At 36.0% G+C, this 72,089-nt stretch overlaps 3 protein-coding genes and 2 pseudogenes across 3 annotated transcripts; 1 reads left to right on the forward strand and 4 right to left on the reverse strand.

The window, feature by feature from the left end:
• Window positions 1-12,222: 12,222 nt before the first annotated feature.
• Window positions 12,223-13,762, forward strand: LOC133300992 (HMG1/2-like protein). The gene is made up of 8 exons (XM_061500586.1): window positions 12,223-12,373; window positions 12,454-12,508; window positions 12,674-12,793; window positions 12,963-13,020; window positions 13,095-13,139; window positions 13,218-13,298; window positions 13,374-13,457; window positions 13,541-13,762. The coding sequence occupies exons 2-8, from the start codon at window positions 12,462-12,464 to the stop codon at window positions 13,556-13,558; spliced, it is 453 nt and encodes a 150-aa protein (XP_061356570.1). The 5' UTR covers window positions 12,223-12,373; window positions 12,454-12,461; the 3' UTR covers window positions 13,559-13,762.
• Window positions 13,763-29,234: 15,472 nt separating this feature from the next.
• LOC133301003 (uncharacterized) lies at window positions 29,235-46,922 on the reverse strand. Its single transcript, XM_061500600.1, is given in 30 exon segments — window positions 29,235-29,515; window positions 29,923-30,019; window positions 30,103-30,222; window positions 30,668-30,739; window positions 30,897-31,806; window positions 32,715-32,998; window positions 33,097-33,221; window positions 33,839-33,886; window positions 33,965-34,086; window positions 34,183-34,211; window positions 34,471-34,515; window positions 39,631-39,827; window positions 40,063-40,219; window positions 40,306-40,389; window positions 40,481-40,574; window positions 41,608-41,716; window positions 42,235-42,330; window positions 42,423-42,495; window positions 42,570-42,657; window positions 43,379-43,449; window positions 43,532-43,605; window positions 43,683-43,744; window positions 43,983-44,124; window positions 44,217-44,317; window positions 44,409-44,453; window positions 44,536-44,600; window positions 45,071-45,146; window positions 45,383-45,458; window positions 45,530-45,873; window positions 46,885-46,922. Coding segments are annotated over 29 exon segments (3,789 nt in total). The 3' UTR covers window positions 29,235-29,515; window positions 29,923-29,977.
• Window positions 46,923-47,665: 743 nt separating this feature from the next.
• On the reverse strand, window positions 47,666-49,383 carry LOC133300998 (F-box/kelch-repeat protein At5g42350-like; annotated as a pseudogene).
• Window positions 49,384-52,554: 3,171 nt separating this feature from the next.
• LOC133301005 (glyceraldehyde-3-phosphate dehydrogenase B, chloroplastic-like) lies at window positions 52,555-57,226 on the reverse strand. The gene is made up of 9 exons (XM_061500602.1): window positions 57,102-57,226; window positions 56,878-56,991; window positions 55,810-55,971; window positions 55,553-55,720; window positions 54,805-54,965; window positions 54,630-54,691; window positions 54,485-54,534; window positions 53,693-54,099; window positions 52,555-52,811 (listed from the first exon to the last, which is right to left on the reverse strand). The coding sequence occupies exons 1-9, from the start codon at window positions 57,198-57,200 to the stop codon at window positions 52,676-52,678; spliced, it is 1,359 nt and encodes a 452-aa protein (XP_061356586.1). The 5' UTR covers window positions 57,201-57,226; the 3' UTR covers window positions 52,555-52,675.
• An 11,747-nt stretch (window positions 57,227-68,973) lies between these two features.
• On the reverse strand, window positions 68,974-69,606 carry LOC133300999 (UDP-glycosyltransferase 79B30-like; annotated as a pseudogene).
• Between the last annotated feature and the right edge of the window lie 2,483 nt (window positions 69,607-72,089).

Raw genomic sequence — 72,089 nt, forward strand, 5'->3', positions numbered from 1 at the left:
ATCCCTTGGATCAGTACTTTGTTTCATTCATTGATGACCACTCCCGCAAAGTGTGGGTTTAGTTGTTGAAGTCTAAAGACCAGGTACTCCAATCCTTTAAAGAATTTCATGCAATGGTTGAAAGGGAGGCTGGCAAGAAAATGAAAGTGGTTCAGTCTGACAATGGTGGTGAGTATTGCGGTCTTTTTGATGCATATTGCAGAGCGGCCAGGATCCGACTTGAAAAGACGCCCCCAAGACTCCACAATTGAATGGACTTGCTGAGAGGATGAATCAGACTATTGAAGAGAAGGTCTGAAGTACGCTATCCAATGTCGGATTCTCGAAGTCATTCTGGGGAGAAGCTGCCAGAATTGCTGTTGACTTGATCAACCTCTCACCATCACGGCCACTTGAAGGAGAAATTTCAGAAAAAGTCTGGCCAGGTCAGAAAGCGGCCTATAATCAACTGAAGATGTTTGGATGCCGAGATTTCGTGCATATCCCTAAAAATGAAAGGGCAAAACTTGATGCGAAGACAAAAGAATGCATCTATCTTGGTTCGCCGAGATGTGAGTTCGGGTTTCGACTTTGGGATCCAATCAATAAGAAGATAGTGAGAAGCTGAGATGTGATCTTTCATGAAGATGAGACCATTCATGACATCTCAAAGCCCAAAGTCCGGGTTACTGTCAGACGTGAAGAATCCATCCCTCCTGTCCGAGTTGAAGCAGGGGGAGAAAATCAAGAAAACAAAGAAATTAATGATCAGATTCGGGATGAGAATGATGAACTGGGTTCTCAAGCTGAAGAACAGCCGAGATATCTAACTCGAGAAAGAAGACCCTCTACAAGATACTTATCTGATGAATACACCGTTGTAGCTGAAGACGGTGAACATCAGAGTTATGATGAGGCTGTGACGAGTTCAGAGAAAGAAGAATGGAAAAAGGCAATGCAAGACGAGATGAAGTCTCTGCACGAGAATCAAACTTATGAGCTGACCGAGTTGCTTGAAGGAAGACGAGCTCTGAAAAATAAATGGGTCTACAAGATTAAGCCGGTTCCAGCAAGGAAATTTAAAGACTGCTGTGAAGGAGTCGGGATGATGCTGAAGCCGACGCATTGAAGTCGGAGGGGGAGATTTGTTGGGCTTCCTCCTTCAATGCTAAGCCCAAGCCCATTGAGGGGTTTTCTAAAAACCCTAAACCCTAGATCTTACCTCCTCTATATATTCATTAGTTGTGGGTGGATGTTAGGTTAGAGAGATTGAAAATTTGAGAGAAAATTGTTTGAGAAATTTGTGAGCAAAGCCTTGAGCTTTGTATTTGAGAGATCTCTATAGAGAGTTTGAGTGAAACATATCTAGGGAGATTTGATTATCACCATTGTTGGAGAGGTTGTGTTAACCACCACATTGGTGTATTTTGATTCTCTGTATTCATTATTTTCATAGTGAACGTTTGATCTAGACTAGGTCCCGTGGATTTTTACTTCTTCATTGGAGAATGTTTTCCCATGTTAAAACTGGTTGTGTTCTCTTTCTCTCTCTCCTGTTTGCGTTTTTTTGATTTTTCGTTGTGCTTCCCGACCTGGTGAAGTTCAGGCCGAGGTAAGATTGCTGAGATCCGAGATCCAGGATCTTGTTGATTGACTTTCGCGAAAAGGCTGCTTAGCCGACTTGAGGGAACCGAGTTCCCAACAAAATTTACACTTGCATTTTTGTAAAGGGGTTCCGTATTTGAACTTGTGACCGGGTAAGAGTAATCCTGCTGCTGCTGCAAGACTACAAAAGTGATGTATATATCTAAAGTTAATAATGTCAATGAGAAGAATGAACCTCTATGTTAGAATTTAACATAAGAGGGTCATATAAAATTTTTGTATTTATTTTTTCTTCATAAATGATAATTGAACACCACCTATTTAATGCATGTGAGAAGAGAGATAGACATAAAAATTTCTTATGATCATATCATGCGTTCTTAACATGAAACTCCCATCAATGAGGCATCAAGCTTGTTAACACACTCACATGAACGGGTTCATATTGGCTACCATTATTTGGAAATTGGCCTAACAAGGTGCAACAAAGGTTTGACTTTTTTTTCCATTAAGGGTAAGCATGGATAGACTCGAACCCCCATTTTTTTGCTTAATCGAACCTAATTATTTTTGTTTTCTTTGAATCATTTTTTTTGTATAACCTGGAGGTATCCCCATTCAACCTCTTCCGGTCACTTTGTCCTCGGAGTACGGCCCTGAAGGCTCGCCCCTCATTGGAACAACAGGTGCATTGAGTTTCGCTATCGGAGGAAGGATAAGACTAATCCCCCATTCGAGGAGGGAGACACATCCTCTGGCCCCCAAAGATTTTCCAAGAATTTGCTTGAGGCAGGGTTTGAACCCCTGACTCAAGCAAACCCTTGGGAGCTCAGTTGCCAACTAAGCTACCCTTAGGGGGTGTTTGGTTCAGGTGAATTTTTTTTACTAGGGAAATGTAATTACCAGGGATGTGCAGGGAAAATGAGTTAGATAGGGAAGTTTAAAAAAAATTGTTTGGTTGGACAAAATTTTACCAGAAAAATTGAGTGAAATTCCTGAATCTATGTTTGGTTGAAGATAAAATATTGATGAGAAAACATATTGAAATTACAAAAAATCCCTTTTAAAAATGACCCTTTTAAAAATGATTCTATAACTGCACAGGGAACATCAATAAGGTTCATGTTCCTAGCTATTTCTCCATATATGTTTTGGATCTGTGATTGTACATCTGAGAACTCCCTTCTTTCTTCCTCTTGTTGCCATTACTGTTCAAGTGTTGATGCTATGGCTTCAAGCTCTTCCTTAATAGTTGCAGAAGTTTTTTTGTGGCTGTGAAGTTATAAAAATTATGCAGAGGAAGTTAATTTAGCATTTAAAAATTTAAATGCATCTCAAGCTTAGCAGCAGACAAGGCTTGAAGTAGCTGTGCTCTTTCATCTTACTTCCGTTTGTTTCTTCAGTCATATTTCAGAACATAAAGATTGTGATCTACATATGCAAGTTGTGGCCGATGTGTGATGTATTGTGAAAAGTTGTTTGCTCATGTGTGAGGGGTATTCTTGTCACCGTATTGTACCATTTTATTAACTTATCCAGTTTTTCAAAAAATTCCACGTTCCAAGTCGCTTTTGTCAACAATGGTTTTGTTCCTTTTTAACAAGTAATGGTCGATAGCTAGGCAAATGAGAGTGATGGGTAAAATTCATGATATCCTTCTACCAAACGTGGAGAATTGACAATGCCAGAATCACTTTGCTGGGAAACTTTTCAAAACTCCTGAACCAAACACCCCCTTAGGGGTTATTCTTTGAATCATTTATGAACCAATTTTTGAATCAGTTCTAAATCTTTTCCACATTAATTCTTTTTGTGAACACCTAATTTTGTCCAAAATAAAAATTTATTATTAATTTGTGAGCACCATTTTCTCAAAAATAAAAATAAAAAAAAAACAAAAAAAAACCTTGTCACTAAAGTGAAAGTAGCCTCTGCAAGAGGGTTTGGCTACTGTTTCAAGGCACCCTATTGACGTGTGAAGATAGGAAAAACAGACACCAAAAATGAAAGTTTGAAAGGATGTCCATATGGTCTAAACATGGTACCATTGCAATATACTCAAAACTGATTTTTACCTATTATCCACCATGTAAAGGATGCAAACTCTTCTTTTTTCTGGCTTTATAAAAGGACAGAGAACGCAGAACAATAGAGGGGGGATTTTGGTTGTGTGGTTACTCTGAAGAAATAGAAAAGAAAACAAATAAAAAAGAAGAGAACAGAGGAAGAGAGGTAGAGAAACCCAATTTCTTTGCAATCAAACCTCCAAATCCAACACACCACATCACCACTACCAGAGCACCGTCAACCATCACATCGCCACTGCCGGACCACCGCGTTGCCCCCATTGAAGTACCAGTCAACTTCGTGACATCATCCACCCATATCCAGTTAGTTACAGACATTTTATTTTTTGTGTGTCAACCGTATCCAGTTGGTTACACACCTTACTTTTCTGTCCGTTTGTGAACCCATATCCAGTTGGTTACAAACATTTTACTTTTCGTGTGTTAACCCATATCCAGTTGGTTGAAACAAATTTTTCTGTTTGTGAACCCATATCCAGTTGGTTACAGACATTTTACTTTTCGTGTGTCAACCCATATCCAGTTGGTTGAAGAAAATTTTTCCATTTGTGAACCCATATCCAGTTGGTTACATATGTCTCTTTATTTTCTTCTTGTCAACCCATATCCAGTTGGTTGCACTTTTTTTTCCTTTTGTCAATCCATATCCAGTTGGTTGCAGAAGTCTCTTTATTTTCTTCTTGTCAACCCATATCCAGTTGGTTGTAGAAGTCTCTCTATTTTCCTTTTGTCAACCCATATCCAGTTGGTTGCATAAGTCTATTTATTTTTCTTCTTGTCAACCCATATCCAGTTGGTTGCATAAGTCTCTTTATTTCCTTGTTGTCAACCCATATCCAGATAGTTGCAGATTTTATGCTCTGTTTGTTTGTGAACCCAAATCCAGTTAGTTACAAACAATTTTTTTTTTCCCATTTTGAGATCTCATATCTAGTTGGTTTCAAATATTTCTTTTCCACTCAATTTGTCAACCCATATCAAGTTGGTTGCAAAACTTCTTTTCCAGTTGTGAATCCTTATCCAATTGTTTCCATATTTTCTTTTTCATACCCGGATGAATTCAAGCATTTAATTTTCAGGCTCAGAGGCTTTGTATGGAAAATTCTTGTCTTTTATTTTTGAGCTTAAAGACTCACTATATTTTAGGTTGCATTTTACCCGCATGTATTTCCTGTTGTTCTTGGACAAAATTAGGATTCATGTCTTTATTTGTTTCTTACAATGATAATATGCTAATTGGTATTTGACCTAGTAAGAAACAAATAAAGAGGAGCAACTGTGAACACCCAATTTTGTCCCAAATATTTAAAAATAACAAAAAAATACAAAAAAAAAAGAAAAAGAAAAATTTAAGTTATGAACACATATTTTTGTCCTTCAATAAGGAAAAAAGGGAGAGAGCAATAAAAAAGATGGAAAAGGGAAGGAGGGCCATTTCAGAAAAAAATAACAGCTTTGAGTAGGACCTGTTCCAGCCGCGATATATCCTTCATCCACCGTCTGATCGAGCTGAAATTTGTTTAGCCAAATCTTGACTCATCCTCCTTCATATCAACCGGTGGATTTCTTGAATGGATGTCTATATCATTCCTAGAAAATTCAAATCTGCACCAGTTTTTCTTGACATTTCTGCAGCGAGCAGTGATTTTGTGAGTGTCATTTCTCTCAAATGAACCGTCCGATCATCCTCAAATTTGGTCAGCGTGTTCCTCATATGTAATACTACGATCTAACAGGACGGATTCTGGTTTTGATCTTCCTAGCATTAGATATAATTTTTGCAAGATGGGCTGTTAGCTTTATTAGAAATGATGCAGTTTCGGGAAGCCGTATTGCAGGGTTCGTTTCTCCCGAGTGAACCGTCCGATCTTCCTCAAATTTGGTCGGCATGTTCCTCGCATATGATACTTCAATATAATCGGAGCGATTTTCAAACTAAGTCCTCTGGTGTGAGATATGGTGGTAAAGATGATCAAAACTTGGTGTATGGAGCCAAGTTGTAGAAAATTCCCCAAATTTCCTAGAAAGGAAAAAAAGTAGAGAAAATTAGTGATTAAAATTTTACTATGACACTAACTTAGTTTTAAACCAAGCTTAAGTGTCTTGTATTTTGGGTCTCCAAGAGTGTGTGTTTGAAGGAAGGGGAATGAGCTCTTTATATAAAGGGAAGGGAGGAGGAAGGAATGGGGAGTGGGCAATGTGGGATTTCTTAGGGAATAGTGATTTTTCTCAATGTGAACAGTCATTTTGCGACCACCATATCTCAGACCAGAGGGCTTAATTTGAAAATCTCTCCGATTATATTGAAGTATCATATACGAGGAACATGCCGACCAAATCTGAGGAAGATCGGACGGTTCACTCGGGAGAAACGAACCCTGCAATACGGCTGCCCGAAACTGCATCATTTCTAATAAAGCTAACAGCCCATCTTGCAAAAATTATATCTAATGCTAGGAAGATCAAAACAAGAATCCGTCCTGTTAGATCGTAGTATTACATACGAGGAACACGCTGACCAAATTTGAGGATGATCGGACGGTTCATTTGAGAGAAATGACCCTCACAAAATCACTGCTCGCTGTAGAAATGTCAAGAAAAACTGGTGCAGATTTGAATTTTCTAGGAATGATATAGACTTCCATTCAAGAAATCCACCGGTTGATATGAAGGAGGATGAGTCAAGATCTAGCTAAACAAATTTCAGCTCGATCAGACGGTGGATGAAGGATATATCGCGGCTGGAAAAGGTCCTACTCAAAGCTGTTATTTTTTCTGAAATGGCCCTCCTTCCCTTTTCCATCTTTTTTATTGCTCTCTCCCTTTTTTCCTTATTGAAGGACAAAAATATGTGTTCATAACTTAAATTTTTCTTTTCTTTTTCTTTTTTGTATTTTTTTGTTATTTTTAAATATTTGGGACAAAATTGGATGTTCACACTTTTGGTTCGCTTTAATTTTTAAAATGGTTAATAAAACCTATTCGATTCTCAGAATTGGTGAAAAAAATGCAATTCAGTTTGATTCACCACCACTAATGCATTGTCTATGTTTCTCCAAGAATGTTTCATTCTGACAATAAAATATGCCTACACTGCCTAACACAAATTATCCCATCTCATCTTTGTTGTATAAATAGGTTATGAATAAGAAGTTGGAAGAGTCATGTCTTTTCGTTTCGAACAGTTGCGTGTTTTTACTTGAGAATAGTCGCGTATCTTCACTTGCAAATAGTTGCATCTCTTCGCTTGCGAAAAGTCGCACCTCTTTGCTTGCAAACGGTCGCGCCTGTTTGTTTCTGAATAGTCATGCCTTTTCATCTTGTGACCATTCATCTCTATAAATACATGTGTTCTGTAAACTCAAAAATGAAGTTTTTCTGACTCCTTACCAAAACTCTACCACTATTAACCCTGCCTTGGTCTGCGATTAATCAATGTTCGTTGTGTCTGCTAGTGTTGTTTCTTCTGGTAGTGCCATTTTTGAAACAAAGGTAACTCGTTCTATCCTCGGAGGTATTTGTCCAATAACCATATACACCGTAGAGGAGACAAAATTTCCTGAAGGACACAATATTAAATACTAGGCTTTGATTTAATTTCCTGCAATTTTTATTCTTGTATATTACATTTTGATTTTCTGTGATTGCATGTGATCTTTGTGTTTTCACTGATACCACCATAACCAAAAACAGATTTTACACTATTACCAATAACAATCTTAAGGCAATTAAATGTTGATAATTGTAGACACTCTACCCAGAAGAGTAAAGATCTCATAAACTAGGTTCAAAGAGAAAATCAAGTGATGATTGACGGATAAGCACTATAAATTTTTTTCAAAACTCACACTTATTCCTAGATAAGCCACGAGAACAGAGGTAATCCATTCTATCTTGAGAGACAATTGTCCATGAATTTTGGACACCGCTGGTTCTGCGGGTGTATTAGAGAATACGCCATTGTAATATTCTCACTGAAACGGCTCTAACTTCACACTTATATAGGTGATTTATGGCGGTCCATATCATCTTACACCATCCGAACAGATTGGAATCAGAAATCATTAAAAGCCTACTTGCTTATCGGTCAATCATCACTTATTTTTTCTTTGAACATAGTTCATAGGATCTCCGTTCTTCTAAGTAGAGTGCCCACAATGATCAACATTTAATGGCCTTAAACACATTCCTTTCGATAAACTATACATCAACTCTCTAGTTACACCTTTTGTTAACGGATCCGCTATATTTTCCTTTTACTTTATTGAGTCAATTGTAATTATCTCACTATAAAGCAATTGCCTTACTGTATCATGTCTTCGAAGAATATGTCGAGACTTACCATTGTACATAACATTCCTTGCTCGTCCAAGTATAGCTTGACCATAACAATGTATGCAAACTGATGAACTGGAACTATCTCAATCTCATTACATTACCAAGATTCTTGAAAAAATCAAGAATCAAGAAATTCAATTAGTCAAGATGCCAGTAGATGCAAGTATGCATTTCCATAAGTATACTGGTCCAGGTAAAAGTTAGAAGGTGTATGGTAGTATTCTAGGTAGTTTAATGTATGTCATGAATTGAACTATATCAGATATAAGATTTGCAGTAAGTGTGCTAAGTCGTTATACAAGCAACCTAAGTAAGTATCATTGGAAAGCAATGAGAAGGGTCTTGGGCTACTTGAAGCATACTCAAAACCATGCTCTGCCTTACTCGAAGTATATTGAAGTGTTGGAAGGATACAATGATGCAAATTGGATCACCCACTCTAGTGACACTAGATCCACAAGTGGGTATGTGTACACATTTGGTGGGGGTGCCGTTTCTTGAAAATCATCCAAGCAGACTTGTATAGCAAGGTCGACCATGGAAGCTGAATTTATTGCCTTAGACAAGGCCGGTGAAGAAGCCAAATAGCTACGTAACTTCCTTGAGGATGTTCTGAGGTGGCCTAAGCCAGTGCCATCTGTGTGCATACGTTGTGATAGACAAGATACACTTGGACGAGCACGGAATGTTGTGTACAACGGTAAGTCTCGACATATTCATCAAAGACATAATACAATAAGGCAATTACTCTCTAGTGGAATAATTACAATTGACTATGTGAAGTCAAAGGAAAATATAGTAGATCCGTTAACCAAAGGTGTAACTAGAGAGTTGATGTATAGTTTGTTGAAATGAATGGGTTTAAGACCATTAAATGTTGATCATTACGGACACTCTACCTAGAAGAATGGAAATCTCATGAACTAGGTTCAAAGAGAAAACCAAGTGATGATTGACCGATAAGCACTGTGGAGTTTTTTCAAAACTCATACTCATCCTAGACATGACAATGCATAAGTAAAGGGTAAACAAGTAGGCTTTTAATGAATTTTGATTTTGATGTGTTCGAATGGTGTATGTTGAGATGCACCGCTAGAAATCACCTATGTAAGTGTGAAGTGAGGGCCGTTAATTCTGTGAGAATATTACAAGTCCGTATTCTCTAATACACTTACAGAACTAGGGGTGTCCATGGTCAAAATTGACACAAACAGATGACCAATCACGTTCGAGGAATAATTGTGTGTTTCCTATTGTCTTGGTTTACACTCAAAGGTCAACGATTATAAGGCATCATATACATCGATTGACCGAGTAAACCCGTCTCACTAGGGACAGTTACAAAGCAATTGTGTCCACCGATCCCGATGCAATTGTAGCTTATTGATTAGTCGCAGATTGTACCTAGCCCGAGATGCAAATGGTCAAGGAGGATAAATTTCTTATTCATGTGGGAGATTATTGTATAAATGAGTTATAAATAAGAAATTGGAAGAGTTGTATCTTTTCATTTCGAACAGTCACGCATCTTCGCTTGCGAATAATCGCGTCTCTTCACTTACGAATAATTGCATCTCTTCGCTTGCGAAGAGTCACACCTCTTTGCTTGCGAACGGTCGCGCCTGTTCGTTTTTGAATAGTCATACCTTTTCGTCTTGTGACCATTCATCTTTATAAATACCAGTGTTCTATAAACTCAAAAATGTAGTTTTCCTGACACCTCACCAAAACTCTACCACTATTAACCCTCACATACTGCCTTAGTCTGCGATTGATCGGCGTTCGTTGTGTCTGCCAGTGTTGTTTTTTTCTGGTAGAGCCACCGTCGAAACAAAGACAACCTGTTCTATCTCGGGAGACATTTGTCCACTAACCTTAGGCACTGTAGATGAGGAAAAATTGTCTTAAGGGCACAATATTAAATACTGGGCTTGGGTTTAATTTCCTGCAATTTTTATGCTTGCATATCACATTTTGATTTTCTGTGATTACATGTGATCTTTGTGTTTTTACTGATACCACCATAACCAAAAACATAGATTTTACACTACCACCAATAACAATCTTTCATGCTCATGTTGAATTGCCTTTCTTGATATTCCTTTCACTGGTATTTGCTGCAACTAGGTTTTTTGCTGGGAACTCCCTTGCTTTTATGTTATTTTCTGGTGTGGCGTCTCCCGTGATGCTGGGTTACACCAATGTGGTTGAGAACTCCACTATTTAGACTTTTTTTTTTCAGTGTTACAATATTTTTTTAAAAAAAAGCATTTTGTTCCGATCGACCCTTCTCAACCCAATGAATTAAGCCCAATGTCAGCAGCCCACATCTAGAACTTTCTACAGGGCACCACATTTCATCACAGAGAATCTTTATTCCCATACACTACCCCCCATCGTACACCGACGATGGGTGCAAAATGCCTTGCAATAGAGGCAAGGCAAGACAAGGCTAACAGTGGTACAACTCTACCCCCCTCCCTCTCTCACGCCTTGGGAGTATCCACTCCATTATAAATACCCTTGTTCTCCCATCAAAGAGGTATATGATCTAGTTTATTTTCATAAGATATTACTCTATTGAGATTTTGAGCTACCATAGCTAAATACACCTTCCCTTATTGTAAAGATATCTGCCTAGCACACGGGTAACTCACAAAACTTTGATCCATACCATTATTACTTGGAGCATCCCTAAATCAATATATTACACCCCTTGTTAGGAGTGAAGTTACCGTGGTCCCGGACCAAATTTTTTTTGGTGGGACTGAGGTAAGAGAAAGAGAGAAAAAGTTAAGGAAAGAGGAGAGAGAAGAGAAATTTTTTTTAATACATGTGTCAATTTTTGAGTGAAAGGACCAGCGTGATCCTGAAGCACATTAAAAAATTCCCCTTATTGGATACATCTTTGATTCTAAATCCACCACAATTCACATTTATTTTATTTATTTTTTTAAAAATTATTCATATTAATACGGTCAATCCTATACACTAGCCATGAAACTTGTCCTTCCCAATTAACATGCAAAATTAATCATATTAATTTATTTTATTTTTTTACATGAAAGACTTAGCCCCTTTCACATGGCTAGACACCTTCACTGCCTCAAACTACACCCAACATTCAACGACAACAAATGTCATAGACCAAGACTAACGCATTTAGCATGTGCAAAGTCCGAGGATGTCCATGTGGCCACAGTAAACTTAATAGGGTTATATACATATCATGTTGCATGACATTCTTAGTGTCATGTTACTCTCACATGACAAATGGGACCCGCCTTGTTTTCTTTTTTCTTTTGAGTAGGATCCACGTCAAATATATTAGAGTAACATGACACTAAAAATATCCTACAACATAACATATATAAAACTCAACTTAATATGATAATTTACTCGAAAATTAACATTTTAAAATTTTATAAAATATATCACAATAACATACAAATTATGATTTATGAATACGAAAAAATCCATTAATTTTCTACACATTAATTATTAATTACATTTTACTTTTTAAAGCATTTTAGTCTGACTATAATATTTCAAAAGTATTATGTGATTTTCTAAACAATTATTATGTTCTTCAATTAAGGGGATCATTACATTAAAAGTACATTTTATTTATTTATTATTACTCTCAATTATCGTTGGCTTTTATTTTTTTTGTTCTAAGTCCCATGAATTTATAGTTATAATTTAAAAAAAAAAATATGTTATGAAATATAGGACTTTTTTATGAATCTAAATACACCTTTGCAGCATGCCTTAGTTTTTAAAATATAACAGATAATAACTAAGGATTTTATAATTTTCCTTTCATATAAAATATTTATTTATGTTGTAGAAAGAAAATCGATGTGTTCTGTCATTGTATAAAAAAAGAAAAAAATATGAGATGCAAAAATTAAAATAAAATAATATGAGAGAAGTAATCTTAATTAAATAGAGAGTAATATTTTCCAATAACTAATGGTAATACCCTCTCCTCTATTAATTTTTTTTTGAAGTGTTGTCATGATTAGAAATGGAGTTCTGAGTTGACTCGGGTTAGGCAATGAAGAAAACACAGAGAAAACACAAAATAGAAAGGGTATCATAAGCCTAGGAAAAAAGCAACCAATAAAATTTCCGGGCAAGGATCATTGACATGGCATTAAATTTAAAATCCCTCTTAAACCCCTGCTATTATTTTCATTTCGCATGCAAATGCAATTGAATTTCAATTTCCCCAAAAAGGACCTTCTTAATAATATCTCTTGGTCCTTTCGCATCTAATACATAGTCATACACACACCCACACACTTCTTTCTCTGACTCTCTCTGTCTCTCTCCTTCGACGAAACCCTAACTCATATCAGGTACGCAATTTTCTTCTTCTTTTTTCCCATTTTTCTCAGTCATTTAAGCCTCTAGAACTGATCCAATTCTTCAATTGCAGTTTTCGTTATGAAAGGTGGAAAATCCAAGGCCGAATCTAAGAGAGCCGATGCCAAGTAAGTATCATTTGGATTTGGATTTGGATTTGAATTTTTCAATTAACTTCAATCACTTCATTTTAACTCGCCTAAAAAAGGAAAATTATTAGGATCAGAACTTTTCTTCAGATCCGAGATCTGAATTTGAGTTTGATTTAATCTCATATATGTTTATGATTGCAGACTTTCTGTGAATAAGAAGGGTGGCGCAGCCACCAAACCGGCGAGGAAACCAGCGAAGGGAAAAGCCGCTAAAGACCCTAACAAGCCTAAGAGGCCTCCCAGTGCCTTCTTCGTTTTCATGTAATTATAATTTTTTATTATTATTATAAGTATTATTTTTTCTTTTTTTGCATTTCTCGCCAAAATATTTAATCTTCTAAAATTAAACTTTGGCATGTCGAGCGTGTTAAATTGATTATTGTTTTAACCTATTAAATTTATTTATGGATTTTTTTTTTGTTTATTAAAGGGAGGAGTTTAGGAAGCAGTTCAACAAAGAACATCCTGACAACAAAGCAGTCTCTGCTGTAAGTGTTTTTCTTTAAATTGTTCGTATCAGTTATCAAATCCTTTAATTGGTGAGCTGTTTAATAAATTTCAGGTTGGCAAAGCTGCTGGAGCGAAATGGAAGACTATGTCTGATGCTGTGCGTTTCTAAGCCATAAATTTTGGTTGGAGTGCTATTTGATGTTGGTATTAAAACAATGTTGGTGTTTTTTTTTAGGATAAAGCACCTTATGCGGCAAAGTCGGAGAAACGAAAGGCAGAGTATGAGAAGAATATGAAAGCCTATAACAACAAACAAGTGGGTACATCTTTTGTTGTCGTTTTTATTGCCTTGAAATGTGCAACTAATAGTTTCTTTTTGATCATTTCTCAGGCTGAAGGTCCTGCTGCGGATGAAGAAGAATCCGAGAAATCAATGTCAGAGGTGGATGAAGGAGATGATGATGGGAGTGACGAGGTTTGCTTTTAGTCTTTTGTCTATTATCTGAGATTTATTGCCTTAAAACATTTTCATCTTATTTATTGTTCTATAATGTGCAGGAGGAGGATGATGACTGAGAATAGCATTTATTTAGGATTTTCTGATGATGATTCGATCATGATAAACATATATTCCTGCTCCCTCAGTAAATTTCTTTTGCCTTCCTAAAGTGAAAGGAGCACACCTTTATTTGTACTTTTAACTTCAAGTGTTTAGCTAAGGGGCATTGATCTCTTGTAGAGCTTTTAGTTGATTTAGTTTATATCAATGAATTCTGGTTACTTCTGTATTAAAATATTGGCGTCTCTCTCTCTGTGCCTGTTGTATCATTGGATGTATATACGTGATGAATGTTTCTCTTCTTTCCGTGAGGGCTAAGTAGCATTTTGTACTTTTTTTATTCTTTGGTAGTGGGAACTAACGGTGACTGGCTATAATTTTGTTTCGAGTGCCCTTGTATATGAACATTCTGTTTCTTAGGATATGTTTTGAGAGAGGAGGAAAGTGAAGATTTTAGTTCAACTTCTTCCCCCAAGTATGGCAATGATGTGATGAATTTTCGTATATTTTTTTTTGTGAATATTAAGTTTTATTCAATCATATGTTTAGGATTTCAGAAGATTTTTATCCTTCAAAAATCCCGTTATAGCTTTTGTCGCTGTTTTGTGGTGGCCTTTCGTATGAATTCTTGAGCACTTTGATGAATGAATCTTTTTCTGCTCTTGCATGGGATAGCAGTTGCTGTTGTGTTATTCTTATAACTTACGGCACTTTTTCACATTCATTTTGGTTGGCAGGTTTTCTTATAGGAAATCTGTTTTGATAGTATACTATTGAGTATTTAATGCAAGATGATATGGTGACGAATTTGTTTAGTGGATGTCTTATATCGAGGACTATAATTTAGTAAGTGGATGTTTTATATCGAGGACTATAATTTGCTAATATTTTATTTTTGCCATAACCGCATAATAGTTTGAATCTAAATTCTGAATTTTCATCTTTCATACTAGTACCACTACCGTTATAGAATTGAGTTGCGACGGAGTGGCCACTATCAATGTTCATGTTTTGGCTTTATCGTTTGGTGGCCCGTGACATGTAATCTGCATTTTTTTGTATGGCTGATTCCTATGTATTACTAGTGCGCAGTGAGTAGTTTATGTGGCTATTACTTCTGATCCATGATTGTAAATTTATGTGCAATGAAGTCGTTTCTGATGATGGAATTAGTGCTTCCCTTAAATTGTTTCGTGTTCTGTATTTTTCTATTTTGAATTTTTTTAGTGATGCGTATTTGGAGCACTAATTCCCTATTGTATTGGTTAGCGTGGTGGGCCTGGTGGCCAATAATTTTTATAGTTTCCGTTGGATTTTGCGTCATGGATGTCTTTTAGATTATGAAAGTCATAAGGAAGTTTGTTCGTTGTGTCTAGCTCCGATTAAGCCTGGGTTCACGGTAGGGTTATTGTGTACGTGCTGTTTATAATGAATGTCATTTTGTGGCTAATTTGTTTTTCGTAGACTTGTGGCTAATTGGTTTGATTGACTGTTTAATTACAAAGTATTTGGTGCCACGAGGGTTCTGTTTTAAGGGCTTTATTAGTTTTTTTTTTTACATAAGATAACTATCTTATGTTGTAGAGAGAAATGGGTGGGTTTCGCAATTATAAGAAAAAAAAAAGTGGGGTGCAAAAATTAAAGTAAAAGAGCATGAGAGAAGTTATTTTATATAAAAAAAAGTAATATTTTCTTTGTTTTAAATGTTTTTATGCGTTAATCACTAGTTGTATTTCTTGTTGAGCAAGACATTTAGAAATTGGTATGTATCCAATTGCACGAGGGTTAGAATCCGTGGAGTCAAGATGGAGAAGTACTATATTACAATAAAAGGAAGTAATCAAAAGAACTCATAGTAAGTCTGAAAAAATAGATGTGTGAATGATGCAAAAATTGAAGGAATTCGAGCCCATCAAAAGTTGTCTTTTGAGGCAATTTATTTCGTCATTATGGATGCTAAAGGTTCATGAACAATATCTAATGAATTGACATTTTCAAAATGATAACACTATCGATCAGAAGTTCTCACGAACACAATTGAATGTCTTCGGATTTGGTAGTGCCGTAACATTCTAAAGACGTAATCCGTTCTATCCTGGGATACAATTGTCCACATTCCTTTGGCTCTGATAGAGGGGATAAGTTATCTTAAGGAGATAACATACGTTGGGCTTAGATTCTTTCTGCATACAAGCATATGTTTCTAATATTCTAAGAGTTTGTTCATACCTTTTTTATTGTACTTTGCTTGTGGGATTAATTACAATATTTTCGTTACACAAATTCAAATCTCTCGGTTATTACACCGTCTAATCTAGTTGTAACAGAATAATGGTTTATTAATGGAGTCCAATAAAGATAACAATTTGTAGGATGACTGTTGGCATTGGGAACATCATATCACAGATTAATTAATAATTTTCCTTGCCCATATTTACTCTGCTCCTTATTTAGTGTAATATTTTCCATTTACATTGTACCAATTTTTATTGTGTACATATTTTCTTTGATCACCTAACTTCACAATCAACTCATTTAAATTTTTTTAATTTTTATTTTGAGTTATGGGTATCTATTTGTAGATAAGGATATGTAACACCCCGTGTATACCCGGAATATTAACATTACATCGTATTAAGCGGTGCTTAATTAAAAATGCGGAATATTCTTTTTCTTTTCAATTATGACGTCATTATCAATTACCAACTTGATTACTTAATCAATTTCATAAAATATCGCCTGTATGTAAATTGCAATAAGACAACTACTGAAATACCTCAATATATAGATAAAGTGTGTATCTAAATCACGGCATTACATCAAGTAATCCGAACAATATCCTGATACATTATTACAACTCCAAAAGACTCAAGACATAATCAAGACATAATAGTACTATGTGTCATGGACAATCCCCATGCTCACCAAATAAACATAGTAACAACAAGTCTCAACATAAAACTCCATAAACATAAACTGAAGCTATAAGCATAAGCAGCATGCAAATCCAGCATCCAAACATGGCAGCATAATGTAACAACAATCTAACTCAGCTCCGGCCTCCTGCCGCCTGAGGTCTCAACATTACCTGACCCTGAAATAAGCATTCCCCAAACGTGGGGTGAGATCCCTAAACTAGAAATCTCAGTAAGACAAGGGGTCCTCAAGGATCTTCCACCCCAAGCTCACTTACATGTGCAATATAAGTTCAAAAAGCATTTATATCATTATCAGTTCCAAAACTATGTAGTGCAACAGATATCTATGCATTGGGTGTAATCACTATCTACTGGCCAGAGAAATGTAGGAATACGTCTATTCCCTACATGTAGTACAAGGAACACCGCTTGCACCTCACCCACAGCCTCACCCTCTTGTATGTTCCACATACTCAGGCTTACCGTATAGGTGGAACACCTCCATGCATATCAACAAGGCACTAACATATAATAGCTCAACAGCATTTCCAAAACATCCAAAAGCATGTAACACAGCATGCATATACACATGGTGGAACTAAAACATGGCTAAACCGAGGACACGAAAGCTTACCTCTAAGCTAGCTATCCAATGCCACAAGCTCAAAGTCCAATCACAACAGATCACAATCTGATATGGACCAAACATAAATCAATAACATGTACCACATGCATACAAATTAAAGACAACGCCTTTTCATTACGTTTTCAAGTCTTAAAGCTTCTAACAAAGCCACAAGCCCTAAATCCCATGATTCTGGCTTAATCCATTAAAAACAGAAGTTCAACTTCATCAATCTAGGGTCTACAAACCCCCAATAGCCTACTGTATGCACAACACAGCTACTGTTCTGCAAAATCCCAGAATATCCGGATATCTCATTGTCCATATCCGGATATACAGATTCACATATCCGGATATCAAATATCCGGATATCCCAAAACCACGTATCCGGATATCCAATATCCGGATATCAGTTCGACAGATATCCGGATATCTCACGACAGAATGCAGTTTCTGCATTTTCGTGAAGATATCCCTTAAAGGTTCCCTTTTTACCGATTTTAAACACCTAATCATGCATTTCTAGATGTGTTAAGCCTCACCCAACAAGTTATCATCTTTTAACCTTAACATGCATCAAGCTTTCATTTTTAAGCCTTAAAACTCAAGTTAAAGGTTGATATACATACCAAAGCTCAAAAACAGCAAAGAGAGATGCTCTTGGAGCTCACAACCAGACTCAAGCTACTGCCACAAGAGGATGCACGAAAATGAACACAAGATGACTCTTTTACTCAACAAGAAGACACCTTGAAGCATCAAAATGCCAACAAAAGGTCACACCCCTCAAGAACAGCAAACACAGCTCTTCAAACTCCCTCACACAGGTTCTCTAACTCAGAAACACCACCCCAATGTAGTCCCAAGGCCAACCCTCACCCTCACCAAGTGTTTAAATGGAAGAACAAGCCTCAAAGGTGGAAGCTTGCTCAAGAAATGGAAGGGAAGGCAATGGAACAATGTATGAGGTGCAAGTCAGCCACCAAGTCACGTAGACAAATCTGAGTGCCTAGGGTTATGTGCTAAAATGCATATATATAGCCAAAACTCACTTAAGCACACAATATTAAATTTAATTTCTACGCTTAGAATTTTAATCCCAAACTTTGGATTATGAAACTAAATAATTTTCTAAGAATTATCATATTTTTCTTATATTTTTCTGAGTACCTTTCTGGTACGCGCTTTTCAAAGCCAGTACCGGTTTCTAGCACCAGTTTTCATTATTTGGACATGAAACTCGTTTTACAAGTCCTACATGTTATTCTAGTAATTATCATGCTTAATTTAATTTTCCGGGATACTTTTTCGGTACACATTTATACCGACTAGCAGAACCGGTATCTGCACTTTTCTTCCGAAAAGCGACTTTCAGCATTCTTAATCACTTATTATGATTATTAAGCCTCATAAATAATTATTAGGGTCAATTATGGAATCATTTCTTATTTTTGATTAATTAATTAAATACCTTAATTAACGGTGCGGGTTCTTACAGGATACGTATGCAAAAATATTGTGGGATTCAATGTCATTATTCCTGAGATGGATGCAATACATGAGCTTGTGGATTGGAATGATCTTATTGCAGGCCAGCTTAAGGAGTTCTTGTTATCTAATTTGAAAGCAGTTTTAAATGGTACAATCAAGCAGATTGTTAAATTTGGCTATAGTGAAGATGAGGCTGAAATGGTCATTTCAAGGAAGGCCCTGTACACAGAGGAAGGAGACTATGTCTTAAATAGTGTGCATGGCACGCTAAATATTTCGAAGGGAAAAGAAAAAGATATTGGCATTACACTATGGTGGAGATGATCAATGTACTTCGCGAAGTCAAACCCTGTTTAACAGCTGGTGATGCAATATGAGACTTGCTGATATGCAACTGAAACATTTCACTAGCATGTAACGTTTCAACCAATGGTGCATCTGCTTTATATGCATGAGGTAACTGTATAACATCACCCACAAATGATGAAATATCTACTTCCCCCATAGTGAATACAAATATTTCAACACCAGGTGTAACAGCCCGTTGTACACCGGTATTGTTAACATTGATTATGATATTAAGCACAGTTACAATCACAACAATTCATTTATAAAAATATGAGTAAACTTTTTCCTTTTCATTACGCGATCATTTAAAACAATAATAAAGCGTAACGAATACATGCTGTGATCGTAACTGGAAGCTAATTGCGGAATAATTAAAACAATTGCCTAAAAATCATACTATACTCCTCTCAAGTCACTAGGGGTTCCCATAGACCCACTTAGCTTAATTCTCACTTTTACGGTTTCTACCAATCCAAACATGGTTCGGTATTCTGGATACTACGGAAAATCCGCATGTTGTGCACCTCTCATATTTTAGTATGTTATTCTAGACTTAATTATCTTTTTAACGAGCTATCACACGCTCCAAAACGTTTTTGTTTGCTCCGGATATCATCATTTGAAGTTGGATAAGCAAATCTGCCAGCCAACCTCAAACAGGGCTCCAAACAGCCGTCACTCTTTGCAAGATTCCGGACAAACCACTCTACTAATCACTCTCAAATTTTTATACAGAAAACTAGACACCTCAAGCTTCAATTTGAAATATCATTCACCTAATTTGACCAAGAAAAGAAGCGGAAATAAATTTCTTAAAAACAGACAGTGACAGCCCCCAAGTGCAGGGGATTTTGGGAAGTCTGTGTTTCACGACTTCTACAGGGCAGCGTGCTAATCCTATGATTCTAAAATTTTGACACAAGGTAGTTGACATCTCAAGATTTACAATGGTGTATGTCACGTCCCTATTGGACTTTTGTGTAGGGAGATATGATATCCCAAAGTTCACTCAAAATCTGTCAATTTATAGAAATTTCATTAGAGTCTTCTTTGTTTTTTCGACATATCCCACTTTTAAAAGTGTGTTAACTAGCCTCAAATGCTACCTAGTAAACATAGATGGCACTCAAGGACTAGCAATGCCTTGGTGCTCTTACAACCCTTCACAATCTATATCAAAAGCTTACTTTACCATTCATCAATTACATTATCATTAAACCATTTCAATCACATTAATTCCTTTGCATGCATTCATTTGACATAAAACATAAATCATATCCTAAAATAGGCCTATTGCCCTTTCATCATATATCGTGCTTCAATATTACACAAGGCCTCAATATTACAAATTACAATGCTTTTTTACAACATTTACATTAATCCTTCAAATATACATAATGGACGCCCAAAATAAATAATGAGAGTAATGGCTAAACTTAGACAAAATATGACATGAACAAAGATGACAAATAATAATCCTAACTCACATGCAATGTTCGTGTCCTAAGTCTAGCCTAGGCCCAATGACCACAAAATGCAAAATAACCCTATGTCCAAGCTCATCCTACGGGCCTCTTGCTCGCCGCTCCAGTGCCACTGCCACAACTTGAAATAAAGTCCCCAAAACGGGGTGAGATATACGAATATATCTCAGTAATCCAGAGGTTCTGGAGATTACTCCGCCCAATGGCTCACTCAGATGCATACCAATAATATACTACAACATTCAAAACGGGATAAAACAAGGGATTTAGTGAAATAGGGAAGCATAGAGAATAAAATACGATGAAGCTGGAATGGTCAATGCCAAAGCCACGCAACATCCAGCCTATTGGCCTCGGCATATAGCCTACGAGTTCTCATCCAAGGGAGTGTTCCCAGAACATCAACCAAGGCACCATCTATCCATATACACCCGAGACTTCCTAGTGTGCTCCTCTACGGATGACACACCACGACCCCATGTCAACTGGAACTCCCTCATGGAGACACCATGCTCGAAGGCAATCTGTCTACTGACCAGAGACACGGTGCATCCTATATACCACTATACATATAAATATGCATGATCATGTTATACTATACTACCAACATACACCTCTAACCACTACCTTCCAGAGGCATGGTGGAACACATACAAGGATTAAACCCAGTACTAAGGGATTACCTGATTAATCCTTCTTGCTTGATAGCTCCAATTCGATACGTCCCCGAGCTTGGTACTTCAAGAAATGCCTACACATAGGCCATTTCCAATACAATTATAATCAACCAAAAGCATACACATGCTCATTAAATATTCATGCATATAATCATGACCACATACCAAAATCCTTTTGGTCAAGGACTACAGGCAACCCATCAAGCTCAAAGCTCTGAATTTTCGTCCGTGTGAGGCAACCTACAATGATCACACAAGGATCATCAATACTAGGTGCAATCATCAAGATTACAAAGCACCAAACTCCCACCTCCCCATATGCATAGGTTTGGCCATTTATGCCCAAGTTACCTAACAATTTTCTTAATTATTATTCAAGGTTCTCATGGTTTCCTAAGGTTACCACAACACCACTTTAAGTCCTTAATTCAATTTAAACCATGATAGCACCAATTTTCCTTAATTTTCCTCTAATGGCTGAAGCACACTCACACACATCTCCTAATAATTTTTCTTCCAACTCAATGCATCAACTCAACACACCACCCATCTAAATATTATTTCCAATCACACAACATCAATTAAACAATTTTTGCATCATCAAGACCTATATACCTTATAATGGCCGAATTCTAGGGGCAAGCATACCAAGGGGTTTCCAATCCAATTCAACACTTTCGCATACCTTACAATCCTATAATTAACTCATGCAAACACTCCACAACTCAATTACACAATCATATCACCAAGTCATTTCACAAAGTCATGAAATCCCAACTCAAAATTGCCTAAGTTATCAATTAAATTCATCAATAATTTTTATGGTTTCTATCACTCTAAAACGTCATTCTAAGCCAGTTTTATCTAATACACAATTTCAATTTGAGCTCTCTAACTACATCAACCCATGCAATTTAGCTCTAGGTCATAAAAATATAAATTCATGATTCAACCAATGAAATGTGTTGAAACTTACTCACAAGCTAGGCCAAAGACTCCTCCAAGTGATACCCAATCAAAAACTTGAACCAACAACTCAAAAACTCCAAAATTCCAATCTTGGCCGCGGCTTAGATGTGATTTTTCTCCCAATTTACTGAGTTTCGAGCTTCAATACTATCATGGTTGTGTTTGGAAGGTCCTCTACTTAAAATTTGATGACAAACTTTGTTAGATTTGAGTTAGTATTGAGTGAGTTTGGAGGAGGAGAAAAATTAAAGAAACTTGGCCATGGAGGGGGTTAGCCGCGGGTTTGAGAGAGAGAAGAGAGAGGAAGATGAGTGAATAGTGACATGGAGGTGTTATCATATTGTCACTTAAGTGGGGTGGGTCCCACCGCCACCTCACGCGATTCAAATTAATTCAAATCTCCCGCCTATTTCACTAAACGTCCGTAATTTCCTAAACTATTTAGAAACTCTAATTTTTAACATTAACCATTTTCCTTTAATTGCGCTTGATCAGATGAATGCGCAGTTTTCTGGTCGTTCGGAGAAATCGCAGTTTTAAGCTGTTGTGCGCGCTGTGGGCACGCTTCCCCAAACACTCTAATTTTAATCTGAAATCATATTTCCTAGTCCTATGTATCATTTATAACTTATATCCAAACCTAAAGCTTAAAATTCACTCGACACGCTTTACGGTGCAACTGTACCGCGATATTTTTACTCGATAAAAACACTATTCATCAATTTTTCAGAAACTTGCCTAACCACTCAATTTTTCGTTCTGAATTCATTTCCAGGGTTATTTTTCTCATTTGAGACCTCCTACTCAATTTCACTTTCCTAGGGTTACGTGTTTGGCTAATTATCGTTTTACCCTTCCTTTGTATTTTAACCCTAATTTCAGGATTTTCATAATCCTACCCTTTAATCCATATTTTCATAATCCTAGCTCTTGTGACACTCAAAAGTTTCTAGATTATTTTGCTGGCATTCGTTTTGATGAGGCTTTGCATACATACATCCCACGAGATAAGAACGATGAACTAGTTTTGAGTTACTTTATCGATTGCAAGAATTGCTGGATGTGTCTTGCGAATGTTGAAGAACTAGGTAGAAAAAAAGATTGCACAGGTTACTAATAGGCTCAACAAGCTGCAGGTTGAGTTTAAAGTTGTGAAGAAGGAGAAGCAAGAAGCCGAGCTATTTAAAACACATAAGAAAAAGAAAGTTTTGCAGGAAATTGTTGTGGAGATGATCTCTGGGATGGAGAATGGCATGAAAATTACTAAAAGAAAAATTGATGAAACTACTTCTGTTACGTTTATGCTACAGGCAGAAAATCCTTGCTAATTGCATACTGCTAAGTTGTAGGTTGTAAAGTCAATGACAAGCCATAAAAAAGAATTAGAAAGAGAGGAAATGGATTTTAAACAGGCCGGTAAAGGTAAATCCAAAAGGGTTTATTTCGAGATGAGCTTGAATTTTGGAGACGCATTCTGCTCTATCTTAGGAGACGATTATCCATAATTTCCTAACCGTCAAATCCGTTGACCGTTGAATTTTTTCAACCGAAACAGTGTTCGATTATTTTAACCGAACTAGTACTTGTTCGCTGCCATCAGTCGCAATGCTTCGATATGGAGGCGGTTCATCGTGTCTGGTCGGTGTGTATATATACATATAACCTGTCAGAAAAACTTACCTGAATATTCTCTAAGTTACTCTATGCATCCATAGCATATATGCATTCTGTCAAAGGCTTAGTAGGTACGATTCCTCACGCATTTGGTTGTGTTTCAAGGGACTCTAGATTGGTAGTGCCATCACATTCTAGAGAGACAATCCGATCCATCATGGGAGACGATTGTCCACGTTCCTTTGGCTAGAGGGGACAAATTATCTTAAGCTCAGATTCTTTCTAAATACAAGCTTATGTTTCTAACAATTTGGGAGTTTATTCATACCTTTTTTTATTATACTTTACTTGTAGGACTAATTACAATATCTTTGTGACACAGATTCAAATCTCTTGGTGATTACACCGTCTAATGCAGTTGTAATAGAAAAATGGTTTATTATTGGAGTCTAATAAAGATAACAATTTGCAGGATGACCGTTGGCATTGTGAACATTATATCACAGATTAAGTGATCATTTTCCTTGCCCATTTTTACTCTGTTCCTTAATTAGTGTAAATATTGTTTTCCATTTACGTTGTACCAATTTTTATTGTGTACATATTTTATTTGATCCCATTACCTCACAATCAATTTCTTATTTAACTTTTTTAATTTTTATTTTGACTTATGGGTATCTATTTGTAGATAGAGGATACGTAGGCAAAAATATTGTGGGATTCAATCTCATTGTTCTTGAGATGGATACAATGCATGAGTTCTGGATTGGAATGATCCTATTGCAAGCCAGCTTAAGGAGTTCTTGTTATCTAATTTGAAAGCAGTTTTGAATGGTGCAATCAAGTAGATTGTTAATTTTGGCTATAGTGAAGGCCGAAATGGTCATTTCAAGGAAGGCACTATACACAGAGGAAGGAAACCCCGTCTCAAATATTTTGCATGACACGCTAAATATTTTGAAGGGAAAAGAAAAAGATATTGGCACTACGAACGCTGTATTTGAAAATTTTCAGCACTTGCTACATTACACCATGTTGGACATGATCTATGTACTTCGCGAAGTCAAACCCTATTTAACAACTGGTGATGCACTATGGGATTTGCTAATATGCAACTTGAACATTTCACTAGCATGCTATGTTTCAACCAATGGTGCATATCCTTTACCTACAGGAGGTAGCTTTGGAACATCACCCATAAACGATGCAATATCTACTTCCTCCATAGTGAATGCAAATATCTCAACCCCAGACACTACATCCAAACCAAAATTTGAGCTAAGCTCTTGTGACACTCAAAGTTTTCTTTATTTCACTTTGATTGTAGGATTAATTACAATATCTTCGTGACACAGATTCAAATCTCTCGGTGATTACACCGTCTAATCCATTTGTACCAGAATAATGGTTTATTATTGGAGTCTAATAAAGATAACATTTTGCAGCATGACCGTTGGCATTGGGAACATCATACCACAAATTAATTGATCATTTTCCTTGCCCAATTTTACTCTTCTCCTTAATTATTGTAAATGTTGTTTTCCATTTACATTGTACCAATTTTTATTTTTTACATATTTTATTTTATACCGCAACCTCACAATCAATTTCTTAATCCCTCATTTAACTTTTTTAATTTTTATTTTGACTTATGGGTATCTATTTGTAGATAGAGATGTAGGCAAAAATATTGTGGGATTCAATGTCATTGTTACTAAGATGGATACAATGCATGAGCTTGTGGATTGGAATGATCCTATTGCATGCCAGCTTAAGGAGTTCTTGTTATCTAATTTGAAAGCAATTTTGAATGGTGCAATCAAGCATATTTTTAAATTTGGCTATAGTGAAGGCTGATATGGCAATTTCAAGGAAGGCCCTATACACAGAGGAAGGAAACCATGTCTCAAATATTGTGCGTGACACGCTAAAATTTTGAAGGGAAAAGAAAAAGATATTAGCACTACAGACGTTGTACTTGAAAATTTTCAGCACTTGCTACATAACACCATGTTGGAGATGATCGTTGTACTTCGCGAAGTCAAACCCTGTTTAACAGCTGGTGATGCAATATGGGATTTGCTGGATAAGTCTTGCGAATGTTGAAGAACTGGGTAGAAAAGAAAACCGCACAGGTTACTAATAGGCTCAACAAGCTACATGCTGAGTTGAAATCTCTGAAGAAGGAGAAGCAAGAAGCCGAGCTTTTCAAAACAGATAAGAAAAAGAAAGTTTCAGAGAAAAATGTTGTGGAGATGATCTTTGAGATGGAGAATGGCATGGAAATTACTAAAAGATAAATTGCGGAAGCTACTTCTGTTACGTTTATGCTACAGGAAGAAAACTCCTTGCTAAAGGAGGAGTTGGATGCTGCTAAGTTGTGGGTTGTAAAATGAATGACAAGCCATCAAAAAGCATTGGAAAGAGAATAAATGGATTTTAAACAAGCCCAGTCAAGGGAAATCCAAAAGGGTTTATTTTGAGGTAAGCTTGAATTTTGGAGACGCAATCCGTTCTATCATGGGAACAGATTGTCCATAATTTCCTATCCGTTATATCCATTGACCTTTGAATTTTTTCAACCGAAACGATGCGTTCAATTATTTTCATCGATCTAGTACCCGTTCGCTGCAGTCAGTCAGAATGTTTCGAGCTGGCGGCAGTTCATCGAGTCCGATTCGTGTCTATATATACATGTAGCCCGTCAGAAAAACTTACCTGAATTTTCTCTAAGTTACTCCATGCATCTATAGCGCATGTGCATTCTTCCATAGGCTTAGTAGGTACGATTTCTCACGCATTTGATTGTGTTTGAGGGGAATCCTGATTGGTAGTGCCATCACATTCTGGTGACAAAATCCATTCCATCAAGGGAAACGATTGCCCACATTCCTTTGGCACTGATAGAAGAGAGAAATTGTCTTAAGGAGACAACACACGTTGGGCTCGGATTCTTTCTGCATACAAGCTTTTGTTTCTAACATTACGGGAGTTTGTTCAGACTTTTTTTTATTGTACTTTGCTTGTAGGATTAATTACAATATCTTCGTGACATGGATTCAAATCTCTCGGTGATTACACCATCTAATCCAGTTGTAACAGAATAATGGTTTATTATTGGAGTCTAATAAAGATAACAATTTGCAGGATGACCGTGTGCATTGGAAACATTATATCACAGATTAATTAATCATTTTCCTTGTCCATTTTTACTCTGTTCCTTAATTATTGTAAATGTTGTTTTCCATTTACATTGTACCAATTTTTATTGTGTACATATTTTCTTTGATCCTACAATCTCATAATCAATTTCTTAATCCTTCATTCAACTTTTTTAATTTTTATTTTGACTTATGGGTATCTATTTGTAGATAGAGGGTACGTAGACAAAAATATTGTGGGATTCAATGTCATTGTTCCTAAGATGGATACAATGGATGAGCTTGTGGATTGGAATGATCCTATTGCAGGCCAGCTTAAGGAGTTCTTGTTATCTAATTTGAAAGTTGTTTTAAATTGTGCAATCAAGCATATTGTTAAATTTGGCTATAGTGAGGATGATGCTGAAATGGCTATTTCAAGGAAGGCCCTATATACAGAAGAAGGAAACCTTGTCTCAAATATATTGTATGACATGCTGAATATTTTGAAAGGAAAAGGAAAAGGAAAAGGAAAAGATATTGGCACTACAGACGTTGTATTTAAAAATTTTCAGCATTTTCTACATTACACCATGGTAGAGATGATCAATGTACTTCGCGAAGTGCTGGTGATGCAGTATGTGATTTGCTGATATGCGACTTGAACATTTCACTAGCATGCAATGTTTCAACCAATGGTGCATCTACTTTACCTACATGAGGTAGCTCTAGAACATCACCCACAAAGGATGCAATATATACTTCCCCCACAGTGAATGCAAATATTTCAACACTGGGCACTACATCCAAACCAAGATCTGAGCTAAGCTCTTGTGACACTCAAAAGGTTTTTTATTATTTTGCTGGTATCCCTTTTTATGAGGCTTCGCATACATACATCCCACGAGATAAGAACGATGAACTAGTTTTGAATTTACTTCATCGATTGCAAGAATTGCTAGAAGGGTCTTGCGAATGTTGAAGAATTGGGTAGAAAAGAAGATTGCACAGGTTACCAATAGGCTCAACAAGTTGTAAGCTGAGTTTAAAGCTCTGAAAAAGGAGAAGCAAGAAGCCGAGCCTTCAAAACAAATAAGAAAAAGAAAGTTTCGGACGAAATTGTTGTGGAGATGTTCTTTGAGATGGAGAATGACATGGAAATTACTAAAAGAAAAATCGAGGAAGCTACTTTTGCTACGTTTATGCTACAGGCAGAAAATTCCTTGCTAAAGGAGGAGTTGGATGTTGCTAAGTTGTGAGTTGAAAAGTTAATTACAAGCCATCATAAAGCATTGGAAAGAGAACATATGACTTTTAAATAGGCCCGATCAAGGGAAAGCCAAAAGGGTTTATTTTGAGATGAGCTTGAATTTTGGAGACGTAATCTGTTCTATCATTGGAGCCGATTGTCCATAATTTCCTATCTGTCATATTCGTTGACCTTTGAATTTTTTCAACCGAAACAGTGCGTTCAATTATTTTAATCGAACTAGTACCTGTTCGTTGCCGTCAGTCGCAATGTATCGAGTTGGCGACAGTTCATCGGGTCCGATCAGTGTCTATATATACATGTAGCCCATCAGTAAAAGTTACCCGAATTTTGTCTAAGTTACTCCATGCATCCATAGTGTTAGTGCATATTGCCATAGGCTTAGTAGGTGTGATTCCTCACGCATTTGGTTGTGTTCGAAGGGACCCCGGATTGGTAGTGACATCACATTCTGGAGACGCAATTCGTTCCATCTTGAGAGACGATTGCCCACATTCCTTTGGCACCAACAGAGGGGACAAATTGTCTTTAGGAGAGACAACACACATTGGGCTCGGATTCTTTCTGCATACAAGCATTTGTTTCTAACATTCTGTGAGTTTATTCATACCTTTTTATTGTACTTTGCTTGTATGATTAATTACAATATCTTCGTGACACGGATTCAAATCTCTCGATAATTACACTGTCTAATCTAGTTGTAACATAATAATGGTTTATTAATGGAGTCCAATAAAAATAACAATTTGCAGGATAAGTATTGGGAACATTATATCACAGATTAATTGATCATTTTTCCTACCTATTTTTACTATGTTCCTTAATTAGTGTAAATGTTGTTTTCCATTTATATTATACCAATTTTTATTGATCCCCCAACCTAACGATCAATTTATTAATCCCTCGTTTACACCTTTTTAATTTTTATTTGACTTATGGGTATCTATTTGTAGATAGAGTAGATAGAGGATACAATGGTGCAGATTGTTTGTAAATGGTGCAATCGTTCTTGAACATTTCAATTGTAGTCATGCTCAGGGCCTATGAAACAATCCCTTCAACGGACATAAAAAAAATGAGTCCATGATTATGTAAAGGTTACCAGTCTATTACCTTGGCAGCAACTTGCAGCCAATATTAATTTACCTGGAGGGACTACAGTAAAACCGTATGCACACTCTGTAACGTGTTATTCTAACATAGTTCCATCAGTACAGCAAGGAAAAAAAAAACTAAAAACTGTACAAAAAAAGACGATTATAAACTATATAACTAGCTATTTCAATCTTCTTCCAAGGAAAAAAAAAACTTGCTGTACAGAAGCTCCCCACTGCAATACGGGTCATGCTTGGTGGTAACTTTGAGATCCTCTTGGACCGGCAACCCTGGTTCATACTCGGTGTCCATGTATTGCTAGTAGTGAGCCGTTGTGGTAGATCTGTAAGGCGGGAAAAAATGCTATAAATCAATCCCAAAATATCAAACACCATAAGCTCTCCATCTTTGTATTGGATAGAACATGTAAAATTTAAATGTCTTCTAAAGACAAAGCAATAAAACCATCAATACAGGTATTTCGTCCAAATTATAACATAAATAGATGGATAATTTAGCTCAATCAGCAACTGTGTTGAAGTCCAGTTATATATAGGACTAGAAAACTTCCTCAAATCGCTGAGGGTAAAAAAAACTACTGCTGATGGGTATCAATTAAGTATCAGAATCCAAAAAGTTGCAATTCGGGGCAGAAGAACTAAAGGTTCAGAACGACTACCCCTACATTTGGAATCTACTCAAGCAAAAAATTATTCTTTGATTCAATTTTTGAGAAACCAACATCCTTACCTCAAGTTGCGTTCATAAAATGGTTGCCAAAACTGCACCATAATTCATGTTACCTTCAACTTTGGCTTTTTGCATAAGGCAAGCCTCTCAATCTTTGCTGCATCATTTACAAACAAAATGACAACTCTGACAAAAGAATACTATCAACAAAAATGCTTGAATAATTACATAAATTCTGACCTTTGATTTTCTAGGCTTCAAGACTTCTAATTTTCCCGGTTGGGGAAGATAAGAATATTTGTCAATGGAATTGAAGAGAGCAATTTTATCGATTCCAGAGTCATTAACTGGCAATAAATCCTATAGCAATTCACAAGATATTATCATATATTTTGGGATGAATATCCAGTTCATTTATATATTAAAATTCAGCACTTCAGCATGCATGAAAAACAATTTCCAAAGTGAGGAGAAAACTTCGCTTCATTTAACATACAAACTCCACATAATTCGGATGTTTATTGAGTAGGATCACAGCAATCACTTTCTTAAATCCATTTAAATAATTCATGGTCCATACTGATTAGGGAAAAAATAAAGAGTGAAAGATAGTGTTTTATGAAGATTTTGTGTTCCATATCTTCTGTTCCGTTTACGCTGTATTCAAGTTTCGTAATTTTTTCCCAGCAATAGAATAATTGTTTTCGGCATTACGCTAGAAAACAGGCTGGCCATTGTCCCTCAGAAAAACAGCTAAACATTAGCTTAATGGAAAAGATAAATTAGCCATATGATTTAATCTTACCACTTCCTTTGAAGCACGGTTCCCTGATTTTTCATCGTTCTTCACTTCCAAAAAATCCATGTAGAACAATATCTGGGAAAGAAATGTATGTAAAGAATACAATTAAAAGAACAGCCGTGGAAAATGTTGACAAACCTGGAGCTGGAGCAGCAAAGAAAGATGCAAAAAGGGACATTAAGATGCAAGCTCAAGTGAAACAAAGTTGCCTGATGCTGGTTATAAAAGCCACCTTGTCAAGTAACTGAACATTTGATGAATCGGTTGCCATGATCTGAACTCCTAGCAAATTGTTGGAATTACTGCAGAAGGGACAGAAAATAGTGCTGAAGACACACCCATCTTCTCGACACCAAATACCCTGTTCCGGTGCACTATTAGGTATTCTATTGCAAATACGTGGATCAACAAATGAAGAATCAGTAATAATAACGGGAACACTCTTTAGTGTATCAGTAGAACACGTTTTCGGTCTCTGTTTTAAAAGGGATCTTAAGTGAACTTTTGATGATGAAATTAATGAGCATGTAAGATACAGATGGTGCTCAGGTCGGCCCAGTGGATTTTTGCACAGTGAACAAAATATCTGTAACCTTTTGTCCAGTAGAGGGACAGTTAATGAACATGAACCAGGTAGATTGCTGGTCAGTAACTGAGGAGAATTTGACTTCAAAGTTCTCTCAAAACCATATTCAGTTCCATGAGTTGCCTCTCTAACATCCACCGAGCTTTTTGTGTACCATTTATGAGTGCTGGCACAAGGTGCAATGTAATTTTCTTCTTCAACGAGGTTTATAAATGGCGTGGCCATAGGCTTTCTCCTTTTTTGGTGGTGAGAATTAACACTCAAATTCAAAGACGATTCCATTTCTGGAATATTATTTGCAGTCACATTCTTTTCAGGAGTAACCGTTATTGAAGACTGAGCCATTGAAGAATTTTTACTTCCATTAGTGAAAGACATTGGAATGCTTGATAAGTGATCTGAAAATTGAGCAGAGGCCTCAATTATGGTGGAACCAGTGTTGTCATCCTTAGAGTAAACAGGGCTACCAGAACCACTGTCAATGTCTATACAAGGGGTTTCCTTGATAGTGGAGGTTTCTTCATGTATAATTGACACACATACTTCCCCAGTGAACCTGTAAGAAGTATATTTTTCAACTAGTAATTGTATTCTGATTGTAATGATGTAAAAATGGTTACTATTTCATTAAAATATAGATTATTCGTATTTGATGGTGTAAAAAACTACCATTTTTATCTAAAGTATTTTACCAAAGAAAAATGAAATTTATTGTCCAGATGCAGCTGAGAAGGAAGATGCTAAGGTACCGTATTACAAAAGTTGAGGACACTAAACATCCCCACCCAAAACATAATAGAAAGTTGCGCAAGCTTAAGGGAAAATCCTACTTAGATTATCTACTTTTAATATTAAACTTTAAAGAAATAGTTCATGCAGGCTAAGATCAATTAGTGTCTTCTGTATTCCTAATATTACACAGTAAAGAATAAACTCTCGCTCAAACAGTTGCAGCTACTGATGCTTAAAAGGTTGACCTAAGTTAGTGTATACACTGGACAAATATTTGAGGAACAGAAGCAAGAGCACTAAGCAGCAGTTTTCTAAAGAACATAAAATCAACAGAGGTTCGTTGAAAGTTTAATTCATTCACCCAAAGGAGAAAAAACTACATCACCACCTTAGTTTTGATGTAAAATCTTTGGCAAACCCAACTACATGGGTACGTATGCTTAAATATGAGCTAACACGGTGAAAGGCAATTATTTTTTGTTAAGTCAATCACCGAATCAGCTTGATGGTCTGCACTTCAAGTTGTACAGAATAGAAGATTGATATCCCTTGCATGTCCATGAAATTTGAAATATGGAGGCCAAAATAAAACAAACTTGGTGATATAACCAAAATATGATTTGACTCCACCAATTCCTCAAATTAGATATGTTTATCATTAGGTATAGTTACCAAAAATCATATCAATTATAACAAAATGGTGGATATACCCAAAAAAATTAAAAGAAATACCTTGGCTCTGTCTGATTGCAGCAGTGTGGGTTGATATGGTCTTTACAATTTTCACTATTCCTTTGAGCTGATGGCTGATTCTCAGCAAGATCTTGACAGCTTAGTATGGTAAAAGAGCTGTTATCCTCGATCACTGATGTTTCTTTCTCACCTCCATTAACAGACTTGTTAAGTTTCTGATTTTTCTTTCTCGTGATCCTCGTATTCTGATCCTTGTTTTGGACACCATCACCATTTAAGCCTGAATTCTGTGAGCCTTGCACTATATTCAAGCCGTACCGTTCCTACAGCAAGTTGACCATATATTAATCATTTTCCACTAAGCCCTGAGGGGAACAGGGCAGATTATATCAAGGTCAAGTTAAGCCAACACGCCACAAACCTTGGCATCCTCAAAGAATGATTTTAGTCCCTCCAAAGACAAATCAAAGCTGTCATACACTCTCAAGGGTCTTCTTAGCCACTTTGAAATGAATGCTCTATTTCTTTCTTCCCGAAAACGTTCATCTAGCTCCACAAGAATAATTAGACCAGTTAAGATGGAAAAGTTGGTTGAAAGTGAAGAGTTGATGGTAATACAAAGAACAAAGTCAAATATACCTTCATTCAAGAGTAAACTGCACTACAAAGACGGTAAAAAACAAGAAGGGGAAAAATTCACTTGATTCTAAACAAAAAAGGTAGTTTGCAAGAATGAACTGTGTGCCTTCATGTTGCACAATATCAATAAATGTCATGAAATTTTATGTGGTTCATTGGAGAATATTTGCCTATGGTATGGTGTCTAGAAAAATTCAAAATATGCTTTAAAGGAATCGGTTCCAAACAAGGTAATGGAAATGAAAATAGTTTTAAATTTCTGCCCAAGCAGCAGTATTAACTAGACACCCTCCCCACCTGAACAATACCCTTACAGTCTTACACTGCAATCACTGGTGTAGTATTACGTACTCTGGAAAACCTAGTGAATTCCACTTTCTTCCCTTCCAAATTTAAAAACAAGAAATAAAAAAACAGGGGCAAAGATTTCCCTGAATCATTTTCTGAATTTTGAACCCTAAAAGGAGAGGAACAAGATAGAAAGTGAAAGATAACTGAAATGATTGGGAGTTCAGCACAATTACCCAATAAGATGATTGCTCCATAATCAAGTCTATGCCGTATACATCGCCCTACAGAACATGAAAGGTAATCAATATAAACTAAAAAAAAAACTGAAAAACAAAATCAAACCAATAACCAGGCTTTACCTGCTGCTTGATTTAAAGCTCGGAATGTTTGGTGGCAGTACCACTCACTTCCACTCAAAAGATTTTTGGATGATTTGTATGTGTCATTATATTTCTTCTTTAGTGCAACTTGAATATCATATCTGTTAAGTTATAATATTCAAGCAATCAGAGAAATGTATTCCCATAGTAGGATGCCTTCTTAAAGAAAATTTTACAAGAAAAGAAAGGAGTCTTACATATTGGGAAATGGAATGCCAACAATAATCTGAGATTGTCAAGAACGTACAATCAATAGTTAACATTGACATTGATTAATAAAAATTGGAACGTCTGTAGTCAAACCCATTATAGGCTAGCTACAATTTGACTGCTTTCTTGATCATAGTAACTAATCTTTATTTCAATAATCTAAGAATATTCCTTATTTCAATCCTCACAAGATATACCATGGCCACGATGAAGACCTAGATCTCTTCCCCACCAAAAAAAGTGAACAATAGATTTTTAAGTATAAATAAGGATACAACTACTCTGGCATTATCATCAGAGAAATCAATTCCTTCAGAAACCTGCAAGCATTATACCATGTAGATTGAATAAATACAATCGTATATTGAGGTTATCTATACAAACAATTATGCTAAGGTAAAATGAATTCATATCAAAGAGGTCATATCATTAACTAAGATCAAAAGAACATTTTAAATATGTGTAATGCTATTGGCACTACCAATTGTTTATTTACACTCCCTATTAACTACTTTTAATGCCATTTCCTAAATCAACCTTAATCAAATGTAAACACACAAATAGAAGTATAATCAAGTAAAGTTTAAATTTAATAACAAATTACTTCAATTGGGGCAATTAAGGAAATTAGAATTAAAAGTACTTAGTGGGGAGTGTGAATGCCAATCTTTGCATCTTTAAATAATGCTAGTGCATCATGAACTCAATTTCATGCCCAACTGTCAGCTTGTAGATATTTTATGCTCTTACTTATCTAATATGGAGTGAAACCACATCTCCCTCTTAGTACCTCACGATAAAGAAACCTATATCCGATGCATCCTTTGAGAAAACCAATATCCTACCAATCAGCAAATTCTATGAATTATGCTAATTGATATATAGCAGCAAAAACGTAAGGTTTGAGAGAACCTATGCCAAGAAAATCTTGTTTTGACCCCTTATAGTAGAGACGGTACTTGTTAGAGATAAAATATAAATTCATTCATGCATCTTAAAACTTTTGGAAAATTCAATCATGACATGGTATGAAAGCCTCTGTGACCAAGTGACCTAAAGTTCAATCATTGTTGCTCCTATTCTTTAAACAAAAAGTTGAATTTCAGCTGAAAATGTGCATTGTCCGCACACTTTAAGCACAAAAAGCTCTTGCATTAGGGGGCATGTTGGTGATATAATATAAAACCATTCATGTATATATTCACCTAAAAACTTACACTTTTAGGAAAGTTGATTTACAACAATAGCCTTATAACGATCCACTATCCACAAGTCAATGGAAAGGTCAGACATATTGCGTGGGTCTATAGTAGGCAGCCTAACCTTGCATTTGGAAGAGACTGATTACATGAATCAAACCTGTGAACTTTGGATCACATGGCAACAACACAATCATTGTGCCAAGGCTCTGCATTAGCCTTAGTACAAGACATGCTCTACTGAAATTTTATAGAAACATCTACTTCTTAAGGGGAAAGTGTAAAATTGGTGGCTACATAATTGAATAATCAACTTAAAGGGGCCAAACTACACTGACCCAGTCCACTTGTTTTACACAATAGGAATCAAGTGGAAGGCACGAGACGCACTTATCCGAGTTGGGCATATCTGGAAGCGAAAACAAGCCCACACATGCTAGCAATGGGAGTGAAACACAACCCGCAACCACTATGAGCGTGAATCAAATTGGGAACCCTAATCATTCAAAGATGGGTGAGAATGGAGCATCCGGAAGTGGAAAACATAAAGGGCGAATGCTTTCTCAGTCAGAGTTACAGGATAGGATGTGCCGCGGGGTATGTTTTAAGTGCGAAGAGAAATGGGGAAAGGTTAGACAATTGCAACTTTTCTTGGTGGATGAAGACGAGGAGCAAACAGAGGATTATGACGAAAATGACCAACATGACGCGTGTAAGGACACAGAAGTGCTATAGCTGTCAATGTATAGTATCATGGGGCTCTCTTCAAGCCAAACCATGAAATTGTGGGGGAGTATTACTGGAGTTAAAATCGTAATGATGGTAGACAGTGGGGCTTCGCGTAACTTCATCAGTCATTTGATGGCAAAAAAACTCCAATTGGAGGTTGAAGAGACTCCCACACATACAAAGTTGCAATTGGAGATGGTTATCGTGTCAGCTGTCAGGGGGTTTGTAGACAGGTAAAAATCCAAATACAGGGGATGGAATGCTGTCAAGACCTTTACATTTTTTATTTGGGAGGAGTTGAGGTGATTTTGAGTTTGGATTGGCTGAAAAGCTTATGAGAAATAAGGGCTGACTTTAACAAGCTAACCTTAAAAGTCCTGGTGGGCTCCGACGAAGTGCTCTGGAGGGGAGATCGTTCCTTATCACAGACAAAAACGCTAGCATCATTTCGATCTACAATCAAGGCACTCTCGGGGGAAGGACAGGGGTATTTAGTGGAGTCTCGTGGAGATAATGAACTGGGTATGACAACAACGTTTACTTGGCCAGAATTGGAACAATTATTGGCGGACTATGATGATATTTTTTGCACACCGAAGGACCTAGCTCCCAGTAGAAGGCATGACCACGCGATTACCCTCAAGCCTAGTAGTGAGGTGCCAAATGTCAGACCATACAGGTACCCTTACTATCAAAAGACTTTGATTGAGGAGCTAGTCTCTGAGTTGTTGAATTCTGGGATGATTAGACCCAGTGTTAGCACGTACTCGAGTCCTTTTATATTAGTTAGGAAAAAAGATGGAAGCTAGAGAGTATGTGTGGATTACCAGGCTCTAAATAATAGTTCCCGATAAATTCCCCATCCCTGTTATTGAGGAGCTCTTGGATGAGTTAGGGGGTTCACAAATTTTTTCAAAGCTGGATTTGAAGTTTGGTTAACACCAGATTCGAATGCGGGAAGAAGATATCCATAAAATGGCTTTCAGAACTCATGAGGGCCCACTGAGTATTTGGTGATGCCATTTGGGCTCACCAATGCTCCATCCACTTTTCAATCCCTTATGAATGAGATTCTGAAGCCATACCTTCGCAAATTCGTGCTGGTTTTTTTTGACGATATACTCATATACAGTAGCTGCAAGGGTTCACATGTGGAGCATCTGAAATTAGTTTTTGAGGCACTTCGCCAGAACAGTTTGTTTGCCAACAAAAAAAAAGTGCAACTTTGGGCAAAAACACATTGAATATTTGGGACACATAATTTCTTCTGATGGTGTGAGGGAAAACAATGTTAGGAGAAGAGCAGTAAAGGTGGATTACTAAATTGTTGGGCTATGATTTTGAGATTCAGTATACTCCAGGACGTGAGAACGTGGTGGTTGATACCTTGTCCCAAACCTTGACTCTGTACTCTTTATCTTCTCTAGAGCCACTGCCATACGAAGATGTTGGAGCTGAGTTACAAGCGGATTCGCGATTAAAAACAATAATTCAAGATCTATTAATAGAGCCGCAGGCACATACTGGGTTTTTGTTGCAAGGAGGTCGTTTATTTTTCAAAGGCACATTAGTGTTAGCAAAAACATCTAAATATATTCCTTTAATTCTGAATGAGTGACATGATTCGTGCATTGGTGGACATTTGGGTTTCTTGAGGACTTATAAAAGGGTGACGAGACTGATGTATTGGGAAGGAATGAAGAAAACTATTCGTGACTATATGGCCTCTTGTTTAGTTTGCCAGCACAGCAAGACTCATACTTTATCTCCTGGGGGTCTTTTACAGCCACTACCAATCCCTTTTCAGGTTTGGGTCGGGGGCTTACCTAAAGCTCATGGGGTTGATACTATTCTAGTTATGGTAGACAAGCTGTCCAAATATGCTTATTTCCTTCCCTTAGCTCATACACATACGGCTAAAGAGGTAGCATTGCTGTTCATTAAGGAAATTGTTCGGTTACATGGATTCCCATCTTCCATTGTTAGTGACCGGGATCGAGTATTTCTTAGTTCTTTCTGGTCTGAGTTGTTTAAATGCAGCGGCACTAAGCTACGTTACTCTACAGCTTATCACCCTCAATCAAACAAGCAGACTGAGGTGGTAAATCACTGCTTGAAGACATATCTTTGTTGTTTTTGCAGTCCTAAGCCAAGGACTTGGCAACTTGGTTACATTGGGCTGAGTTCTGGTATAATTCTACCTATAAAAGTTCTACGGGCACAACTACCTTCAAGGTATTGTATGGCTGTGATCCACCAACCTTAATCCGCTACAGTTTTGTTATTTCCCCTTTGAATGAGGTTTCCTCTCTGCTCCAGGATCGTGACTCTATCTTACAAGAGTTGCAGCACAATCTGTCAACTGCCCAAAATCGTATGAAGACCTAAGTTGACCAGCACAAAAGGGATTTTTTTTGAGGTAGGTGACTTAGTTTACTTGAAATTACAACAATACAGGTTGCACACTCTTGCTCGGAAGTTGAATGAGAAATTAAGTCCAAGATTCTATGGTCCATATGAGGTATTATCTAAAGTGGGGGCTGCTACATACAAGCTAGCTCTACCCCCTGAATGAAGGTCCATCCCGTTTTCCATGTGTCGCTATTGAAAAAAGCATTAGCTTCTTCTACAAATGTGCAACCTTTACCCCCAATGCTAGCTGAAGAGTGGGAACTAACGGTGGAACCTGAAGCTGTCCTGCAGTGGAGAAAATCTCCTGTTGGGCAAATTGAAGTGCTAATCAAGTGGTTGCACTTACCTTCGAAAACTCTTGGAGATTTCTGCCCAACTCAATGCACAATTTCCTTTATTTCACCTTAAGGACAAGGTGAAAGTTCTAGGGGGGAGTATTGATAAGATTCCCTTGAAACAGTATGTTAGGAAGCGTCACAGGGGAATAATTCTCAATGGTGACTCAGATGGGCACATTTCAGGTGTGACTTCACCTAAGGATTTTGTTAGAGGAGAGAGGTTGGCATTTGCTAAGGTGGCAAGTGGGGCCAGCGCAGGTTAGTTAAATGGGAAATGGAAAAGGGGAAGGAAGAAGGCTGGAAATAAGACTGGAATTAGGAGAGAATCAATACCTCTCTAAAGTACTGAACCTGTATCATTGAGGTGCAGGGTGGTCAGAGTGAAGTCCCTTTTATTTCGTCATCTTTGTATCAGTTGTAAGGAACCAATTCAACCCAAAAACTTAAGCTATTGGGTAAGGCTACATTAATGATTTTATATATCTCAACATCAGTTTTATGTTTTCTACAATCTGTCATTTACTTTGGGATTACCATTTGCTGTTAGACTGTCATTGTACTTCTCTTTTTCATATTAATACAGAAAATTCCATTTCGTTGGGCCAAATTGTTTGTATTTGTTCTTTATTATTAATTCTCTGATCTAGTCTTATCACTACTTAAATATAGCAAAAATCGAATTTCTATTACATAATTTTTGCCTAATAAAAGCAGAATCCAAAATAATAAATATGAGATAAGTAAAATTGTGATGCACCTTTCCTCGACAAACGCCAAGTAAAGCAGCTCCTCCTTTCTTAGAATTCTGTAGAGAATCAACTGCGAGGAAAGGATTTTGATCACTTTTCTTAATCCTTCTTTTCCTTCCTGAGGCAGGTCTTTTGCCATGACGAATTGAGTCATAATACCCCTTTAATGCAAGTTCAAAATCATCTTGGCTTCCTCCTCTTGGTTCTGCATACCAAGCACCAACATAATACAGATTTTTAGGGCAGCCAAAAAACATTGCCAGGACAATAAGATCAACTTTGGAATTTGGATATTAATACAAAAGTAAAGTCTTCTCAACTTTAATGATTGCATGAAAAAGGATGAGGAAAAGAAAAAACAAATAAATCAAAAGAAATTCAGATCTTAAACCTATTCCATAATTACAAAGAGTATTTGGAAAACGATAAGGATAACTCACCAACAAAAATGGACTTTTCTGCATTTAGTCGAGACCATTGACCTGTTTCAGACCAACGGCTGCATAATTTTTCCATCAATTTGTAGCTTGGAAAAAACACAAGACATCCACCTGGAACAATCTTGAAGATTTCCTCTAAGGATCTTCCAACTTCATCCTAAGCCATAACTTAAATAAACAGATGTATTCATGGAGGCAATAATAGTACAAAAAGAATGAAAAATATATGTTGAGCAAGCACACCTGGAATTCAAATCCATCTGCTGTTTTAAAACTTGCATTTAAAGGATAATTACCAGGACCAGTGGAGATTATAGCAGGCCAAGCCTGTATTCAAGAGGTTATAATTTGTTGAACAGGCACTTACAGAACTAAAAGGATTAATGAACTTTAAGTATGAGAGAGAAGTAGCTCAGACCTGAGAGTCCACATCAATTACATGTGGAGCTTCAAGACTAGTTTCAAACTGAACTCCAAGCTCGGAAGAAAAGGAGGCCATTGGTGACAGTGTCCTATAATACCCAAATTAATACATTAAGTGGTACAGCGAGGATGCTAGGAAGCAGAGATGCAGTGAGAACTGAACTCAAATCTCTTCAATTTTTGGCCCTCATATGTTGGGGTGTTTTAGCAATAAAAGAATACAAATATCAGACTGCACCTTTGAGGTAGGAATGCCTCACTGGAACTGTATTCCAACAGATGTGTTTTTACAGAACACAACAGTGAACAGGTTACTTCCGCACTCAAACATACATTTGCACATAATGCATGCTCAAAACAAGAAAAAGGTGTCTTTTATTTATTGAAGGGCAAAAGTTTTTCAAATAAGATATTTATGCTAATTTGGGAGATTTTAACATAATGTTTGAGACATCAATACAATAACTGGAATACAGGACATGTATTCCTACAGAGATGCTTTTAAGAAAATTAGTATGGAAAAGCTGGTTAATTCTGCCAGCCAGCATCTGTCAAAAACATGCCTGGACATATCATTTGTTTATATGAAACCGGGTTTATGTGACCTGAACCTAACTTGCCTGTTATCAGTCTGGCTGATCAGGCCAGCCTATATGATGCCAGCCAGCCTGCTCCTTTTCTGTAGGAATGCCTAGAAACTGGCCCGTTTGACAGTTTAAAAAATCAAATCAACTCAAAAGCTTAAGCTAAGTGATGATCACATTAATGGTTTTATATTAATATCTCTAGTACACACAAAAGTCATTGGACTTGAAACATGGATAATGCACAAGTCTTTTTTTTTGTTTACCTTATGCTAATTTTAACTTACTTTTAATTTTATTTGAAAAAAGAGGACGGTCACAAGCTCTGGTATCATGTAAAAATTCAATTCAACCCAAAAACTTAAGTAGGTAAATGATAACCCCACAAATGATTTTATATTAATATCTCTAACCAAAAGGCATGCATCACTCAGTAATACATTTGAATATATGTGCTCAGAACTGGAGAAAAAATACAAAGAACAACGTGCTGAACATGTATGAACTTGGCCCTGGGGTGCTGAGTCACTATGCTTACCCAGAAGTCAAGATGACTGATAAAGAAAGATCAGCAACATCTCTAAACACAACCGCTGGATTCAGGCACCACAAACTTAAAGTGTGAGTCCAGTTTCCAGAAGCTCTTCCTGACATAGAACCAATGAACAGTATTATAAATAATGCAGCAATATATCAGGCAGAAACAGCAGATATATATCTAATAACTATTAAAACTTTTTTCGAAGCCATTAATCAATTTAACCTGTTATTGGTTGCCCAATAAAAGAGTCCATTTTGTCTTCATAATTAATTACACCGTTCTATATCTCATTTCAAGTCTCTTTTTTCCCTTTATTAATAAATTAAGTTTTGATTTTGTGTAATACTTCAAGACCATCTGTTTTTGTATCACTACAAGGGCCAAAGATTAGAAACAGTTTAATCCTTTATATTTGAGATAAAACAAATCTTTTAAAATGTTGTCTCCACATATATGCTTCCAATTTGTTGATTTAGATTCTATTACATTAGAAATTACATACCCCAAAAAATCCATTCATATACCCAAAAGGTTTACAAACCAGTTTCGATTCAGTTATGTATGGATAAAACCATTGTCAATAGGGCTTTTGCTAGTTATTATTGATTGTTTGCAACTACTTACCAGCACCTTTTTTAATACATCGCTGAAGAGCAAGCTGGTAATCCAACATGTGAGATCCATTTCTTGAGAAGAAATAAGTTAGTGATGAGAATAAGCCTGAAATGAGATTGATAAAGATTGTTATTATTCTAAAGTAGGTCAATAACTGAATATAGTACCACAAATATTTAAAAACCGCAACCCCAGACCTTCAAGTGTTATCACTGACATGCCACTTAAACGTGGTGAGTCCGTCTCCAAGTCTGTAGAATCTTTGATTGCCTTGAACAAATGATCAAGTTGATAAATGGCATGCAAACATAAGAATAATCCAAAAAGTCACACAAATGAGATACCATGGTAGCACATTCTAGCAAGATAGGGAAGCACTGCTTTGAAATATTTGCTACTTCAAGCTCTCTTAAAGCCTGATCACCCGTCCAACTGTACATACAAAAAGGCTTATTAAATCCTGGATATAATTTGCAAGCTATGACTTTATTTTATCAGGAGGCTCTAGAGGATATATAGGTTAAATAAATTTTCAAAATATCAATTCAGTTGCAATAGAGGAAAACAATTTAACCACAAGAAGTACATAGAGTCAGAGCATCCAGAAACCCTTCAGTTCTCACATAGTAATGGAACATGTGAAAGAAGGCAAGGAGAAATGACCTAGTTAGCAAATAAGATTAAAAGGGAATAATTCCTTAACACATGAAGTGGCTTCAAGAGCATGACAAAAAATTTAATAGATATTTCCCAAGCTGATTAAATAAATATAGATTTACCTGGGAAAAAGAACACAGCACGTTCCATAAAAGAGTACAAATGATATAACACGCAACAAGATCACAGTAAACAGTAACATCACAGGATAGAAAGAGCAACAAATGTGTGAACAATAATCATATGGTGGAAGAACACAACAGTAGAGTCACCATCTCCCAATAACTCAGCACATTAATTTGATTGAATCAGATTATTCAAAATTCCAACCAACTTACAGTTGTATTATATAATCTCTTCTCTACAAAGCATGTTTATATCAAATCTAGAGCACAATAACTTATATAATACTTGGGATTTATAAAAGGGTCTCGGGATAAAATTACAAAATGAATAAGTGTACTCACAGAACAATAATGAATAACGTTTTACTTACCACGACACATAGTGCTGAAAATCACGTTTTTCTAGTTTATTTTTCTTCTGTTCCATCCAACTTGTAAGCCCCTGCACAAATGCAGCACATAAACCGGGACTAAGGATAAACTTACAAGTCAAACATTTCAAACCCAATATCTAACCAAGTTACCTGTGCCATTTCATATAGTGGCTGGTAAATTGAAGCTTTTTCAGAACAAAGTTGCTGGAGCTCCATTTGTAATTCTTTCAAAGGTATGACCAACTAGTTAGCATCAATATTACTAAGGAAGAAAACAAAAGCTATAGGGTTCATGACATACTATCCAAAACATCCTCTTCAATATCAAAACTGCCAGCATCACGAGTAATGTCCTCTATATTGCTGCGAAGTGCAAACATGTAAGGTCAGTTATACAGAGAAAAAAAGACATACACTACTACCAAAGTTTAAAAATTTGTCATTCAGCTCTAGATTGGCTTGTATGCAACTGATGGCATGTGAAAGACATCTCGAATCCATATTTAATTTTAAAAATAAATTAAAGCCAGTTCAATCTAACTGGTCTCCTAGAACCATCTTGTTGACTTTGCAATTAAATAGAAAGAAATGAACAGCTTACTGAGCTTCATCAAGAATCACGATTGCTCCTTTAATATCCACATCCATTGCTCCCCGGATGACTGGATTAATGATGTAGCTATATGGACAAAATACCAACTGCGCATCGTCTGACATAGAACGAGCAGCATAATAAGAGCAACCTGAAATTGAAGATAACATAAGGATTGTAAGCCGCAAAGCCTAGCAGAAACTTCAAAAGAATAAGATAAAAGACAACAACAAAAAATCAAACCTTTTACCGCTTGTCCAACTTTTACGAGATCTTCTATGTCATGCACCTCATTGCATCCTCCTTTCAGAAGGGATGGATGACCTTTGACTTTATTAGCATTTCTGCTTAGATTGTAAGTTTCTGATTTCTGTTACTTCAAGAAGAGTGATACAAAAATAGATAGGAAGCATGTTTGGATAAGCATACACTTACTTGAATTCAGGACACCCGACATCTTGATCTTTCAAAAGTAGTTTACTGAGAACATTTCATGAAATATATCAGTATGAAGATCAGAAAGAAATTTTCATAAAGGAAAAATTGTTTAGGTAAAAGCAACCATTCTTCATCGATATTCTCTTTGCCACGAATATTTTTATTGGTGCAATAATATTTCCGCGATGCCTGGCAAAATAAAAGGGGGACAAATACTCAAAGCCAAATCCATATCACTGTACAACTATGATACTCAAAGTAGTATATCTCTTTGCATATGCAAAGATGGCATACAAACCTTATAGATAACATTTTTACTAAAACCCTTTCCCAAATCAGAAATCTTATCATATAAATGCGATATTGATTGATATCTCATCAACAAATACTTTAAAATTAACATATAAATGCTTTAAAATAATCAGCTTATTATTAAATAGGGAGTTTGTAAAATAACAAAATAAGACGTTTAAATTTCAAGGTAGGGATAATCAGTACTTCATTTTACAGGACCGGTGAATAATCACATTCTTCATAAGGCTACCAAATGATATGATATCTTGCATTAGTTTCATCTATATTAGTTGAAAATAAAAAGAAAAAGAAAATTACTTAAGAGAACCCACAAATTCAAAAAAGCTCAAATATATTCCACCTACCAACACAGTCATGGGAACCCTGTATGCAGTCTTCCGCAATTCACGAACCACTTGAGAAATTTGTGAGTGCGTTCTCCTTATACAAGAGAACAACAAACAATGCAGTTAAGGGAAGAAACCCATGCTTTAAGATAAAGGAGGTAAGCATTGAAACTCTGAAACCATCTAATCTAACATTTAATAATGCTAATCACATGAACTGTATGAAACAAAAGCAACAATTAAATAATAAAATCTCAATTTCTTAGCCAGTAATTACCTATTCAACAAAAAAAAAATTAGAAAAAAAAAACTTAATTTTATAAAACCTACGAAGCATAATATATAGTTGGAGCTGTCTTTTTCTTCTGCTTCTTCTTGTTGGCCTCTGATTGTGAACTTTCCGATGCTGAAATCAGGATAATTCGGTTGATGACTCACAACAGAAACCAAGTGAAGGAAATATGAACGAGAATAAACAGTTAGTTAGTTAGTTACCAGAAGAAAGCGAAAACTCCTCGGGAACGAAACCGCCACCGTAAGCGAGAGGATCGGTGGTTGCTTCGGGAACGGTCTTAAGGTTTTGTTGTTGTTGTTGTTGTGATTTATAGTGTTGCTGCCAAGCGAGAGAGGAACAAAGAAGCGAAAGGGACTTGCCAGTACCAGTTGGAGATTCAAGCAACGCGTGACAATGGCCTTCGCTCTGAGCTCTGTTAAGGGTGGAGATTACTCTGCCCATGAATGCAAACTGAGACCCGTACGGTTGGTAAGGAAACTCCACTTGCAGGCCTCCGATGTGATACACATTTTTGGGATTAGGGTTTGTTGCAGACACCATTTTTTTTCCTTTTCCTTTTCGTTTTCGATCCACTTCAGATTTCAGAAGACGAGAGTGGCTAACACTTCTGATGTTTTGGCGGGAAACCTGGTTTGTTAATTTGATTAGGCGCGGTAAGGTTTTTTTTTTTTTTTTTCTACGGTGAATTTTGATTATTATATTTATCGGATTATAAATTTTGTGAAACTATTATTAAATGGTCCAACACATTTTTATATATATTTAAATTTATATTATATAACACGAAAAATATTAAACCCTATATTTATATACTTAAAAAAGTTTATAATTAAAAAAAAAGGTTTTTAGATATAAGTTGCGTCAGCATCTGTTTTTCTTTTTTAACTAGATGCGTCAACGTGAGGGGTTTTTTTGTTTTTAGTACGGAAAAGGACCGAAGCCCAAAGACGAACAAAGAAAGGAAAAAACATCCAAAACCTAGCGAAATCAGAAGCTAAAAGAGCTACGAGCTTTTATGTAATTAGTTTTTTTTTATTTTATTTTTTTGATAAACATTAGTTATTAATATACAGCTAACTTTATTGTTTTAAGTAATTAATTAGTTATTTGTATGAGTTGTTTAAATTTAATACTATGGTAATACAAAATTTAATTTATCAATAAATATTTAATATGTATTTGAATTAGAAGGTTTGAAAATTATTCATAAGAAAATCTCTAATTAATATTTTTAATACAAGATTAGTAGCATAAATTTAATTATAATCTTATAAAATATAATAAATGAGAACCAACAATTTAATTATATCTAACAATTCTAATTTATTAATCATATGAATCATTAAATATTAATGAGATCTTTGTCTTTGAGATGAGAGGCTCCGCTTAAGGTAGTAGCTCTATAGTTGAGGCAGCACTTGCAGCATTGTCAACTTTATTAGATGATGGAGTAAATAATAAGCAAGAGGTATTGGTGCCGTGTGAGACAGAGGGAGTCAGGTACATTTGATGTGTTAATTGAAAAAGGAACCGAAATTTTGAGGATGACAGCGGTTTGGGTAGTGGAGAGATCATGGCGAACTGATGATATAGCCCACCAAGTTGGTATTGTACACAACTTACCCGTCTTTTACAAGGTGTTCATTTGTTGGTCATGATTCTGTCGTTTCCCCCCCCCCCCCCCCCCCTCCTCTCTTGAACTACTCAATACAATTTGTAACCATGCATTTAGGAATGAAATGTACTTGATAATGATATAGAATTCACCTTCCAAATTCATAGGAGTTTGATGGATGCAATTAGTAAGTTAAAGAAGGCCAGGTCATGCAGGTGAGAATTCAACTTACAAAAACAATTCGTTAAATAGATTAAATATTAGTGGATAATGGATATTGTGGAGAGCTAGCAAGAACAAAGTCATGGAGGAAAAAAAAAAAATCTTGTGATAGAAACCAACTAGCATTCGAAGTCCTAATGGGCCCGATTAGTTCAATTGTGGATTTGTGTCTTTCTACTCTCCCCAGAAATTGGGGCTCTCATATTACCTTTTAAGCTAGTCAAATCTTAGGGTTTAATTGGGTCGCCACTAGATTAATAACTCGGAAGGATTTCAGCTTTATGATTGGTGTGAAATGAATTAAATATGAAGGTACACGAGCAACTCTGACACTGAAACCAGCAGTGCAGAAGACTTGTCCATGAACAATTATATGCAGAATATATAAAGCAGGACTTACTGGTCATGACATGTTGTATCACAAACCATCTTACGGGAAGAATTAATATTATGCTGTTCATCATACGTGAGTAAAGAATTTTCAAAGGTGTAGCACCGCCACAGATTTAGTCCAGCAAGTAGAAGCATCTAGCTCACGAGCAACATGATTCCTAGAAATATGGCTCCAGTTAGCCATATTAGACACATCACACACAGTGAAGAAATCCAACACCTGACCAAATATTTTGAACATCTCAACCCCAAAAATCAGATTTTTGTCAGCCACAAAAACTGCATTCCAGTCCATTGGAGCATCAGGATGCACTGAGACTTCAGCCCAGGTAAGACACACGAGATCAAACTCCCATAATTTTCTAACAGCCTTGTTTCGCCGCCCAATTTGACCATCCCCGTCACACCAGGAAACTGAAAGCATAAAAAGTCGGCCATTAGAAGATACAAGTTTAGGGTAGTGTTCATGTACATGAGGTGGGAATGGAGTGATTTGAATTGCAATCCAGAAACCTCGTTCTATGTCATATGCTGCAAGCTTGTCTGTCTCAGAGTAAACATAAAACATCCTGCCACAAACAATTCCAGAACAAGAAACCCCAAAATCTAAAGGCAATCTCTGGATTTCAGTCCATTTATTTGATAAAGAATCATAGATTTCTCCAGAGTTCAGATGCTCATCCCAAGATCCCAGACCTCCTACAGCTATCAACAAAAATCTTTTAATGCCCTTTGAACTCGAATGATCACTGCTATGTTTAATGAACTTGTACGTCCTTCTACCAGGCAAAGATGAAGCCTCACTCTCATTGAGAGGAGACCTGGAATGACGTCTCATTGAAAGCTTATGAGGATCCTCATAGATGTCTGAAACCCCACCAGTCCTTGATCTTGTTAAACGTCTATCCTGCCAGCTTTGATGACCATGACTTATGCGAAAATCCAAATCGATCTCGGAGACTCCTAATATAGGAATTGATCTGGCATATTTCATAGATGGCATTTTACGCCATGATTTTGTCAAAGGACTAAAAATAATCACCCGTTTGTGTGTCTTAAATGAGCTCCTATCCACCTTCCCGAAATTAGTCAAGCTTGAACATCCTCCAACAATGAAGATATCATCTTGTATACTTGCAACAGAGAACATGAACCTTCCTTCGAGAAAATTGGCATCTATCCTATGCCATTGATTCATAGACATGTCCAGCGCATGTATCTCACCAGAGCAAAAGCCATCTCTGACAGCACCAAAGAGAAACAACCATGGATTTTGATAACTACCCTCCTTTCTCATTTGAAGGAATCTAGGAGTGGTAGTCAAGGAACTCCATTTCTTGCACACAAGCCGAGCATTCATAAGACTTGTGAGCGGGAGACGAACCAGACATATTTCAAGAATATCATCAGGGAGAAAGACATGCATTCTAGTCCCACCGTTAGTTATTGATTCTTCGAGGTCAGAATTCGTACTGTTGTGTTTCTTCCAAAACCTCTCCTTGACCCCATAGGAGAAGCAATCAACAGAAGTTTCTTCAGGACCACAAATAGGTTTATATCCCCCTTGCCTTCTTCACTGGCACTAGATATCCTCTTTTTACTGCTAGAGTCACCAAATTCATCACCTACCTTGCAACCCCCTCCTGGAGTGTAGAGAGTTAAGCATCTTAAAGAAACCCCCTTTATTCTATTTGTATCATCTTCTTTCCCATCCCCAGAACTTTCGTTATTCTTATTCCAGATCTTGTGGCTCACACTCTTCACAAGACGTTTTGACACTCTCAAACTCAAACTATGAGAATCTTGTGCCTCCAATATTTCAGAAAAACATTGCTATGCTCACTAATTTTGGAACAAGCATGGCTACGCCTAATTGCCTATGTTGCAGTTTGCATCTCTGACCTTGTATGATTCATCTAAAGATTATACAAAGAAAAACAAGGAATTAGATTTGAGCGAGTACAGTTTCTTGCCACAAGACAAGAAAGTATTTATGTGTTAACAATGATTCCACATTTCATCGAGAGAATTTAAAATTCCATAAACATTAGATTAAGAATACTGAGAACAAAAGGAAAAAATGGGATTGACACCGCAAAAAAAAAAAAAAAAAAAAGGAACAAAAAGAGAGCGGAGAATTTTGGCGAACATGAAGGAAGAAAAATTCAGATCAAATGTGAAATAACTATCCGTTTAAGTTCAAATCCAGATTCATTGATGATTCTTATGCATAACAATAATGGAAACAAAAGAATAAACTTACATTGCATTGGCAGCGAAACTGAGAAATGGATCGGCGATTGCATGAACAGCACAACAAGAAATGGTAGATTTCTTTCTAATTCTAATATCATAATATTACAATATAGCTACTCACAGTCACAAGAACAGCACAACTTTCCTTTTCTTCAATTGGAATGAAAATAATAAATAAAAATAAATAAATAAAAAACAATATATATTTGCCATTGTGGTTTGGTGGTCTGGGTCAGGAACAAATCTTCAGTACTAACATAAGCACCGAGCACGGGGTCTTTTACGTCAGAAGGTATATATTTATAATATTTTATTTTATTTTCTCTCTTTTCGTAAACGGGACCTTTCAGGGGTCTTTGGCTCTGCTCGTAAAAGCCTAAGTTTACATACCTAATATTGGTTGTTAGAACCAGGCTTGAACTTGTAAAAAGCTCGTTTAGTAAAAAAGGCTTCAGGCCTCCAATTCAAAAGCTCGGCCTTGGAGCCTATCAGGCTGACCTAGTATATTAATTTTTATTTTAATTTATATTTTTTATACTATTTGTAATAGCTCTCTCTCCTCTCAATCTATTTCACCTCTATTTTATTAGTTAAACATACTTTTTGAATGATTTTGTTCTATATTATGCTGTTTGGATTTACATTGAATTTATGAATATTTATAGAATTACTAATGTTGTTGATTGTATATTCTGTCTGGATAAATTTTTGTTGTCTTATTTTTTTCTAACAGGCTAAATCAGGCTTTTATTTTTTGTAAATAAAGCAGGCCACATGCCGATAATTATATTTGTAACAGGTAACAGGCTTGGTAAGGCCGACACATTTAAACACAAGCTTAGCCTTTTAAGACCAAAGCTCGGCTCAGTGTAACAGCCCCAAACCCTGTAGCAGGATATTGTCCGCTCTGCCCCGCGCACAAGCACCGTCGAGCTCACGGTTTTACGTTTCGGGTTACCCCAAAAGGCCTCCTACAAGGAAAGGTATCAACACCCTTATATAAGGCATGCTTCGTTCCCCTCTCCAATTGGTGTTGATACCTTTCCTTGTAGGAGGCCTTTTGGGGTAACCCGAAACGTAAAACCGTGACCTCGACGGTGCTTGTGCGCGGGGCAGAGCGGACAATATCCTGCTACAGGGTTTGGGGCTGTTACACTCGGCCCATTAACACCCCTAGTTGAGATCAATGTTATAAAAATCGGACCGGCTTGACCTGGAAATCGGTGAACCGATCATGTAATCGGTCCGGTTTTCATATTGGACCGATCATGTTATAAAACCGGTGCGACCCGGTCGGTTCAACCGGTGACTCGAGTCTGTCTATAAAAAAAACTAATTTATTTTCATAAATTAATGTCTTTTTTTTACTTTCAAACACAAATGATTTGTTTTCTTTTGAAATATTTGAGTGATTTGTAGCTTATTAACTTACATAGATTATGTAACTACAACACTAATATTATCTTGATTATGCAATATGCAGGGAATTTTGATTTGATTTATAGTTGCAGATGTCGTTTACTGAAACTGAAATACTAGTATCACAAATATTATATGTTCGATTGATCTTTTGTTGGGCAATGATGTGTAATTTATTATTTTCATATTAAAATATTTGAAATTGATATATTTTTTTACAAGTATTTAAGTATATTTATAATTTTTTTAATATAAATAATAGATTTACATATACTTACCGGATCATGCGGTTGAACTAGTGACCTACTAGTTGAATCAGTGACCCAGTACCTCGACCGGTTCAATAACCAGGCCGGGCCGGGTTTATTGGTTGAGAGTACTAAATATTTTTTATTCCTGGGTCAGGGACGAGAATTTGGTAAGTGGGATTATATTTGCAAAATAAATAAATAAAGTATACTTTGTTTATTTAAAAAATAGAGAAAATGCCTTTTATATATTATTAAAAAAATAAACCTTCTATTGTATAAATATCAATTTATAATTTAATGAAGGGATTTATAAATACTGTGTTATTGAACCAAAATTGTTTTTGCAGCTGAGGCAATAAAGATTTGTGGATCATAATTTTTTTTTCTCTTTTCTCATCTCACTTTTCTTTCTTTTTTATTGTCTCAGCTGTAAAAAAAATTAGTGCAGCAAGCAATGTAAGATTTATAAACCCCTTTAATGAAAGGCAGAGAGAGGATGATAAAGAGGAGGAAGATTTAATGAACGAACGAAAGCATGGACCAAGAAAAATGAATTTAATTTAGAAATGCAATATCATAATATTTATGAATTTTTGTTACTCTTAAACCCGTGCCATTATTGTCAATCAAAATTGTTTTTCATTCAACATGTTTTTATAAAGGGTTCCCTTTTTGTCATTTGACATGACAAGAGCACTTTCCTACACACACAAATCAAATGTGGGTCCCACGCTTAAAAAGAAAAAGTCAAACCAAAATCAGGATACAACGCCGTATCCTTGTTGCAGGAATGAACAGTGCCATTCCTGCAACATGATTCTTATATTTCCCTTTTATAAATTAAATGAATCTGTTTTGATATATATTTGTTGAACTTTTATATTTATTTTTTCTCCATAAAGTTAGGAAATTAGAAAAGGAGAGAGAATAAGAAAAACTAATAAATATATACCAAATTCGTTTCACTCTTCGAAATGATGAATTTTCTTCCCTTGTCAAGTGACAAACTTTTACTCCGAAAGGGTTAACATTTTGTTCTTTCTCATAGATGTAACACAAGGCAAAATAAAATCGTTTGCATTTATATTTTATTTTTTTTGGTTACAAAAATGATGAAAAGCCTCATCCCCTTATAGATACAATACAGCAATTGTAAAATGAAGTATATTTCTTTAAGCTTCAAAAACTTTGCATTCCTTATCAGCTGGGTTTGTCTTACAGAATTCTTCCAATGGATCTCCACTTCCCGCAGCAACCGTGCCTGGCCACTTACTCGCTACTAGATGAGCCAAATCCACAACTCTTTGGCTGCAATCACCAATATCGAAACTATCAATAACATTATCCATTACAAGTTTGAACAAATTGTTCATGACTAGATATTCCAATTACAAGAACTACTACATCAAAATTGAACTGTTACAGCAGCAAATTTAATCTATTAATTGAGATGTTCAATGTCAATTTAAATGTGTGATTGCTCTATCTCTTACAAACTTATTAGGACGTAAGAGTGAGAAGCAAGCTGCATTCACATGATTTTTTTTATGTGTCAACCGATGTCTTAAGTCCTAGTGGATTTCATTAATCGAATTTTGGGTTTGTGCTTCTCAACTTTCTTAGGAGTTATAATTTTTCAAAATGGAACTCATTATTCTTTTGACATGTCAAATTCTAGGGTCTAAGTGAGGAAAATTAATTTCGTGGCCCCCTCTCTCTCCTCCTTTTTTTCTCTCTCTCCTCTCTTCTCTCTCCTCCCCTCTCTCTGGGGGTGCATTGGTCCCAGATCACTATATATTTGCTCCTAACTGAGATGCCACTAGACCAACTCTTGAGTCATTTATGTGGTTTATATTTTTGTGCCAAGAGATATAATAAAATCATTAAGGTGTCTTCGTCAAATTTAAATTTAAAAGTTGATTTATGACAAATATCACACTTTTTATAACTTGTAATATTTTTGATGTTATAATCTCCTACGCACGAATAAAAATGTGTGGTGGTCCATGTGGGACCAAGAGAGAAAAAAAGAACATGAACCTCATAAATTTTTATGTGTATATAGAAGATAAAATTATCACCTATAAAATAAGAAACATTAATACTTAAAAGTATGAAATGACAGTTAGAGATCTAATAAAAACATTGGCGTGCCTTAAACTAACAATATATATGAAGAATGGTCTAACCTGTAACCCCATTCATTGTCGTACCAAGCAACAACTTTCACCATATCATCTCCCATGACCATAGTGAGGGATGAATCAATGGTGGAAGAAACATCAGTGCAACGGAAGTCTACAGAGACGAGTGGAACATCACACACGTCCAATACACCTTTCAATGGTCCCTCTGCTGCTCTTCTGAAGGCTGCATTGACATCTTCAGCTGAAATACCCTTCTTCTCAACATTGACAACAAGGTCAACAACTGAAACATTTGGTGTAGGCACACGCAGAGCGATTCCATTAAGCTTTCCCTTCAGCTGTGGAAGCACTAGAGCCACGGCTTTAGCTGCTCCTGTGCTTGTGGGGACTATGTTCAGTGCTGCAGCCCTAGCTCTTCTCAAGTCCCTGTGGGAAGCATCTAAAAGCCTCTGCACAATAGCACAATGTTTGCTATAACATTGTAACCATTTTCAGTTGAAAATTCTTTACATGTTTTGGTAAATAACATTAGGAATATTTGACCAGACGTTAGTTAAACTCATGATGAATCCGAACAAACGTCTGGCTGACACTGTAAGGGAAAAAAGTGTGCGTGAAGGATGTAATATAAAATCATTTACATGTCTTCACCTAACACTAGTTGAGGTTGATTCATGATATGGTATTAGTGATCTACAATTTGAACCTTGCCATCCCATTCTATTTTGATAAAAAGTTTAATTTTAATGCTTCAATCCAAAAAGAAAGGACTCTTGTAACTAATAGGATTGAAGCATGGACAATACAGTTGGTTAATAGTGGGTGATATTGTACCTGGTCTCCTGTGTAGGAGTGAGTGGTTGTCATGGTTCCCTTCACAATTCCTGGAAATATAGAGCAAAAGCAAAATTCTTTCAGCCTGGAATGTTGCTCTTAAATTTTTAACTGCCACTCTTTCTGTGAGTTAGTGTTTGCTTACCAAACTCTTCATCCATGACCTTCACGAAGGGAGCAAGACAGTTTGTGGTGCAAGAAGCATTGCTGCACATTGAAAAAGAAGAAATTAAACCACTTTCATGTCACAGTAGAGGGAGTGACCAAAGTTAAATAATAAATTAACACAAAGCACTGCCTCAGATGCAAGTGTCACAGACCTTATAATGTTAGCGACTTCATGGCCGTAGTCCTTTTCATTTACTCCAACAACGTAAGTTGGAATATCCGCACCCTTTGCAGGAGCAGTGATAATAACTTTCTTAGCACCTGCTTGGATGTGTTTGCCAGCACCAGGGCCATCCACAAAGACCCCTGTTCCCTGTACATCAAATCATTCATTCAATTTACAATATTATATATAGGGGTGTGAAAAAAGTTAAATCAACCGAACAAAACATGAAACCATTGGAATTGCACCAAAAGAATCACATTTTCTCAAACCAATTTAAGAAGTAAATATTTTTTTTGAATTGGTTTAAGAATTGAACCGTGTTTTCAAAATCTGTTCGGTTCAACTAATCGAGATAAAAATCAAATCGACCGACCCAAATGATACTCAACTTCTAAGAGTGTGTAAAAATTAAATGAACCAATTGAAATGCAAACCAAACCGAATCACACTACATTTTTCCGAACCAGTTTAAGAACCGAATATTTTTTTCGAATCAGTTCAAGGAATGAATCACTTTTTAAAATTGGTTCAATTTACCAGCACCAAACCACTTTTCTAGTAGGATTCAGTTCCATATAAAAAACAGAATCGAACCGTACACACCCCTTTATATATATAAGTGACAAGAGATGCTGATATATATATATATAAAAGGATAGTATCTTTCTCTGCCCCTGGTGAATTATGTACGAAATGAACCTTTAACTATTAGTAAGCAAGCACTAAGGAATTACCTCGATAACAATGTCAATTCCAAGTTCAGCCCAAGGAAGCTTAAGAGGGTCCCTGTTTGAGACAACCTTTACAGGCTTACCATCAACGGTTATGGTTTCATTATCTAGTATTTTTACATCTGCTTTGAAAGTTCCTAGCATAGAATCATATTTCAGTAGATGCGAGGCCTGCGTAGTACGGTCAAAAAAGTTAAACCGAAAACAATTTGTTTGTACTTGTAAGTACAAACTCAGCTAAAGCCAATTCAGAAACTTACGTTCTTGACTCCACCGCTGTCGTTGACCACAATGACCTCAAGGGGTGAGTCTTTTCTGCCATGCCAGCAGCGGAGGAAATTTCTACCAATGCGTCCAAAACCATTGATTGCTACCTTCAATTTGGCCACCGTTTCTCCCCTCACAGGAATTGATCCGGTTGTCTGAGTTCAATTTGTAAATTCAAGGGTCAAATTCCAGTTATCAAAAACAACAATTTTTTTTTTTTTTTTTGATAACAAAAAACAACAATTTTTTGTTGGGTTGTTTCCTTCATATAAAGTCTAGGTTTACAGACCTTTAAAAGAATAAATCATGTTAATTATGGTATTTTCATGGTTTCGTAGCGGTTTTTCTACAATTAATTTAGATAAATTATTTATATTGAGCCAAAAACGACGTCGTTTTGGAACAAAAATCAAGGTATTTTTGTAATTATAATTTATTTTAGGATTATAATAGTCTTTTTCATTATAATTTTTTAATTTTTCAACTCAAAACGACATCGTTTTAAAAATTTATATAGATAATTTATCTACATTAACAGTATAAACATTAAACCCTTCGTATATGTATGCTTATATGGTTAAAATTAGTTAGTCTCACGTCACTTTCACAAGTTATATATATTATATTGATAATTTTTTTTTTTGCAAACTACACTATGTCTGACCGGTAATACTCTGTTCAAGAATGTATTATCGGTCAGACATAGTGTAGTTTGTAAACAAAAAAATTTATAAATATAATCTCCCCTTATATTAATATTATTTTATATCGGTGTAAGTTACAGTCTTAATCTTAATTGTTGATCTCATTTATATCTAATAATTTTAATTTATTTGATACTTGAACCGTATCAATAGTCAAAATTAGGTGTAAAACTTTTTATTTTTTTATAGCACTGTAAGTAACTCTCATCGCATGTATGTATGTACAGGGACTAATAAATTAAAACATTAGATGCAAGTGAAATCAATTAATTAATGAATGTTAGACAAAACGATGTAAGTTAATTCTTTCTCATATATATCATGACCCATCCAATGAGATACTAGAAAGAAACTAACCTTGGGAGTGAGTTGAGCAGCTACAACGTCAAAGAAGGAAGATTCTCTAGAGTTATTGGCATAGGTCACGCATGAACTTGATCTTAGACCAGAGAATTCCACCTCCTCAAGTCTCTGCAAAAGCAAATTAAGACCCTTATAAGCTGATAAAGTAAACCATGCATGACATGTCATAAAGTTGTACATGGTCATCATGCAATTGCATGAAATAGACAGAGTTGAACCTTTGAGACACATTGGGTTGGGAAACAGTGAGAGCTCTTGGATGGAAGCCTGCTATTTGTGGGGATTCTTGTAGAAGCTAAAGCTGCGTGGGTAGCCATGGCTGCAACTAAATCTGGAGGATAACTACTTGTGCGTGCATATATATATATATATATATATATATATATATATATATATATATATATATATATATGTACAATTAAATTGTTTTTCCTCCTTTGAAAATTATGGTTGCTGGTGATTCACGTGAATGAGTGGTGAACATATTGAAGGAAAACTAATAAGATAAGATGATGTTTGGACGTAACTTTGGACTTCATATTTTGAGCCACAGATTACTGACCCTATTCTAATTTCCCAAGAATGTGTCTTCCTTCACCCGTATGATATATGTATTTGTGTGTGTTTTTATTTTATTTTATTTTTTATTTTTTGGTTTTCCAAGCTATTTTTCGGCCGACAGCCGAAGACTAATTCTTTCGAGGTGAGATATCATATTAAGTGGGTAAACCTCTTTCAACAAAACTTTTTTCATACACACGGCCTGTCAACATGCTTAAAAAATCCAACTATCTATCAAATGTGTCGGTTTTGTTGATATATGTATTTGTGTTTTTAAAAAGGAATGAAAATAAATAACATTGTCCCTTTGCGGAAGACCATAACGCATGTTGTATATACCATAACGCCTATGCATGCGGAATACCATAAAGCCTTATTCTTACTCCATGTTGAAGATGCTCTAGTCTGGCTGCTACTCAGAAATGAAGCAAAAGAAACCAAGAAAGAATCATATTCTTTTAAGTGTTTGTTAGATTTGTACTCTTTTACTTAAGTTCAATAGGGATAAGAGTACGAGAAGAGTCCAAGAAGTCTAGAGCCCAAAGAGTTTAGGGTTAAGGTTTCTTAGTACCTATATATATACTATCACTTAAGCCATCAGTCTGCGGTCAGTCAACTGTAAGAGGTAAGCTCAGATCTGGAAAAGGTGCTCACACATTTTGTAACACCCCGTGTTAACCCGGTTTGTTAACATGTCATCGTATTAAGCCACACTTAATTAAAAATTTACGAAATATCTTTTTCTTTTCAATTATGACGTCATTATACTTAGCCAAGTTGATTACTTAATCATTTTCATAAAAACAACGCAGGTATATGTATTGCAAAGACAACTAACTGAAAAACCTCATAACATAGATTAACTGTGAGTATCTAAGTCACAGATCTACAACACGTAGTCCGGAAAATATCCTGATACATTATTACAACTCCAAACCAAAATAAGACATAATCAAGTCAACGTGGCATGGACAATCTCCATGCTCACCAAATAGACAGCATAATCAGTAGAGTCTCAACAAAAGCAACATAACACTAGCAAACTAAAAGCATATCATCATCAGATATAATCCAACATCCAAACATGTCAGCATATATACAACACTATCAGCTAAGCTCCGGCCTCCTGCCGCTAGAGGTCTCAACCCCCGCATTACCTAAACCTGAAATGGTGCCCTAAACGTGGGGTGAGATCTCTAAACAAAAATCTCAGGAAGACAAAGGGTCCTCAAGGATCTTCCACCCCAAGCTCACTTACATGTGCAATATAAGTTCAAAAGCAGTAATTCAATATAAGTTCCAAAATAAGTGCAATGCATAAGATAAACATGTCATGCGTATAAATAATATTCTAGTGATTAGAGAAGTGCAGAAATACGTCTATTACCCACACAGTACCAGCCCATGCTGTATCAGCCTATGCTATATTTGCCTACAGAATCACCCCATGGCTTACCGAATAGGCAACACACCACATCTATATCATAAGAATTTGCACTTAACAGTTTCATAACATTTCAATAATCAAAACATGAAAACAACATCATGCATATAAACCATCTCCCATGGGACATGGTGGAACCAACAATGGCTAAACCGAGGACACGAAAGCTTACCTTGTAAGCTAGCTATCCAAACCAAGAGTCCACACAAGCTCAAGGCCCACAAACAGCACAATCACAATCTGTTCATACCATAATTAATCATCAATAATCATAGCTCAGATTACATTAAGTGATTAAGTATTTCTTACTCATTTTAACTCATTACATGTTGTTTCTGCAGGAAGTATTTGAATACTCCACGAGTAGTATTCGAATACTCCAGCTCTCTAGAAAGTATTCGATTACTTTCATTTAAGTATTCGAATACTACCAAGTATCCGAATACTTTTCCCCCCAGTATCCGAATACCACAGTCTCCGAATACCAAACCTCACTATATTCGAATACTTTCCAGTATTCGAATACTTCTTCAAAGGTATCCGAATACTTTTCTTCCCAGAAAAGTATTCCCATACTCCTGCAAGGAGTATTCGACTACCAGATTAAAATTACCATTGCAACTCTTTACCAAATACTCTAATATTTTACTATGTTAAACTAGACATATCAAGCTTTCCAACGACATATTTTATGCCTCAATCGGAGTTGTATAACTCCGGTTATGATTTTTGCAAAGTTCCTACAACAAGCTGAATTTTCAGCAATAGGGTCTCGACTTAAAACATACACTTAGAGAAATACACTTATTCAATGGATCTGAAAATTTACAGGGATGTATCCCTATGTGTTATCTTTACATAGGTCCAAACCTCACTCAATTTAGAGCTCTTTAGCTCAAGATATCACAATTTTACTAAACTAGGTCGCTGCTGTCTCGCGAAGTATTTGATTACTGCCTTTTTCCAGGAAGTATTCGAATACTGCCCGAAAAGTATTCGAATACTTCTTCGACAGAATGCAGAAAACTGAGTTTTAAAGGAATAATTGACCTCCAATGATCCAAACTCGATCTGGAGTCCAAGAACTCCAAAAACAGATGTTCTTATGCATGATAGGGACTCAGAAACACATTCATTTTATCAAATGGTTCAAGTTTCAATTTTTAATTGCTTAACAAGCTTAAAACGTCAAAAACACAAGGATATGATCATGGTATACCTCAAAGGCTCCCAACTCCGAAAATGAGACAGAAAAGAGGTATCCAACTACACACCAAGGTTCTGACTTCAAAAGGCCACAAATTTGGTCAACAAGCTTGGCCCTTTAGGCCAAAAGGTGTCTTCTTGAAGCTCAAGAAGCCAAGAACAAGGTCACACAAGCCCAAACCCAAGAGGGAAGCACCAAAGTCAGCAACTCCACCTCACCACAAAGACTACAATCTCAGAAATGTGACACACCACACCCTCACAAGACCAACTCCCACAAGCTAGAGTGTTTAGGTGAAGGGAAGAGGAGGAAAAATGATTTCTTGGAGCTTTTGCTATGGAGAGTGAAGGTGGCAAGGGAAGAACTGGTCAGCATCCAAAGGGGTCCAAAACTCACGTAAGGGAATGAGAATTCTGACGTAGGGCATTGTGCCACTAGCTTATATAGGCCCACTTAACTTAAAACACACAGTATTAACGAAAATAGCTACGCTTATCGTTTTAATCACAAACTTGAGATTCTGAACCTACTCATTTTTCTAGGATTTGTCATATTTTTATTTTATTTTTCGCAGCACCTTTTCGATACGCGCTTTTTCATAGCCAGTATCAGTTCTGGCACTTGTTCTCATTATTTTGACCTGAAACTTGTTTTACTAGTCCTATATAATATTCTAGGAATATTCATGCACTTATTATAATTTTTCAGGATACTTCATCGGTACGCATTTATACCGGATAGCAGAACCGGTATCTGCACTTTTCGTCAGAAAAACGACTTTCAACATTATTACTCACTTACAATAATTATTAAAGCCTCATAATAATTATTAGGATCAATTATAAAATTATTTCCTAATTTCTCTTAATTAATTAGTTTATTTCCTTAATTAACGGTGTGAGTTCTTACACATTTCCTCTTCCCCCTTGAGGATAATCTGGAAGATTTACCAAAAACATGTGAGGTCTGATCATACTGTGACGCATAGAAGGTCAGTTCGTGGATTCGTTCTATGATGCAGAGGAGATCAGTTCGTGACGAGGAATCATACACAAGGTGGTCCTATGAAGGTCTGCGCGTCAAGAGGTAATCGTAAACGATGATGACCTGTTGCATCCCAAACCGCAACGGTCTAAACGCTTCCATAGATCCAATTGTGCCTACAAATGGTATCTGAGTTGAATTGCATGTTTGGATGTGAATCTAGTTCTTTGATTTATGATTTTTCATGTAATTAGTTTTGCTTAATGAAATATGGCACCTAGGATTCTATATTTGTTGGTCATATGATTTGTATATGTATCCTTTATAATTATTTTCATAAAAATTGATGTTTTTTTTTGCTTTAATCCATGGTAGAGGTTTTCTCCTTAAGTTTTTGTTTCAAAGTTTGCATTTTTTTTTTCGAAATTGTAACGCCCGGCCGCTTCAAGAATCAATGACTATCCCCACATACTAACACGAGACTTTTCAGTGTGCTTTTTTCTCACTCGCACACTTCCTGGGAAAACTTCCCAGGAGGTCACCCATCCCAGAATTGCTCCAAGTCAAGCACGTCTAACTATGGAGTTCTTCTGTTCTGGGCTACCGAAAAGAAGATGCATCTTGTTAGTATAGGTAGTACCAACTAATTCTTATAAGCTATCCCAAACTGTGTAGTCTCACACCTGCACAGTCTTTGGAATCTTTCTCTTTCGGGTGTCGATTCGATTCATTCATGCATGTAACCCCCCGCTGGAAGCCTATCAGGAGCCGCTCCTTGTCTGTGCCTCTTTGCACCAGCGATCACTCCCCGTCCTCGTCAGCGCTCGGGATGTTACAGAAATCTTGTAATATCATGTTGAAAGAAGAGGATTTTCATTTGAGTGCAAAAAAAATGGATGAGAAGGATTGGTGAGGAAGGTTGGAAGTTGTTCTCGATTAGCCATGAACAAAAGGATAAGAGGATGAAGAAGAAATCAAAAATATGAAGCGGATATCAGAGCCATTGAAGCTCTGATACCATCTTGATGCTCTGAGAATTCATGAATTGCTACTGTTTATTGATGAAAAGAATTGTTACAAGTCTACTGATACAATTCGTGTTCCTATGTATATATACACAACTGTTAAAGAATGGCTAATAAGAATAACTATCAAAATTGAATAACTAAATAAGTTATCAAAAGAAACTACTCTAACAAACTTCTTTCATTCTGTTGTGATTGGTTGGCCATATACAACAACCATCTGACGTGGAGTTAGCTACTGTATTTGAGTTGTGGGAAGCTTGTGAATCATCTGAAGTTGGGTTGGGCTGTTTTTATCTTCATGGGCTTTATGAGTTATATTAAAAATATTGAATAAGTGAAGGTTTTAAATTAAGTATTTAATTTTAAAACTTGCGAGCTCCATTTGTGGGTCCATTAATAAAGTGGTCATGTGAAGCCCCGACTGATAATCATGACCGTATTTTATTTTATTGGACCTTAATAATTTTAAAATTTTAGTAAAGTATTGTCCATCCCGATATCGGCAATGCTTAGATACTAAGGATAATTTTGAAATTAAACAATGGTTAATTACATTCAACTTTGGTAAAACCACGAGGCTCTAGTAATGGCACAAAAAATCCAAATAACAATTTTAGTTTTTACAAGCGACTTACCCGACATAAGCCTTGTAAAGAAAACCAAAGGATTGTCAACAATAAACAAAAGTAGTTATGAGAGTCTACTTGCACTTAGTTTGTTTATTGCATTATCTGTTTGTAATTGTGTGCCTTGTCTGTTTTTTTTGGAAATGTCTTCCCGCAATACTTTAGAAATAATTTTGAGTCAAAAACCTTTAGATGGTACCAACTACAAATAAGTGGAAACAAACCTTGATATTATTCTAAAACATGAAAAGTTAAAATTTGTCATGACAATACTAAAGTCATGGCAACCTGCAGAGTAGGGGTGGTAAACAAATCAGGGGTCTTTCAGGGACCTTTGACTCGGCTTGTGAAAGTCTGAGCTTATATGTCTAAAACTGATTGATGGAACCAGGCTTGGACTTGTATAAAAGTTCGTCTAAAACTGAGTGGCAAGGGAGGGCTCAGAGCATTTGATTTTTAAAATAAAAAATAAAAAATAAAAAATTCTAACTGATCCCTCGTAGCACTTGGTTTTTATTTTAATAAAAAAATGATAGTATTAAGGGGTCACAACAACATTGATCACTCCCAAATTTAAAATATATTTGGATCACCCAAAAATATAGGCGTTTGGTACGCGTCATTATCCAAGATTCCCGAGAAACTGAATGTAAAAATCATATTTTTGAAAATCGAGATTCCCGAATAAAAATAATTTCTCCTGTACCAAACGCCAAAACTTGATATTATTCTAAAACATGAAAAGTTAAAATTTTTCATGACAATACTAAAGTCATGGCAACCTGCAGAGTAGGGGTGGTAAACAAATCAGGGGCCTTTCAGGGACCAAATCGCGAAATCCCAATCTGTCACAGGAACCCTTGGTCGCAGAACCAAAGCTTTTGATACCAAATGTTGGAAATCGACAACACACAAATCGAAAAAGAAAAAGAAAAAGAAAAAGAGAGAGACAATAGACACAACGATTTATCCAGGTTCACCCAATTTAGGCTATGTCCAGCTTGGCTGTACTATATTAACCTCACCGCCACTCGTTACTAGTCACTCAGTTTACAAGGAAAATATAAATAGGATTAGAAAACCCTAACAACAGCTATTAACGGGCCCAAGCCCAAACTGCTAAGAAAATTATAATAAAACAGAGGCCCACAACAGTACCTAGCCTCTGCGGGCCGGGGGACGCTGCCCCCAGACCCCCGCCAGTTCACCTGGGAGCGAGACCCCGCTTGCCTTTATGCTTACTTCGACAACTAGGGCCATCATCAACATGCGAAGTATGAGCCATATCCAACACTTTATAGGGAGAGTTTTGTCATCATTGTGGTGCTGGCAAGCTCGAATCTAGATTAGTCAGCGCCTCGGTGACAATAGGGTATTGAATGGTTTATTAAAAAAAGGAAAAACTACTTTATAAGAGTGCAATGAATTTTTTTTCCCTTATACCTATATTTAGTGTTTTGGATTGGTATCTAACATAGCCAAAATCATGTTAAAGAGGCATAAGTGCCCCGATTGCTGGGATATCTTGTTTGGGAAACAAATGTAAACATAATTCTAGAACTCAAACTGAGGTTTTAAAAGAAGTAACAAATAATTGCTTTCTTAAAAGAAAAAAAACCACATTAAGCATGCCAAATCAATTTTGTAAACTTAAATCCAAGCACACTATATAATCAAGAAGAAATAGCCTCAAAATTTGTTAGTGCCTAGCTAGTTTTTTTAACTCGATACTAGAAATGGGTGCCCATGCAAAAATAAATAAATAAATAAAACATACAGGTCAAAGAATGCAGTTGCTGAAACTTGAAAGTAAAGAGAGAAAACCTCAATTGTTTGACAATCTGGGTCAATTCCTTAAAAAAACCCTAAAAAAGGTGATTGGGAACATATTTCTCGATGTGGTGTGCTCTACGACTCCACTTTTAATTTTTTATTTTAAATTCTTGTATTGAAAAAAAAATCTCTTACAAAGAATTCAAATTGAATTGCGCGGCATAATATTCTAAGTGTCATATCCCTCATGCGAGATGCAATCTATTGGCCCATATCCTTTAAGAAAAATTCCTTTCATCTTTTAATAAAACATCTGTATCCTCACATTCAATCACCTCACATATTAAATTATTAAAATTCTTAATTAATACATTATTATAATTATTAATGATAATAATTCTAGAAGTTAACGATTATCGATTTAACTTAGATTCGCATTAATATATAGTAAATAATTACTATTATATTGCTCCAAGTCAAGCACGCTTAACTGTGGAGTTCTTCCGATCCGGGCTACCGAAAAGTAGATACATCTTGTTAGTATAGGTAGTACCAAATAATTCTTATAAGTCATTCCTAACTGTACCGTCCCATACCAGCACAATGTCTGAAATCCCTCTCTTTCGGGTGTTGATTCGATTCATTCATGAACCCCCAAACTACAAGATTTGGCATGAGCCGCTCATTGTCCGAGCCCTTTTGCACCGGCGATCACTCCCTGCCCTTGCCAGCTCTTGGGATGTTACATGCCCACCAGCTTCCGCCTGGTTCGTCCTCGAACCACACCGTACTGGAAAAGATGCCCTGCTCTGATACCACTTGTAACTCAATATGATTATATGTTAGCAACTGCCTGAAAGAATTAAATGTTGATGCGACTGTTTTGAAATTTTATACCTAGTCTAATATTGTTGCTGTATTGGTTTTATTGCCACACTTCTGAGATTTTTCTCACCCCTTCGGGGGCTCAATTTTTATAAATTGCAGGAGGATGGAAAAGCAATCCGATGATGTAATTATTTTGGAATACTTGCTGTTACTGCTGCCGTTTGGAATTTTGCTGCTGTCTGCTTGTCTTTTGGATGATGGCTGTTTATGATATTTGATGTAATATCTTGGAAGATTGCGCTACTGTTGAAATATGTCTTACTTTGATGTTTTATGACTTTTATGATCAGTATTTTGGGAAAATACCTGTTACGTTTGCGAAAATAATTTTATTGTTTTGAATCCTGAATTATAATCTGTTTTCGCGAGCACTCTGCGAGTTGTCGTTCTGGGGCTACGGACCTCCGATTTTCTTATAATTTATATGCACACGTAGCCCCAGGTGTCTAGTTTCATATTATGTATACTTTACAATGAAATTCGGGAAACTCAATTTATTATGATTTTTATGACTCAGGAGGTTTTTAATTGTATAAATCAATTCATGAAAAATTGTGTAAATCAATTATAATCAATTAATTATTTTACACAAAATTTCCTTAAATAGATTTCCATAAAATATCCATTATAGATTATTTAGTTATTAGTATTTATTGAGCATCATTAATATATAGTCATTAATAATTGTAATAAAATATTAATTAATAATTTTAATTATTTAATATTTGAAGTAAGTGAGTGTGTGATGTGTGTACGTGTGAAGTAAATATTTTATAAAAAGGAGAATGAGATTTTTTTTTTTTTTTTTATAAAAAGAGTATTCATGAGCCATTAGTATAGTAGCAGCGGGTTTAAATCATTCATAAACCTCATTACGATGATCACATTATCAGCCATTAATTAATTCATATCAGCCATTAATTACAAGAAGAAGAAGAAGAAAGAAAGCAAATCTTGATTAAAACTAATTAAAAGGATATTACAAAGAAAGAAAGATGCAAACACTGCATTTTGACAAAAGAAAAACCAAGAATTTTTACAAGAACCACAACCTCTAAAGCTAATTAAAAGGAAACCATAGAAATCCATAGGACACGACAGAGCAACAGTCTCCAAGAAATCCCAAACAGCTAGCTTACTACAAAGAAAAGCAACTGAACTAGAACAATACAATACAAAAAATTAAGAGACAAGCTAGCTAGCCACAACCTCTGAATTAACTAAGTACAAGAATGCAAAAAAGAGCTAGCGTACGTTATGTATGTTTACTTATACCCCTTAATTTGATCTGTTACATTCATTATTGTTCTGCTGCATGTTGTGGTTGTAAACCAAGTCCAGCGAATCCAAGAGGTGAACAGAATATCTACCGTTGTTTAGCATGCTGAGGTTGTAACCCAATTCCAGACGAGATCGGATATTGTTTCTAATTTGCATGTTGTGGTTGTAACCCAATTCAGCACGAGATCGGATATTGCTGCTTTGTATGTTGTGGTTGAATGAATCTAAGACCAAAACGTCGCCGTCCAAAAGCTTCCCCTGACGTTGAGCATTCAAAACCAGAGTCTCTATTGAGAAAGAAGCAGCCATTCTTGGCATGCAAACAGATATCTGTACAGAGATAGAGAGAGAGATATGTAGACAGAAAGAAAGAGAAAGTTTACTTGTGAGGAGATGAAGTGGTGTGGTATAATTTATAGAATTTGCACCTCACTTAATTAGTCACTTGTTGTTCTGCGTTGATTAGCTGGATTTATTAAATCTTTGATTTGATTTCATTTGCGTCATAACGTTATTCTGTTTTTATATTACCGTTTCAATTATTACCGCTTTTAGGTTTCTTTATTGAAAATTAAATGTTTATAAAAAGGTTGCATTTATTACATGCGCTTATTGTATTTATTCTTTTTGTTTGTTTTTTTAATTTTAAATTTAATGACCTTCATTATTTCCATTAAATGGACATCTGAGGTATGCTCCAGCAACATTTTATATATATTTATTTTAGGCAATACTTCAAATGAATTAAAAAAAAAAAAACAAAAGGCTCCTGTAATGGCTGAGGGTGCTCCTCCTCCATGGCTTATGAATATGCTGGCAATATCACTGTTTTATTATTTTGTTTTTTGCCTTGTCATTAATTGGCATATAATGGGTAACACATTTTCTACTGAAAAAAATAAATAAATAAAAAATTAGCTACTCATGTCATAGTAGTAGAAGTGTAAATGGGCTAGGCCGGCCTACAAGGGCCTACGACCTACACTATATTAGGTCAGACTTGAACTATTACTAATAGTAAAATAGAACAGGCTCAAGTTTTTAAAAAAACTTATTTCGAAAATAGGTCATAGACTTTTTTGTACATGTTGGGCCTAATAAGCCTACAGGCCGGCCTATATCATATTATTTATTTTAAATAAAATAAATAAAATTATTAATTTAATAATTTTAAATAAAAATTTACATTATTTTAATTATTCTTACAATTGTTGAATATTTAATAGGCTTAAACAAGCTAACAAACCTAGGCCAAAGTTTTTATTTTTTAAGTATAAGTCAGGACAGACTTATAATTTGAGGACTACATATGCTAACTGGTGGTTAAGCCATACCCAATACTTTTTAAACAGTTCTGGCTATCCGTCGTATATGGTATTATGGTATATAAAATATGAAAAAGATTTTTCCTAATTATAATAATAAATGTGAGAGCGCTCTCTTGATTAAACAACATAGTGCCACGCTGAGAAGATTCTTGGAATGGAGGAAAATTTGGCTGTCCTTTCAAGATATCAGAAGGGAATAATGATGCCATAATCCAACAGAATACAACCAAAACCAATATTTAAATACTAAAATGGTCATGGATGATATTAAATACACAGAATGTTTTGATGTAATTAATTAAAGAGTGCCTGCTTGGACTGGAATAGTTGTATGTTCTTCAGCCTTTCTGCTATGTAATTGCCAATGCATTCAAAATATATCCATTTGAAATATATTATGTGCACCATAAGCCAGAAAGCCAGATTTTTGCTTTGTCTGATATGAAGCAAGAAGCTTGGCTCTTAATTACATGTATCCTATGAAGCTAATTCATGACCGGTAAAATATCATCAACGACTGATTTCCATAAGCTCCAAAGACGTAATGTGGGTGACGAGAAAGAAATGACCTGCAACTTACCTGATAGGAAATTCCATATTAGCAAAAAGGTGGAAGTGCTTATGGACATACTTATCTATCTTTTTAATTTTGAAAATAATCGGTCAATCACCTACAAGAAACAAATCTAAGTTCAGAAGTCAGAAATGAGCTGGTTTAAGAAAGGAAGCAACAGCTGGTTTAAGAAATTGATCTATTTTGAGAGTTAGATTCCTACATTGTGCACATTACACAGGCCAACTGCATATTATTTAATTAAAGGAGCAAAAACAGTTCCATGCTACTAATTATGAAGTTCATAAATCACTGCTTGATTAGATTAACCTTAGCCATAGCATTCAACTAGTACATATTTAATGGAATGTCATTGCATTTCAGTTGCACCTAACTAATGAATTAAAGTTCAAATGATCATAGAGACGGTTTATATGAAAGCAACTCAAGCAAGCTAAAGTAACAGCCATAAATGAAACTTGGAAATCTTTGACAGAAACTATCAATATAAGTTGACTCCAAATTCTTGCTGAGTGAGAGGCTTCTCAATTTAGTGTGATTTGCTCTAACCTCCCCACGAATCTCACTCTCATCATTCATCACATTCTTCACAGCTTTGCAAACGCTCTCCTTTGTGATCAAGCCATCTTTTTGACTTTTATCAAAATTTCAAAACCAATCATCATAGCGTTGAGGATGAGGTCAATAATATTTGGTTAAAGCACCATCTGACACTTGTTCACAAGTGCCCTCTTGTAAAGATCCAAATGCACAATGGGTAAAGAAGCACCCCACAGATGGGTGGTCCAGAATTAATGTTTGTTATATATTAGTAACAACCCCTCGTCTTTGAACCCTCATGAATCCCTTTGGCAGAGCTGTTTCATCTGATTCAAATCCAACGGGTGTCTTAAGTGCTGCAAGAAATGGAAAAAGTGTTAGCTCAAAATCCAACAATAATTCTTGGAATGGATCTTGCCGTAGAGTCCATTCACATCCAAATGCATAGTAAATTACTGAACTAGCAACAAATGCTACAAGCCATTCAGTTCATTTTCCCTCCAAAATGGAGGTGCGTGGCTCTAGTAGTACAGGCCCTGAGAGCAAGAAAGCCTTTCCATACAGGCTCCCTCAAATTCACTACAACGTCAAGTCTTTTTCTACAAAATAAAATCCTTCTCTTTTAAAGTTCTATTGCCCAATTTATTATTAGTTTCTTGTTTCACTATCTTATAAAACAATTTTAAATTGTGAATGTCTAGTTTTGCTTTGTTGTCTATTATTAGAAAATAAGGATGTTATCAAGTCCAAGTAGATGTTCCTACATCACAATAAGTGTTAGCTCCATGTAGTTGGAGATTAAAATTTTGGTTGTCTACGGTAGTGTTTTGGTTTGTGAGACAAATGTCAAGAGCAAGAGTTATAGGTCCTATTTTTGAAAAGTTCAATCATTTTTTAAGACTGCCTAACATTTGTTTGAAGGTGGTGAGTGAGCTAAAATAAATCGTTGCTAAGTAAGAGGTTTCTCAACTTTGCGGAGGCTTCACCTTTTACCACTTATAAAGCTTGCGTTGATGATTTGATCAATTATATTGGGTAAAATCAAGATCTGACACTTGCAATTGACTCTAGTAAGGATCTGACACTTGTAGCGACGCATCCGGTGCTCTAGAATTAATATATGTTCTACTGAGCCCTCTATCTGAATCCCTCAGGTGGCTTAAGTATTGCTAGGAATGGGAAACTAGTTAGCTCAAGACCCAACAACAGTTCTTGGTATTGATTTTGCTATACTGTCAATTCAGCTCAAGACCCAACAACAATTTTGGTTATCTATGTTAATGTTTTGGCGTGATAAGTTCCATGGTCCTCTTTTTGGCAAGTCTTTAATTTTTCAAAAGGTGAGTCGTGAGTATGCTAAACTGGGTATCATAGACCAATGAGATTGAAGACACTCCCACATGTTATTATACACATATAACTCTTGCAAATCAGTAGCATTCTTTACTGTAATTTCTTTTTAATGGTATTGATTATTGATTGTCAAGGTATCTCACAAGATATATGAGATTATTTTTTATTTATTTGTTACTAAGTACTTTAGCCTTGCTTTTCTTTCCAAACTTTGGTTTAAAAAATTGTAAATGAAATATTGAATAATATACTATCATAAACTGATAAAAGGAGTTCGAATCCCCCATTTTTTCTGTCAAACAAGGGATCTTTGTAAGATATTTCTACTTTAAGTTAGCTATATACAATTTGATTCTGTACCTTTTTCTACCTTCGCCTTCAAATCTCGACAGGTAGCTACAGATCATCCATGGCAATCCATGATGCTAATTATAGCTTAAACAATGTTCTCAAATAATATTGACTCCAGCCTGGGAAAAAAAATAAATAGAATAAAAGAATCATCATATCGTCAACTTTAAAATACAATAACAGAGTACATATGAATGATTAAAGTTTATAACAGTAATAGGTCGTAGCTGTAATAAGTCTTACATCAAATGCATTGGAATTTCTTTGATGAAAGTGCAGATGAAATGAAATTGCTATGCTCTTCCTTAATCAGCTAAACCATATGGCTAATCATTTGTTAAAAACTTGCGCTCCAGAACTGACATTTCCGCTATGTATCATTTTTGGATTTAATTGTTCCAGATCCTCCTTAAACACCCAACGATACCCGCAATTTTTCACCTCCCAATGTGAATCGTAGTGATGCCAAAGTGTGAATTTGTAATTGTCAAGTTCTTCTTTAAAAAGACATTCAAAATCTTTCCCAGTGTAAAAAGATAGCAAAAGGTGATCTGACTCAGCTGTGACTAGATATTTCTTGTCATGTAACGGAACGGTTTTAAATGCCCCATGACCATTCCCTCTATGTCCAAAACCAAAACCAATGTGAGATGGATCCATGCTTACAAATGTCGCACAACAAGCGACACCTATACAATTTTCATCATGCATAACGGAAGATGTATCCATGCTTATTGATCTACCCACATGTTGATTGTTGAACCACCTTGGAATTCCACTTCCGGGAATAACAACACCAATCACATCCAAGGGAGAGGAGGATTGCATGTTCACCTTACACCAGAAAAATTATTTATGCATTAGTTCACACAATATTACACATACACATATAAAAAGAGCAAAAGAGAGATAGGGGAAGGAAGGATGGAGTAGGCACCTTAACGAATTGTAACATCCAAGAGAAAACCATGTTATGACAGTGTTTCGCCTTATTGAAATTGGGATAGTTAAAAATATACAATCCTGTTTGAAATCTATCAAAAATAGTTTCTCTTCTTTCTGGCAAGACAGTACATGATGGGAGCTCAGGCAAATACTTCAGCTGCTTACAATGCTCCAAGTTCAAAAATATAAGTTTGGAAAGCTCCTTGATGCTAGAAGGTAGTGTAACAAAATTGTTTCCCCCCAAAATTTAAGCTTTCTAAACAATGTAAACCCCCAATAGCATCAGGGATTTGAAGTAGATTGCAAAAACTTAGGTCAAGATC

The sequence above is a fragment of the Gastrolobium bilobum genome, unplaced genomic scaffold, assembly GCF_033153095.1.
Source record: "Gastrolobium bilobum isolate Gb01-03AN ecotype WA unplaced genomic scaffold, APGP_CSIRO_Gbil_v1 utg26659, whole genome shotgun sequence".
Classification (NCBI taxonomy): Eukaryota; Viridiplantae; Streptophyta; class Magnoliopsida; order Fabales; family Fabaceae; genus Gastrolobium; species Gastrolobium bilobum.

Excerpts from the sequence above, each read along its gene's own strand:
- LOC133300992 (XM_061500586.1), top strand. The coding sequence starts at position 12,462 with ATGAAAGGTGGAAAATCCAAGGCCGAATCTAAGAGAGCCGATGCCAA. Across the intron at positions 13,021-13,094 it reads ACAACAAAGCAGTCTCTGCT|GTTGGCAAAGCTGCTGGAGC; the intron begins GTAAGTGTTTTT and ends AATAAATTTCAG. Across the intron at positions 13,299-13,373 it reads AAGCCTATAACAACAAACAA|GCTGAAGGTCCTGCTGCGGA; the intron begins GTGGGTACATCT and ends ATCATTTCTCAG.
- LOC133301005 (XM_061500602.1), bottom strand. The coding sequence starts at position 57,200 with ATGGCTACCCACGCAGCTTTAGCTTCTACAAGAATCCCCACAAATAGC. Across the intron at positions 54,692-54,804 it reads GAAGTCGCTAACATTATAAG|CAATGCTTCTTGCACCACAA; the intron begins GTCTGTGACACT and ends TTCAATGTGCAG. Across the intron at positions 52,812-53,692 it reads GACAATGAATGGGGTTACAG|CCAAAGAGTTGTGGATTTGG; the intron begins GTTAGACCATTC and ends TGGTGATTGCAG.